Source organism: Miniopterus schreibersii (genome assembly GCF_964146895.1).
Source record: "Miniopterus schreibersii genome assembly, chromosome: 4".
Classification (NCBI taxonomy): domain Eukaryota; kingdom Metazoa; phylum Chordata; class Mammalia; order Chiroptera; family Miniopteridae; genus Miniopterus; species Miniopterus schreibersii.
In genome coordinates, this window is record NC_138105.1 from 36,441,513 (window position 1) to 36,513,601 (window position 72,089).

General features: G+C 36.2%; 1 pseudogene across 1 annotated transcript; it reads right to left on the bottom strand.

The window, feature by feature from the left end:
• Positions 1 to 13,280: 13,280 nt before the first annotated feature.
• On the bottom strand, positions 13,281 to 31,810 carry LOC308556230 (transmembrane protein 106C pseudogene; annotated as a pseudogene). The gene is made up of 2 exons: positions 31,784 to 31,810; positions 13,281 to 13,957 (listed from the first exon to the last, which is right to left on the bottom strand). The product of its transcript is annotated as a transmembrane protein 106C pseudogene (transcript).
• Positions 31,811 to 72,089: the final 40,279 nt, after the last annotated feature.

The window sequence follows — 72,089 nt, forward strand, 5'->3', positions numbered from 1 at the left end:
GGTTGATAGCTCATTTTGTGGATTGTTCTGAACATCCTTCCAGCGGGCAGAATACATTAGCATTCATCTTAGGAAGGAGGTGGCAGGATCACTATTGCTGTAATTCCGATGCAGGTAATCAGTTCATTGGGGGAAATAACAAGCTAAGACCTGAAACTGCCTAAGCTCACGCTTAGTTGAAAAATTCCGTAACAATGGTTTGTTGGTTCCTGCTTGGAGATTTTTTACTGAAAAATAATGTTTTGCTAATTCTAGTGTTGAGTGCCGTTGCATAACCCATCTCAAGGCCAAATTCAGAAACAGACCTGCTTAATAGAGAAAAAAAGGGGGGACGCATTTTATTTCTTTTATACAACTACTTCCCTCTCCATTTGTGAGGAAAGCTACCTGTGTCTGTCAGTCATTTGTTGTTTATATATTTTGGGTGACCCATCCCACTGGGATACCCCACACTCATTTTATTCATTTTCCTCAAAAGCCGCCGTAACTTAATTCTCCGGAGACCTGGACCACAATCAGTTCCTGGAAAAGCCTATTTGTATTGCTCGCTTCCTCATTTACAGGCATAAAACAATCTAATGTATCCTTTTAACCCAAGGGCAAATATTTTCAGCATGTGCAGCTTGATTAATATCAGATTCTGACTGAGGAATCTATTGACTAGAGTACCACATATTCAGATCTCTCTCGCTCAAATATTCAATAATAAAAATATTTCTATTATTTTCAGTATGATCTGAAAACTTTTATCTTTTTCTACTTGTTCAAAAAGCCATACTTTCCTAAGTAGGAAATGTGTAAATTTCTATTCTGATTATTGTTAAGTTCACTGCAGATGGTATAAAAGGGAAGTCTTTCAAAAAACAATCTGATGATAGTCTATGAAAGATAACATATTAAATTATTTCACTATTCATAAACAAAAGTAATTTAAATATGTCATTTCCAGAACTTAATTATTTTTAGAAATGCAGCACAAGAAAAATAATAAGTGTATGATTATTTAGAGATGTATTTATCCATTCCTTAAATATTCACTATCATAAATATAGGGAGTGAATCTGCTCAGACTTTTAATCACAAATGTTAATGAACTAAAGCAGGTGAAGTTAATAGTTGTTATTAGTTAATAGTTTTTTTTTAAGATTATCATTAGTCCCTTTTAATTTTCTAATAAAATATTAATACATGGAATTTTAACTTATTGACAATAACATAGCTTTATTAGAGTATCTATAAGAGCACCTCTGTCTTTAGGAAGAACAAATAATTGATGGAAGATGTATCTGGGGAGCATATACCATGAGACTCTTAAAGTTCCTAATTTGAAATAAAAATGAGTCTCTTGTTTAAGGATAATACCAGATTGTAATGAGCATACATTTTTGTAACGAAATAATAGATCTTATTTTTGAGAAATATAAAAACGAGATGGCAGTCATAATTCATTCTCAGCAGACATTTAGTAAGCATCAATAAGTGCTCGACTCTATTGAAATTCACAAATATTATGGGCACATGTTATTCCAATGTATACAGCCCTACACCATGATAAAGTGAAAAGCATCAATAAATTGAGAAAGAGACAAATAAATGAAAATGTCAGGTAGAAAGAGGAGCAAAGAAATAGAAAAATCTGCAGCCAGGACAACGAACCCCTGCGTGATCAGGACTGGTCTGTACTCTGCTCATTAACTTCAGACAAGAACTCTTGCTTCCTATCTGACTAATTTGAAGATGCAGGCACCAATTTCTTGATCTTATGCTGCTATGTAAAACATAACTTCTAAATTCATAGACATAATATAATATCACAGAAAAAAATCAGTACAACATTAAATAAATGAAAAATGCTTATATAGAAATAAATTCATAGTGTCCTTTGAACTCTCAGGTATCTGTGATTCCAAATACACTGATAAAGAATGTTTGTGATAAGTAAAGTTATTGATTGTTATGCTGAGATCATAAGTTGAGTAAAAATTGTCTATGTGTATGTGAATTATCCAGTGATGAGTTTTACCCTCAGATATTCATATGTCTTTTGCTCACATTGCTAAGTTATATTAACAATGCTTAAGATATTTTCATGAGTGAAATGCACTTTCAAAGAACCTGACATATATCACTCAATGTTTGGCTACAATTTTAAATAGCTGCATTTCTCATTAAAGCCCAAAACACCTCCGTAAAAGAAAATGCCACGATACAGTTTTATTAGCATGTATATACATGCATATATGTCTGTGCGTGCACATATACATTAACACAGATATTTATTTATATCCATCCAATATACAATGGATCTAATTAGACTGATTAAGCTGTCAAATTGCCTAATATGTCCTTGCTGGACAATATAAACCTTCTTTTATTTTTAAATTTTATTTCATAATCTATGAGTAATTTTTTATTGTAGATATGCCATCTGTTCTATTTACACCAAAGGCAAACCTCCTAATTATTTTGGGTAATAATTTCTTTCTGCTAAAATCTGCAGGACAATTGCACCTCCAAATCAGGCAGGCTGCATTTCATCAGTAAACCTCATGTTGTATATTTGCTGGTTTAGATTGCCTACTTATGCTAAAGTCCCCATGAATATTATGTAATTGAATTTCAGACAGAGTGGTTGATGGAATACCAGTTAAGGCTAAGGCAATCGCATACTTAAACTTCATAAAGCATTTATTAATTGAAAACTATTTGCATAGATGAATGAGTTTACAAATATCTTGATTTTTTTAATGTTAAAAATGTAGTGTCTCACCTCAATTTTATTTTATTTTTTAATTTTATTTTTGTTTAAAATATTACAGATGTCCCTTTTTCTCCCCAATGACCTGTTCTACCCCATCCCAACCCCCTCCCCAGTCCCTCTCCCCACCATTGTCGGTGTCCTTGGGTTGTGCATATATGCATATAAATTCTTTGGTTACTCTTCCCGCTCCACCCACCTGCCCTCCTCCATCCCTCTGACATTCGTCAGTCTCATCTATGCTTCCATGTCATTGAATCTATTACATCATGGAATACTACGCAGCAGTAAAGAATCTCGTACCCTTTGGGACAGTATGGATGGACCTGGAGAATATTATGCTAAGTGAAATAAGCCAGGCAGAGAAAGACAAACTTCACATGATCTCGCTTATACGTGGAATCTAAAGAACTTAATAAACTGATGAACAGAATAGATTCACCTCAATTTTAAAGACATAAGCCATTTTGAGCATACCCTATGTCCAAGAACAGGTTGACAAAACTACAAGTATGATTTTTAAGTCATAGAACTTCCCGATATTGGCAAACAACTCAATAGAAAGTGATGTAAAAAAAAAAATCTAAAGCAAATATCTAACTAGACAAAATTTAGAAAAGAAGGAAGAGTGCTTCAGTTTATAGAAGCTTTCACAAATCTGAGACCAGACTTCCCAACAGTTCACCACTGCCCATCATTTAAATTTTAGAAATGTGTATAATTTGAAATAAAATTAAATGATTAGGTAGGGCTACACGCCACTTTTGAGATTTTCCTCACCAACTAAGTCACAAGTAAATCTGTAGCTCCTACTTGAGATTTATGCCTAAGTCCCAAAATATAAATTCATACATATATGCCTGTAAGTCTATACATATGTGTATATATGTAGGTATATGGTATATCTATACATGTATGAGTATACGTATTTTAACACTGATAGAAATAAAAAAAAACACTTCAAAATAACTTTCATTTTTGCACTAAATGCTCTTGGTTAGAAACTTCAACTATTACCCAGTATCTGTCTCTTAACCCATAATTAGAATATCAAATAACTCTATCAATTAATACATGTCTTATAGTTTTAAGAACTGAAATTCTGAAAAATATACTTTACTAATTGTGGAAAAGCATCTATTTTTTACGTTAACATCACAGAAATACAGTTATTCACAGAGTTGAAATTTTTATTTCCATTAAATATTCTTTCAAAACAACATAACAGTAATTGATAAATCAGAGCTTTAAGAGAAAGGAGTCATGAAACCAGAAACCCTGACGAACATCAACTTTGACTTTCCTGCTCCCAGGCCATAAAGTCATGGATATCTATCTATCTATCTATCTATCTATCTATCTATCTATCTATCTATCTATCATCTATCTATCTATCTATCTACCTACCTACCCATCCATCCATCCATCCATCCATCCATCCATCATCATCTATATCTATCTATCTATCTATCTATCTATCTATCTATCTATCTATCTATCTATCTATCTATCTATCATCTATCCATCCATCCATCCATCCATCCATCCATCCATCCATCCATCCATCCATCCATCCATCATCTATATCTATCTATCTATCTATCTATCTATCTATCTATCTATCTATCTATCTACCTACCTATCTATCTATCTATCATCTATATATCATCATCATCTATCTATCTATCACCTATCTATCATCTACCTATCATCATCTAATCTCTTGACATTATGTTTATACTCAATGGAATATTATAAAATGTATCAAAATGGGAGAACAAATAGTTGAATAAATTACATTTATAATTGCTATGTTTCTCGAGCTGAAAAAGGTGTATATTTGTAATAACAAACTTTTGCCTTCTCAACCTACATTCTTTATAAAGTTATGTCATTAAAATACATCCTAGCCAGTGAGACTTGGTGTAGAGTAAGGGCAAAGAAATGTGATTGAAAAGACACTTTTTAAGTTCCAGAATAAATGATTAATATACATATGGTATTATTCATGATTCACTTTATATTCTGCAGTAGCTATAATAGATTGTATATTTGCTTACTATTTATTTTAAGCAATCAATTAAAAATATAATACAATATTGAAATATATTGGTCAGTTATTCATTGCATAATTTACCTAAATACCTGCTATTTATTGCCAAAACAAAACAAAATAAAGAGCTACCATGTCAGTAAGTTACCTTATATTGCATTGTTCATTTGAGGCATACCCAGAGATTGCCTCAAGATTTCCTGATTTTTAGTTACAACAATGGTTCAGTGTACTCACAGTTTACTGAGTACATTATCATTCACAGTACAGGTTTTATAATATACTCTGCTGTTATAGTTTTAGTTTTATTAGCTCCTTCTGTGCTTTGGAACTCTTTTTTCCCATCTATTTATCTCTGTTTTCTGTCTTAGAACAGACTACAGTTGTTCTGCATGAGCTAAGAATATTTGTAGACCTCCTTTGAGCAGAAGAAAGCAAATTTTAAAGAAAAAAAATTGTATTTAGCTGAGAGTTAAAAGACTGCACACTCACCAAAGAGTAGGTAAGTAGGTGATTTTTTTTACTATCACTCATCAGGAATACGAAGTGCTCAATTCTTTGTCTAGTCTTTGAGAACCAGAAGGGTGTCCACAAAAGTAGCCAAAACAATGTATACCATACCTCTAAGGGACTACTTCAAGTTAGGACTTCATAAAGATTTCAAGTGACTTAAAGTGAAAAAATAAACATAAATTTTATTGTAAACAATAAAAATTACCAATTATTAAGTATAAGATACCCTGAATTATGGGCCTTGTGTTAACTATGATTATTTAAGGCCTCAACTAAGACTAAAATATTAAAAAGAATGGTCTTGGATAACTTCATTTGTTTGACTATACATATTATCTTGGGAGCAGTGCTAAATTTTGACTATCCATAACAGGTTAGTACTGTGTGTGAACTTCACTAAAGCAGACTTCCACAATATACTAGCTTCAAAGTTTATCTATAATCTATTTTGGATGAGACAGAATGTCACCTATTTGGAAATGGGTGGAGAATGGGAAAGAGTATTATCAAAAATGTGTATTGTGTGGATACCAAGTTCTATAAACTAAAAAATCTTTCTGAGGTAATTTTCTGTGTCCTTCTATCAACCAACTGCCATAACAGTCAGAAACTGGGTGACTAGGCATGACTTTTTGGGGTACAGTATTCAACCCACTATGGTCTATCCTCTGTTCCTCCAAAATTCATATTCATTCGACATATAAAACACATTCACTCCATTCCAACATTCTCAAAAGTTTTAACTTATCTCAGCATCAGCTCTAAGTCAAAAACTTCATCTAAATGTTATCAACTATAAAAGTTTTAAATCACATCATCTAAACCAGGTATGATGAGACTCTGGGTATGATCTACTTTCAGTGTTTCTGCTAACCTGACATTCTCAAGAGCCTTGTCCATGACCCATGTATCTAATGGGATCTACACCATTAGATGAGTTCTCCACAGATCCTTCCCGGGCAACTTCATCTCTACTTCTGACTTCCGCTGAGATGATTTATAGGATCTATATGTCACATACTTAATATCTCCAGCAACCGGCTGTCCTTCTTACTCTGCATTTTCTCCAGAGTATGCTTTAGCACCTTTTGAACTAAGAAAAGATTGAGAATTTTGCAAAACATCAAGTTCTGGTTCTATTTGTATAACAGTTTCTTTCTCAATTTATCTCTTTCTTCTCACACTTTACTATAACAGCAAGGAGAAACCTGGGTATACCTTCAATTCAACACTCTGCTTGGAAATGTCCTCGGCAAAATGTTTAAGTTTATTGCTTACAAGCTCTGTTTTCTGCCCAGCAGTAGCGTATAATTCATACAAGATTGGGTTTTGTTTTGTTTTTTTGCATCTTTATAACACAGATGGCCCTTTCTCAAGTGTTCCATAACATTTCTTCTTTCCGTCTGAGACCTCGACAGAAGTAACTTTGACATTCATATTTCTAACAACTGTCTCTTCAAGGAAACCTAGACTTTTTCTATCATAAACGTCAATATTTGCAGTCTCTACTCATTACCCAATTCCAAAGAAACTTCCACATTTTAAAATATTTGATACAGAAGCACTCCACTTTTGAGTACCAAATTCTGTATTAGTTTTCTAGAGCTGCCATAACCAAAAGGGTGGTCTGAAACAACAGAAATTTATTTTCTCATAATTCAGTAGGGTAGAAGTCTTAAATCCAGGTGTCAGGAAGACATAAGATAAAAGTCTTAAATCCAGGTGTCAGGAAGACAATGTTCCCTTTGAAGACTCTAGGAAAGAATCCTTCCCTGCCTCTTCCAACTCCAGGTAGTTCCAGATACTCCTTGGTAGTAGCATATTGCACGTGCGTGTGTGCGTGAGTGTGTGTGTGTGTGTGTGTGTGTATCCCCATGGACCACAGGACCAGGGTGTTCACTGATGCTAGAAACAGTACATGTCTACTCAATTATTTTATATATGGAACCATAATTGGCACATAGTAAAGATTCAATAATATTTGCTGGAAAAAATGAATGGTGCTGTGAGTAATGCAAATACAACTGAGATAAAGTCATAGATGTCACAGATCAAAAGCTGACAAAGTAGTGAATGAGAGGACTACGCCCACAGAGAAATATGAAATAGAACGTAATTGATACTCCACCATCCTAACGGTATGTATGCAATATTACCGGAGTACAGAATTAAAACGGATCACCTTCATTCACTTATATTTGTGTTTCTGTTTCCAGTCTGATCTAAAAGAGCTCTTCGGCAATGTTTGCTTGTATTATCTCGCGAATCTGTGGGCAGCTGCTTTCTGAAGAGAACATGGGGCAAATCAGCTGTCATTATAACATAATTTTTTAATACTGATATCAGGATTATCTTAGGCAAAGGCCTGGCCTTTTCCAAAATAATAATTTTTTTTCATATTTCTCCTACCATTATTTTTTTTTAAAATATATCTTTATTGATTTCAGAGAGAGGAAAGGAGAGGGGGAGAAAGAGATAGAAACATCAATGATGAGAGAGCATTGATCAAGCCCGCAACCCGGGCATGTGCCCTGACCGGGAATCAAGCCCCCATCGCCTGGATCCTAGGTCAACACTCAACCGCTGAGCCACGCCCGACTGGGCTCCTACCATTAATGTTTACTTTATGCTGTGATAATATGTTTTCCTGGTTTAATGGTCCGCGTCATTCTTATTCCAAACTTCAGCCTCTTCTACCTGAATATGACATAGTCACACCTAACGAACCCCACCAATTCCCCTAAAGCAGAAATGCCATACGAACTGAATTTGCCTCTTAGGCCCCTGCAACTTTAATCAACAAGATTTTTTTAATTTCCCTTAATAGGTGATCTGCTTTCTTAAAGATGAATCATTCTTAGAACAAATCATCCATTTATCAGAAAGTTAAACATGACCCTTTTCAATATAAATATTCTCAAGCAAAATACGTCTCTCAAAAAAATCTAAGGTAGAGAAATTAGTAGATGTTTTGTTTCTGGTTGATATAGAAAAAGGGGAAAAATCTTATTATATTTAATGTAGTTGTTTCAAAGCAACAAGGAGCAGCTGCATTTACAGAAAGTGCTTAGAACTTTTTTTTTTATCAAATATGCTGGTCAATACAGCTTTTCTGAGCTTATGCATTCTGATCAAAATTCGGAATATAAAAGATTAAACTTCTCAACTAATTACATGCCTGAAGGCACATTAACAATGCAAGTGTCAATGCTCTGTTAAAAATTCATTTTGCATTTTTAACACAGTTCTGATAGCAAAACTTTGAAGGCAACAAAGTGGAAAGAGTTATATTCTTATTTTAAAAGATAGCCTAGGAACCTTGAGAAATTGGAACTTCATTATTTCATATTATGGAAAATATCAGAGGTAGTATGAAATCAAAATGAATTTTTACATACTTAAAAATTTCATGGACCATTGAACTTCAGGGAGAAGGACCTTAAGAATCTTTTGGTCCCACCTTTTCATTTCGTTACGGAGATTATTAAAGTACTGCATAGAAAAATATGGACTTGTACAAGAGCAGACAGAGAGAGAGAGATCTAAGACTCAGAACTATTAACTCTTAACCAGAGAGCTTTCCACAGTATCATTGACTCTTAACACTGCACACCTATTTTTTTTTAATATGTTTGAAATGTACACTGCCTGTTATATGGGGTAAGTTGTGTCCCCTGAAAAATTCAAAAGTTGAAGTTTTAACCCCAAGTACCGCTGAATGTGACTGGATTTAGAGACGGGGCTTGGAAAGAAGTGACTAAATTAAATGGAGGCCCTTAGGGTGGTGTGTAATCCACACTCACCGGTTTCCTTATAAGAAGAAATTTAGACACACGAAGAGATAGCAGGGATACATGCACACAGGGGAAAGACCTTGCAAGGACCCAAGAGAACATATCATATTATTACAAACTACTACTTATGACTATGGCCACTATTGCTACTGCATTGCTGCCAATCCTTCTCTTGATATAAATTACAATGAGAATGACTGACAAATATAATATCCGATGTTTATTGAGTTCCTTGTGCCACACATTTTCTAACTATTTTATTATTATTGAGAAATAACTCTTATATTAACTAAGATTTCTGGAGAAAGATTTGGCCTTGAGTGTTTGTGATGGGAGCTTAACATTCTAAGATTTTATTTTCATATGGGCATTACAGCAGCACATATTATATATATACACTTAGCATAACATCTGGTATATGATTAGGTCTCAATATGTGTTAGCTATTCATTAATAGCAGATACTTAGCTGAGGTTTTGCATAATTATATTACTTGTGTATCATCACAAGGGTAAAAGGTGAGAGGAGGTGACTTAAATCTGGTGTGATCTTAGAATCCTTAATTTTAAACATCACTCCTTGTTTTCAGCTCTGTGCACATGACTGATTGGGGCATTCACTGTGCTCCTCTACTTAGGCAGGACAGCCTACAAGCCGTGCTTGTATAGGCTTGTTTTCAGAGACATTTGAACCAATCTGGGTCATTAACATAGTGGTCATGAATTTCGTGTCAGAAGATAGATAGGTATAGATAGATTAGATAGATAGATAAACAGAATTTAGGAGTTGCTAGTTGTTTTCATTGATGTTAATGTCTCTCAAATTGACCATACAATTAAAGGACTGAGTCAACCCATTGGGCTTTAATAATAATTACATTTAACTACAAATCATGATAAATAAGAATAATTTGCCATTAAACAGATGTTCCTCACAAATGTTCTAGAACTAAACTCCCACCTCTATGACCCATCCATTTTATTTTGATAATCAGCATTCAAGGTACACACTCCCAGCCTTAGATACGTGAACTGACACAGTTGTTCATGTTTACAAAGAACGAAAGCTGTCGAGATAACATTTATGACATCATACGTGAAATGCAATGAATCTATTGCTTTTCCAATCTAAAATGACCTTATGAGAATCACCTGTGTATAGGAAGATTTTTACAAAATCACTTTCTTTCTTTTTAGCCATCTGCATTTAAAATATAAGCCAACTTTAACACAAAACAACAACAAATAAATCGGAGAATAGATACTTTTTCCCCCAAGTCATCCAGTAGTGGTATCTAGAAATTCTGTAAATTAAATGTTAGTTTTCTACTAATAGGCTCAATCAGTAGAGATTTCTCAAAGGGATATGAGATCTCAAATGTTGTCATTTGAAATACAATGGTATTAGCTCATTCAATAAAAATAAACAGTAAGTTTCACCCTTTGCCTGAGAAGTAAGGGTGGTGTGGTGAGGAGGGTGGGCGTGTGTCAGGGGTCTGTCTGTAACTGTGTGAGCCTTTGCTCTAAGTGGCCACAATGCCTCCTGCTAACTTCAGCCATGGTTGGCTCATTATATTTCTTTTATACATGGCTTTTGAGAGAAGCAGACATAACATTTTAACATGCATTGAGCCTACTTCAAGCATTTTAATTGGTTTAAAATAGTTGGTAGCATCTTTTACTGTATTAATTTATTGCTTCAGCTTCAATCAACTGAAACCTTTGCCAGATGGTAGTGCAACCACTGCATACAGAACAGGAGGTTGAACGTGTTTATATGATGCAAATGCCTCTTTTTCATTAAGTATTCATGAACTTCCTCTTAATGATTATATTGAGAAAGTACCATGAAGTTTGAGATTCCTGCCTTGTGAGAATTAATAATCTAATTTTGCAAAATGATAGTTTTGTTTAAAAGTGATAGAAAACATAGCTTTGAGCAGATACTAACAATCATAAAGAAAGAATATCCCTCCCATGGTTTTCTTTTGTTCAGATTCAATGAAATTCAAAAGTGGTAACCTTAAAATTAAACACCCCTCATAGCATGGAATAAGAGAGCATAGCGTTTGTTTATGCCTTAACTTTAAAGCATTGCATGTTTATTAATTTAGTTCTGGAAAACACACTGTGCAGTAGTTATATAATAGTCAGGGTGTTTCACAATAGCATTAGCTTCACATTGTTCATATACAAAATAGTAAGTTATTCTCAGGTAAAACTTGACAGTCTAAAATCTCTCTCTCTCTCTCTCTCTCTCTCTCTCTCTCTCTCTCTCTCTCTCTCACACACACACACACACACACACACATACACACACACACACACACACACACAAAGGGCACCAGAATAGCACTGAAGCTATTTTCAATGTCAATCAAAATTTTGTAGCTTTTAGAATCTATTGCTCAATATTGCACATAAGCAAATTAAGTGCAAATTATATTGGCAGTGCTTAAGGGAAGCAAACTGTCTACTCTTGAATACCTTTTCTGCTGCAAACATATCTAACTATCATTGCACAGGCAAACTATGGATTCAAAAATGATCTCTATCCATATTTATAAGTTGTACCCAGATGGCCAGGGTCAAAACACTCCTGGCTGAAACTCTACCTAAATACTGCGAACATTTGTGTATCCATCAGTTTTCATTGTCTAACAATATGTGTCTTTATGATACGGTCCATTACCCGTACATAGGGCATCGCTGCTGGGATCTCTGCCTAGAGGCAGAAAGTTATCTCAAGACATTTGCTTGTAGGTAGTTCACCTGCAGGCCTTGCCTTGTCGGGTGAAAAATAGGACAAATCTTAGTAAGAGAAATTAACTTCCAGGGCCCCAAAGAAACAAAAAAGTCATAGTTTATTACAAATGAATCATTATTCATTTAAAAATAATAGTGTGTTATTACATATAAATTGCATTAAAATGGGAACACAGATTTATTGAGAAGGATTTGTATTATTAATAGAAAGAGAAAAGAAAGGAGAGAGAGGGAAAGAGGTCATTTATATATCTGAAAGAAGGTGTTTTACAAATTCGTAATTGTCACAGGGTTATAATTTCAAACTAAACTTGATCTCTTTGCTAGAGAGTTCACTTATTCCTAGTCAAGCATGACATGTTCTGAAGTAAAATGCTTGTCTGGCTTTGTTTTAATGCTCAAAAAATCTAGTCATTCTTCTCATTAATATTACTTTTATATTTTCAAATCCAAAGTGACTTATAAAACAAAGAAAAAAAATGCACCCAATTAAACTATGCATTTTTCTTTTTCTTTGTTTCTGCTGTCTGCCAGTAATGCAATTCTACAAGCCTCTAGATTCTGAAACATTTCCATCAAAGTATTTGAAAATAATTTTAAAGGTACGTATAAGCTACAACATGTATACATTCTTTTGACTTTTTACTAGCATACATTGTTTTCAAGCTTCCAAATTTGTTTGGGTTTTGTAATATCCTGTTGGGCTACTATTTGACAAAGAATTATAGCCCTATAATTTACAAAGTCTAAGTTTCACAAAACCATTCTTTTAAATCAAAAGCAGGGTTTGTTTTCCTACCAAATCCCAAATCCTTGTCCCAGTCAATGGATGAGGGGTAAATCAAGCTCCACATAGACTTTTAGTAAAAACAAGCATAACTTTCTACAAGAAAAAAAAGTTCTGCTTTTTTTTTAAAGTTCCTAGGCATTTGGGAGCAGATGAAAATATTTCACATATCGAATGGTCTACGCTTCCTTTTATGTATTCAAATGTTCCATCTCTGCTGCTTCTGCTGTGCAGAGGAAGTCCTGGTAATAGTAACAGTTCTGTCTCCGTGTGACTCAGTGGTTTTGTAACCTAGTACCATGGCATGCTTTCAATTTATAATGCTCCAAGCACAGCTAAAAGGTCTGAATTAAGTTCTTAAATCCATAAGTGCCTACTATTTGCTAGGCATGGATTGGGTACCGGACAGTGATTCTGCTGGTTAGGAGAAACGTAAGTGGTGCTACAGAGGCGCGATTTCCTCCCAAGTGGCAGGAGAGTGTTTGCAGGAGATTAAGAGGCCCGTTTTCTCCTCGACTTCTACCAGCTGCAGCAGGTATGGCAGTCAGGCCCTGGAAGCAGACGCCGTGTCTCCTGACAGGTGCAGTCATGCAAGAATCAAAAGCAGTTTCTACACAGCTGAAGAATTTGTCCCACAGTCCACATAGTGATGTGTCTCCAAGGTGCTCTGGATCGTGTGGGCAACGTATGAAATCCTCACTGACACTCTCATGAAGATCACTGCGTCCTGCACCCGGGTATCAGGTGCTGTGCAGAACACACAGGGAAAGGGTCCTCGCATCCGCGCCTGCGCCATGAAATGCCCCAGCTGCTCCCTCCGAGGTGGAATGACAGAGCCGTCAGCTGTCACAAATGACCCAAACACTGTGTTCATACACTGAGCTTGGCTGGACAGGCTTGTCACCGCCACATAGTAGAAGCTGGAGTCCCTGACTTCCAGGGTGGCTTGGACGGTGAGGATTACAAGGGAGCCCTGCTTCCTAATGTGACTTTCACCATTACGATGCAGCCATTATCCACAGGGACTGAATGTGGAAATAGGAAGAAAACCACCAAAACAAATGCCAGGAGACGGAGCAGGACAGACAGGAGGCCATCCTCCTTAGTCTTCCGAGGGCACACTCTCCGGTCACTGCGTGGGGTCAGAGCCACCACTCCACTTACTCGCTCTACCAGAGTGGAGCCTGTCCCTTGGCACGTGAGGCAGGGGATGCTGTCCCACCCAGTGAACTCCACACGTGCGAACCGGGCAATGGCTTCTTTCTGCTCCTGTGCATCCAGTGTGTCCTGTCATCGTACCGTCACTCGCAGGAGGGAGGGTGAGCAGAGGCGGAATGAACGCTGGGACCCCGTGGCCCGGATGTGCCACCTGTGTCGTGTCCTGACTCTTGGGTCCTCGGAGCAGCTGGCACTCAGTGGGCATGTGCCAAATGGCAAGCTGGCCCAGAACTGTTTGTTTTCCTCTAATCAATTCATTGAGCTATAATTTTCATAAAATAAAGTGCACAGATTTAAAATTTACAGATCAATGTGTATTGACAAAAATATGCCTTATTTAAGTACCACCTCAATCAAGACACAGAACTGTCCTATTATCTGAAAAAATATTTTTCTATCTACTGAGTCTGTTTCACTGCTCCTCATCCCCAGGCAACCACTAATTTGATATTTTTTCATTAAATTTTAGTTCTGCCTGTATAAAACTTAATATTAACTAGTGAAAATTTTATTATGTCTCAAACTTATTTTATTCAATGAAATTCTATTCTTTATGCTTTTAGAAAAGCAGTAGTTTGCTCCATTTAATTGCTAGGTGTAAATTCATCCATGTACCTGAAGAGGGACAGTTAGTCTTTTGCCAATTTTTGGTTAAATGATAAAAGATTATGTGAGCATTTCTGTACCTATATTTTCATTTCGTTGGGGAAGATACTTAGAAAAGGAATTACTGGGCCATTGTTAGGTGTATATTTACCTCTATGAGGAAATGTCAAGCTGTTTTTCAAATTTCATTATGAAAATTTTTATTATTTTATACCCTTACAGCCTCTGATACACTTGGTATTAACTATCTCTTTAGTTTTAGATATTCTGCACTGAAGTTATATCTCAGTGCAGTTTTAACTTTAATTTCCCTAGAGATTAATCATGTTTAGTGTCCTTTCATTGGTCATTTGTTCCTTTTTGTTTTTTGAAGTCTTTAAATAATTCGATGTGTTTATTGGATTGTCATTTTGTTAATGATTTTAAAGATATATATGCATCTTTATATATATATGTATATCAATATATTATTCTGGATACAAGTTTTATCAGATATTTATAGGGCAAATATTGCACTGTTGGATTCTAGTATATTGCTCTTCTTTCCTTTTCATTAACAGTGTCTTTGGAAAAACAGTTTTTAATTTTGATGAGATCTAATGCATTATTTGTGTTTCTTTTATTGTTAGTGCTTTTGTGTTCTATCTAACATATCCCTCATATTTTTTTTCTGGAGCCTCTATAATATACACTTGGTCCATCTAGACTAAATTTTTTGAGTGATATGAGATTGTGACCTAGATTTATTTATTTTTGTTTCCATAGGGTGGATATCCAGTTTGCTCATCAACACTTGATGTAAAATCTTGCTTTTGCATATTAAATTAGCTCTGCATATTTGTTTTTTTTAAAAAGACCATACACTGTGTGTATATTCTGGATACCCTTCTGTTCCATTAGTATACCTGTCCCTCCTTTCACCATTAGTACACTGTAGCTTTATTGAAAGTCTTCAAATCCAGTAGCAAATCCTTCAGCTGAATTTTTTCAAAAATTTTCAGCTATCATTTTCATATGTTTTAGAATGAGTTTGTGGAAAAAAAAAAAAAGCTGGTGAGGATTTTGACTGGGCGATGGAAGGAAATAATCCACTCCTGGGACAGGCTAGTTAAAAAATTCTAAGGGCTCAATTGCACATGGTCAGTCCACTTACAATGTGTATATATATACCAAATAGATGTCACTCCTCTCAGGATGTCTTTCGCTGAAACTTGTCAAAAACAAATTGTATCTCTGGAACTTCCCCAGGTCAGACTTCTCTTTAGCCTTTTGGTTTCTCTGAGCTCTTAGTCTCCTTTAGACTCTCCTCCCTCCTATGTTCCACACATTCATTCTCATTTCATCTTTATGCCAAAAATTAATACCCCAATTCTGAATTTATAACCTGAGCCCCAATTTAGATTATGATCTTCATCTCTTATCTTTTTTTAATGTACCATGAGTGTGAGAATGAAGTATTCAGTTCTTAAACCCTGCTCTAGCTCCTTGATACTTTAAAATATAATGGAACATTTAAATGTTTCCTACTGGGCATCGTGAAACCATTTCTGTTTCTGTATCTGTTCTAAAATATGTATCTTTCGTATTTTTACTGCAACTTGTTTTTACCTAAATATCTTAGTGGGGGGATAGAGGGAGTCAGGAGAGAATACCATATAGTTTTTGAAATTTGTGTGCTTAATTTTGAAGCCCAAATGAGTTGAGCATTTTCTTTTTACACGTTCTGCTAGGTCCACTTTTCATCTGCTCTCCATGTCTCAGTTACTGTCACTGTTTCATATAAAGTATCAAATATTTATAAACAAAAATAACATGTTCTTCAAAAATTTTTGACAGAACCAGCAACTGAGTTATACAGTATTTTCAGTCACATCTTTTTCTGTTTTCTTTTTCCTTTTCATCTATTTATTCTAAACTCCTCACAGAGCAGACCCCATTACCCAGGCAGATACTCAAAGATTTCAGCTACAACACTGCAGCCAAATCTCACCAATAATCTGTCCCAATTTCCTGGCTCACCTTGCCTCTCTGATTGAGGCAAATACAAAATACCCAGCGAAAACCATCACAGCAATTACTCCTAAACTGTCTTCTTATAAAAACAACATGCAGCTAGTTAGGCAGAATTAACTTTCCATTTGTTTCCAAAGATGATGCGGGGTGCCAGTGAGCTGGGACCTGAGCCAGTCAGATGTTAAGGTAACCAGGACAAATCTAATCACCACAGGTCGTTCCACCATTAGCAGGCATCAAATGAAGAGTGGCTCAATGAGCACAAACTTTTGCAACTTCGTTTCACGGTAGTGAAGATAAATACTCTCTCCAGACATTTTCAACCAGGAAGGTTACAAACTGAACATGAAGCTGATATTCCTATGGGGGCAAATACATGAGAACTGGAGGAAATGGAAGCCAGATTCCAGGCCAACCCATGTCTGTTTTCTGAACGACATCTTAGCCCTTTCAGTTGAACGACCCAATACATTTGCTAGATCATTGAAAATTACTTATTTTGGTTTTCCATTAGGTGCAACTTAAAACAATCTAATTGGCAATAAATGGTAGGTCAAAACACAGATAGCATTGCTTAGCTTCCTATATCTCCTGTAGGAGGAAGTGTAATTATCCTAACAAAGACTTAGACAAGGTACAAATAAGGAGAATGGTTAATTCATTTGAGGTCAAGGAGTAACTGAAAACACAGTCAATAAATTGAAGGTTGTTTGGGAAAAGAATATCAGTCCAATGGAAATAAACCCGAATTATACATCTGCTTGATCACTCATTTGTAAACAAATATTGATTGTGTACCAATCACATGGCAGGCACTGTACTAGGCACTGGATATTCAGTTGCAAAGAGGTCCTATCTCCCAAAGTTCAACATCAAATTTCCTTTCATTAACAAGAGACATTTTTGCATAACAGAGTGACAAATGGAAGTTATAGTTTAATTGTTAATTGACATTTTTAAAAGGCTCTTTTATGGAAATTTTTCATGATAGTTCAATTTTAATAACATGTTAATATGCATTTCCATAATGAAATTTCTATTAACTGGAAATTCTGACTATTGGCATTAATATGATAATTTAGAATGTATTTTCAATTTTCTGAAATTTGAAAAGGTTGTTATTTTAATAGTTTCTAGATGTATTTGAAAAATGGAGATAATAGTATAAACACTAAAAATGTTATTGTGCATAGTAATCTAATATTTTGACATTTTTATTAAATTTTCAGATTGCTACATTATATCACTTAATAGTGTGCAGTGGAAACAGAATCTCATGACATAAATAAATAATCTGGTGGGAAATATGCTACAATATATTTAGAATTAGAAAGAACAATTGGACAAGTATATATCTTATACTATAAATTTGTATCATAAAGTATGTAGTTATATGGTGAGAAAAGTACAGGTTTTTGTTGAAAATTAAACATTTTTCATTAATTTTAAAACTGAAGAATAATTTTATAAAAATATTTTTTTTCAACACTTCGAAAGTGGTGTGTTGTTTTACTCCACATAATTCCATTGAGATCCATTCAAGTTACTGCTTGTATCAATACTTCATTCTTCATTACTACTGAATATTAACCAATGGGACGGATGTACCAGTTTGTCTAACAGTTTGCCTATCTCAGGGCATTGTGACTTGTTTCTGTTTTGGCCTACTACAACTAAAACTTGAATAAAAAATCAATTAAGGGTTTTTATGTAGACATAACTTTTCATTTTTCTGGAATAAGTGCCCAAAGAGGTGACGGTTAGGTAGTGTGTCACACATGTTTAAACTTTTTTTACAAAGCTACCAATTTTTTTTTCCAGAATGGCTGTATCATTTTACATTCCCACCACCAACGTATGACAGTTTCTCCACATTCTTGCCAAAAATTGGTGTTGCCACTGTTTTGTTTTGTTTAGCTGTTGTAATAGGTTTGCAGTGCTATTTCCCTGTGGTTTCTATTTGTATTTCCCTAGTGGGTAGTGATACTGAACATCTTCTCATGTGCTTATTTGCCATCCACATATCCTCTTCGGTAAAGTATCTTTTCATATCTTTTGTCTGTTTTTTTTAGCTTGCATTTTTTTGTGTGTTTTTGCACTTTTGAGTTTTGGGAGTTCTTTATATATTTAGATATGAGTCCCTTGTCAGATATGTGCTTTATAAATATATCTCCCAGTCTGTAGCTAGTGTTTTCATTCCTTAAAAGGGTATTTTGCAGAATAAACGCTTGCTTTATTTTGTTTTTGATAAATTCCAATGTATTGTTTTTTTAAAAAAGGATATTGCTTCTGGTATCAAGCATGAAAACTATTCTAGCTTTAGGTTCCTTTATGTTCTTCCAAAAGTTTTCAAATTGTCAATTAATTATAAGTTTCCTTTGAGTTAATTTTTTGGTGTGAGGTTTAGGTGTTAATGTTTTTATTTGCCTATGGATACCCAATTGTTCCAGTACCATTTATTTTAAAGACTCTCTTTCCTGAGTTGAATTGCTTTTACACTGTTGTCAAAAATAAGTTGGGCGGAGCACAGGATTTTTAGGCCAGTATAACTATTCTGTAGCATACTAAGATGGTAGACATATATCATTATAAATTATTAAAACCCACAGAATATACAATATCAAGGGTGAACCCTAATGTAAACTATTCACTTTAAATGATAATGATGTGTCGATGTAGATTCATTGATTGTAACAAAACTACTGCTCTCATGAAAGATGTTGAGAGTGCGAGGGCTATGCAGAACCAGGAGGTGTATGGAAACTGTACTTTCCACTCAATTTTACTGTGAACCTAAAACTGGTCTAAAAAATAACCTATTAAAAAATAATTTGGGCATATTTGTGTGGGTCTGTATCATAATTCTCTAGTTCTGTGCCATTGATCTATATATCTATCTATCTCTGGGACAATATGCCATTATCTAAATTGCTTTAGCTATAGAACAAATCTTAAAATCTTAAATCATGATTAATATATAATTAATACTTCAAACAGAATGTTTAATGGACATTATGTCCATTGATGTCATAATTATCTGAAGTAATATACATAAACAGTGTATATATAAAGAAAAGTTGTAATTTCTGGGCCTAATAGTACTCAATATTATCAGCATAATCTCATGGTATACCATTTGACAGGTTAACCCACAAGTAATAAAATGCCCAGATTTTAAGTTCACCTTTTCATATCTCAGTAAGAAAAATTATAACTCAATGAGTGACACAATCAAAGACAACATGGAAGTAAATGTCCAGAGATTTCATATATTCTTATTAGTATTTGTAATTATATTAGTCTTAATAATATTTACTTCTAAAAAAGAATCAGGTGATTTTATAATTATAAAAAAATATATAAATGTTCTTCAATTACACGTCTTGAATAACCAATCTCATTGAAACACAAGGTTCTTGATTTCACCATAAAACTCTATTTTCTCTATAAGAAAAAACTGCCAATCCAGATATTAACCCAACATTCTCATTAAGTACTCCAGGTTGCCTTCTTCCCACATGTCTTCCTTATTTTTATTGCTCCAAGTGTTCTGCTATTTTTACTCCACATTGTCCAATGATATATTTTTAATTTCCTTTGGTCAATTTTCGCAATATTGCTGATTTGTGTCATATTTTACAAAAGAAATGTAGCTGAATTATTATGGGAAATCTTTTAAAGACTGGTTCTTCTCTCCAGGAGCTTTGTGTTTGTAATTGAACAATAAAGGTACTCCTATGGTATTTTAATTACTCTAGGAAGTACAGTACACTTTATTACGGCTCCTCTGCTAGACCCTGAGCTCCCCAATGACATCAGGCATGCTTTACTTGTCATTTTATACCCATAAAATACTAGCTCTAAGCAAATGCTCAATTAAAGTTTATTAGATGAATAGAAAAAAGAGAGGGAGACAGAAAAGAGGACTCTGACTCATTATGCATGGTATTGACTTTTTAAAAATATCACAGTTTATATTCAATATTATTCTGTGTTAGTTTCAGGTGTACAACAAAGTGGTTAGAAAATGACGTACTTTACAAAGTGGTCCCCCCACTGCTTCACGTACCCACCTGGCCCCATACACAGTTATTACAATATTACTGACTATATTCCCTACGCTGCAATCGACATCTCTGTGACTATTCTGTAACTACAGATTTATAGTGCTTAATCCCTTCACCTTTTCCACCCAGCCCCCAGCCCTCCTCCCCTCTGACAACTGTCAGTGTGCTCTCTGTATCTAGGAGTCTGCTCCTCTTTTGTTTGTTTGTTTATTTTGTTCTTTAGATTTCACATGTAAATGAAATCATGTGGTATTTATATTTCTCTGTCTGTCTTTTTCCTTTAGCATAATGCCCTCTAGGTCCATCCATGCTGTTGCAAAAGGTAAGATTTCATTCTTTTTTATGGTCAAGTAGTATTCCGCTGTGTATATGTACCAAAACTTTTTATCCACTCATTCTATGAAGACATACAGATGCCCAGTGGACATATGAAAAGTTGCTCAACCTCACAAATTGTCAGAGGGATGCAAATCAAAACCACAATGAGATACCACCTCACAGCTGTCAGAATGACTGCCATCAATAAATCAACAGACACCAAATGCTGGCGAGGGTGTGGAGAAAAGGGGACCCTCGGGCGCTGTGGGTGGGAATGCAGACTGGGGCAGCCACTGTGGAGAACAGTGTGGAGGTTCCAAAAATAAAAATGAAAAATGGAACTGCCTTACGACCCAGCAATTTCATTTTTGGGAATATATCCAAAAACACCTGAAACACTAATTTGAAAGAATATATGCCTCCTACGTTCACTGCGGCGTTGCTGACAAAAACCAAGATACGGAAGCAACCGAAGTGCCCACCAACAGAGGAGGGCTGCTGACTTTTAAAAACACTTCTTTTGTGATTTTGTCAACGTCATTGGTTTTCTCAAAATAAAGTACTAGGTAGCAAATTAATATTCATTAATTCATATATTATAACGTATACGTAAGATAATATCATGAGGAATGTTTCAAATAACATTTGAAAGATTAAAACCTCAGGGAACCTTTGCACAAGGTACTCCCTTTGATTCTCAAGTCGAAACTACATTACATACAGGTCCACGGCGGGTCTCTTGTGAGTTCATGAAGTTTTTTTCTGTTCCCACATGTCATCACATGACACCTTGCCAACCCTACTAGACATATTGACATCCAAGGGGTAACGGCTTCTGACGGTGCCCCCATTTTTACCAGCTGCCGGTACTATGACCGTCAAGAGAACACCATTAACGCCTGCAGGCTTCTGGTTGGTTGTGCTCCTTTCTCGGGTCTTACAAACGCGCTGAAAATGCTCTGCTTCCTTCCTCGCACTGGGCCCCTTAGGCAGCTGGACACTAATCAATCACACTATCGTTTTGATAAGAATGGCTCTTTCTTACACGCCTACCTGTAGCCATATCTGTTTACAAGAAAAAACACAAAAGAGTATAGTTTGGGGCTCTACAAATACAGTCTTGAAGAGATTCCCCAAACACCTTTGTCTCTTTTCTGTTTCTTTTCTTATAAACAATATCTTCTGCCCTTGTATTCTATTTGGCATAAAGGCTTTTTATCCCAAGAAAACTGGGTTATGATGATAAAATAACGTGTGCTGCTGTATTTTATGTTAGAGCCTTTGTCAGAGTTGGGTTGGAAGCGTCTATCAGAGAAATTCACATTTTAATATCAAGATGATTGGAGAGGTTGACTGAAGCTTAGTCATTAGTAAATATCACAGGCGTTCCTGCTTGTGTTCACTATTGCTTAAAATGGGATTGCATGAACAAAACCAGGAGCGGCCTCTTAATGTATCCTTTCATCATTACATCTAATAATCATCCTCACTTTCTTTTTATGACAAAAAGCTTTTCTAGGTTGAAGAAAAATGCATGTGTTTTATAATGTTCATAATGTGTGTTTTTTTAAGCAGGACATTTTCAAGTGCTTTTAACAAGAATGAAATGGTAATAAAACAGGACATTTCAAACCTGTTTTTAAAGCTACTGCAATTGTGAGAAGGTCAGGAGCCTCTCCTACAGACAACCCCCCCCCTCCCCAATTCACTATTAGCAATTTATATCCAATATAAATCTTTAAAAGAAGAGAGGGAATTGAAGTTATTAATTATTCTCTTAAACTCTATCAAAATAATTGGGGGAAGTCCACTAGTACCTACAGAAATCACTATATATTTATTTTGGCTCATCCATGACTTTTTAATTTAGGCAATTAAGGCTTCAAGGTATAACTTTTTTGTTTATGTTTTTGAGGTGGTTTAGGTTCACCTGAATTTAAGTTTTCCCAATGTGATGGCACCATGAGCAACATATTTTTTTTGTTTGTTTTATGTACTTTCTCTCAAGCAAATGCCCTTTTGTGTATAGCGGAGATGGACCCCTCAGGCAGAAGACACTCATACCTCATTACTGGCTCAAAGGAAATGAGTTAGTTATATTTCTAAATGCATATTTAGTCAAGGAACCAGCTTAGTAGAGCTAAAGGTATATGTCAGCTTAATTAGAATCAAAGAAAAAAGAAAAGTAATTTCTAATTTTGTTTGCTGAACACATCTGTTATCCATCACTTTATGCTAACTAGCATAATTAAGTTGGCATATTATTAGTTCTCTGATAAAATAATTATTTACTAATGTATATCTAAAATGGTATTATATTTTACATAACTTTAATAAACCAATTCTATATTTAATTTATATTTAGTTTCCTTTTCACGATATTTCAATTGTACAGGGCATGCTGGCTTTCTAAATGGTTAAAACAATAAACTTAAATAATATAATGAATATTTTTGTATTTGTGTACTTTTCAGTTGCACATGTCCATTCAGCATGTCAGGCAAATGGTTTTCTCCTCGCCGTGTATGGTTGTTAAATTAGTCACTTGCTTATGCTTCCTGAGCTGGTTGAATCGAAAGAGGCAGAGGCAGTTTTAAATGGCTTTCAAAGCTTAAAAACTGATCAAAAAACATATTTTCTTTTCTTCTTTTTAAAAATTTATCTTTATTGTTGAAAGTGTTACAGATGTCCCCTTTTCCCCACTGACCCCCTCCACCCCCCGACCTCCCCCACACTATTGTCCGTGTCCCTGGGTTATGCATTTATCCAGTAAGTTCTTTGATTAATCTCTCCCCACCCACCCGCCCTCCCCACCTTCCCTCTGGGATCCCTCAGTCTGTTCCATGCTTCTATGTCTCTGGGTCTATTTTATTCATTGGTTTATTTTGCTCATTATATTCCACATATGAGTGGGATCCTGTGATACTTGTTGAAAGCATATTTTCTAATTCCCTTGGTAATAAATATTGAAATTAATTGAGATTATACTAAGCACCAACAAATTATATAGATGACCTCATAATAACATTGCGAGGTAGTACCATTATTATCTCCGTTATACTAATGGAACAGCAGTATCTTAAAGAAGCTAAGTAAATAGTACAAAGTCATTCAGTTCCTCAAAGGAACTGGGGTTTGACTACAAATAATCTAAATGGGCCTCCCAACGAGAGTATATCCATAATTAAAAATAACACCTTTTAAAATAATGAATAAAGATCCTTAAAAACAAAAATTTTCAAAGTGCTTTTGATTGTCTGAACCAACAGGCCCGTCACTGTACTTTTAATGTGCATTTTCCTACTGACGTATGACGTGGAACATCTTTTCATGTGCTCATTTGACATCTGTATATCCTTTTCGCTGAGGTGTCTGGCAAAGAATTTGTCCCTTATTTAATTGAGTTGTTTGTTTTCTCATTGTTGAGTTTTCAGAGTTCTTTGTTTCCTTTTGAATAACATTCCTTTATCAGATGGGTGTTTTGCAAATATTTTCTCCCAGTCTGTGGCTTATCTTCTCATTCTTGATATTGTCTGTCACAGAGCACTTTTTAATGTTAATGAAATCCGGCATATCGATTATTTCTTTCATGGAGCCTGTCTTTGGTGTTGTATCTAAAAAGTCAACACAAGGTTACTTTTTGTGAAAGGTGTGAGGTCTGTGTCTAAATTAATTTTTTTTGCATATAGCTGTCCAGTTGTTCCAGCACCGCCTTTGCTCCACTGCGCCGCCTCTTTGACAAAGATCAGTTGATAATATCTATGAGGGTCTATATCTGGATTCTCTATGTTGTTTCAGTGATCTCTCCCTTGTCTAATCTTTGGCTAATGCCACTATTATTTTGGCTGTTCTGGGTCTTTTGTCTTTCTGCTTAAACTTTAAAATCAGTTTGTTACTATCCATAGAATAAAAAGACCCATTCTTGAAATTTTAAAAAATATTCTTTAGATAAGTTTTTTAAATCTCTCTTATTTTATTTTAAACCAGGTTGGTTGAGTTCCACAAGAGTTATTAGGAAATTACTATAAATTCAAAGCTATGGACTAGGATTCACAGACAAATACATTGAATGTTCTGAGTACAGACAAAGAACATATAAAAAGTATCTCATATCAAAGTTTTAATAGAGCTTCAATAAACTGTGAAACACCTCCAGGTGCTATATATATGTGTATATATACATTCTGTATCTTTTTTTAGTTAATTTCTTTTTTATAGTTACATATCCAGAAGCAGGCTAGTTACTTTATACAATAAACCTGTTTAGTTTTTGTAAGTACTGCCAAACATTTGCTCCGAGTGATGATGTCAGACTATGTTGTCACCAACAATGTACAGAGTCCCAGTTCTTCCACACCCTTGGCGCAACAGTTTATAGGGTTATTTTAAACTTTTCCAGAGAGGGGGAGGGAGATAGAGAGACAGAGAGACACAGAGAGACAGAGAGTGAGAGAGGAGAAAAATACGCCACCAAATCAGAATCGGTGAAAGACAGAGTTCCGTAAAGCTTAGGCGGCTACAAGAGGACACGCCGTAGCGTTTGTACACACTGTCTCAGGAGTGGTGAAGGACACAGGTCTCCTACAAAGTAAGGCAAGAACGCCGCAAACCTATCTCAGTGTTTCCTACACGCACTAACCCCGTTCCCACCATTCTGACCGCCAGCCAGCACTCTTGAACCCGGCTTCACGTATTTGTCTTTTTCTCATTTTTTAGTTTGTCACAAGAACAATCCGATGGAAATCATCTCTAATATAATTCCTATCCACTTATCCCCTGTTCTAATATTTTCCTTATAGTCAATAATAAGTTACTGTGAATGATGGAAAAATTCTTTTATACGATCGAAAACATTTCTTCCATTAGCAGCATAAAACTTTCTGTGCCGTAGGAAACAGACCTCAGTGTGACAAAAGGACATAAACTTAAGGAAAAAAAACACACTTAGAAAAGTAATTTTTAAAATAACTCTTTGAGGAAAATGGGAGTGGAAAGGTGCATAGATTGATACAGATTACAGCTGAGGGCTGAAGACTCTGTATAAAAACCAAAGGCTCAATTAATCAAATTCCTGTCCCAAACCCACTGAATGAAATGTTTAGGACAGCGTTGCTTAATTTCATTTAACCTCCCCGCCCTTTTCTCACATTGTATAACAAAAATAAATAACCAATTACCAACTACTACTGCAGGCAAAAAACTGAAAGTGAAGTAAGTATCACCTCATCAATTCTTATCTTTTGTTTAGCAAAATAATAACCATATACTGTCTATTTTTGTATCTATATTTGTACTTTGAAAGGATTTAAAAGGGCTTCATTATTTATCATTTCTAAGCAGCACTCTTTTAAAATTACTGGGGATAACTAAGACGAAGTTCTCTACACTTCTGATAATTTCGAAGTTTGTAGATAGTAAATTGGGAAGGAGATAAGAAAGTTCAATTTTAAATAAATCTTTTTAGTATGTAGGGTTATGATCTAGCAAGCAATTTTCCCAAGCATGTGACTAAAAAGCAAGAGATATTTAAGAACGAAAAAAATTATGGAGTCTACCACATCCAGTGTTTTACTTTTTAAAAACAAATATTTACCTATTTACCATCTTAATTTTATTGTTCCCATAGTTTGTAACATGATATCTTTACTTATTATCTGTCCGTGAAAATATGTACAATTTTCTATTAAGAAATCCTAAATTAAAATCCATATTGCCACAACTATGTGTACAATATCAAGTTATCAAAAAAGGAAAAGAGACTCTTATCTTCAAAAGAAAAGTATGTCTTTTTATGCTGAAACTGGAATAATGGGCCAGGGTGAAAATGTTAGTTTTAAATAGTTTGAGATTTATAATGTGTGAAATGCATAGCGTTAAACAATTGCTACATATTGGTGCCACACAATGCCTATAATTTTTGCATTATGATAAATGTAATGAAGGGCAACAAAACAGTAATTTATTTTTTTAAAAAGCACCCTCTTTCAATGTTTAAATTGTTAATGTTTTCTTTTTCTATCTTTGAAACTATAACATTTGCTGTTACTTACCTTCTACCTAGTAAGTATTAAGATACTAACAATCTGTTCAGAAACCTCATATTGGAATATTATTCCTAAGTATGTAAGTCAGCTATAAATGTTTAATATTTATTGATTCTATCTTATTGTCACAAAGAACTATAATAAATATGAGTATTTCTAAAAATAGTAAATTTACAAATAAAGAAAATGAGATTACATAGATTCCTTTTAAGTAAAAAAGTTTTTTTGGTAGATTAATGTATGAGTGAATAGGTCACCAATTACTAGACTTTTAAAATTACACAATCTCCCACTAACATTTTATTTGGATTTGTCTTTCTAAAATTATCAGACAATGTCTACTACTCTATCATCTCAGCAGATTTTCAGAACTCCAGCTTTGTCAGCACCTCCCTAGGTTCAGCCTTGGTCCCTCTGCTGACGTTTCCTTCTAAGTCCCTCAGAGAGCCCGCGTGCTCGGACCACACACACCTGTCAGGAGACTGCTCCTAAACCTGCCTCTAGCCCAGACACCTTCCTGTCATGTTATATTCACTTCCACCTGGGACTTATCCAAAAAGTAAACTGGTCATTTTCACTCGCAAATACGTTTTTTATCTATTTTCTTGCCTAACACATTAATATCTTCAATGTACCAAGTACTTCTGGCCTCCACAATTTCTTTCTGATTTATAGTTTCCACCTGTTTATCGATTATTCCTGGCATCAGTTATCTTTTTATGCCTAGACAATCACATTAGAGTTCTTTGTAGTGTTTCTGCTGTACCCATTTCTAATATAGTCCATACCAATTGGAATTTCTCAAATATGATTTATACAAATATCTAAATGTTATGTTTTGCAACACGTGAAGCATATAACTTGGGTTTCATATATTTAATCTCCTCTGGAGTTCTCTTTCATCATCTGGTTGCCCTCACATACTTTTTTCCACATTCATATTCTGATTTTGTTTAATAGACCAGCCGTTTCACGCAACCCATTATATTTGCTGTTCTTTCTAGAAACCTTGTTTTTCCATCGCTCCATAGACAATTCTCTCCCAACTTCTGCACTTTGCCTGGTATTTTCTTTACGATCTGTGCTGGTTATTTTGCCTGTTGGAGCCCTCCTCTGACCAGCTCTGCAGTACCTGTGCCCCTGAAATTCAGCTCTACAGTGGCTTCGAGTAAACCATTTGACCCCCGGGAAAAGGAGCCCAGCAGGAAAGCAGCTGTCTACACCGGAGGTCAGGGTTTTTATCTCCCTCATCTCTGCCAAGCTGCAGAGTGGACACTGGCTCTGCTCCTCTGCTCACAGGCACGGCCCCCATCAGAAGTCCCTTCTCACACGATGCAGATTTTTCCAGTTTCTAGTAATGCCTCCCACTCTAGCAACACAGGCTCTAGGGGGAATGATTCTCATCATTGCTAGCCCCTGGGTCCTTCCTTAACCATGTGTCGCCGTTTATCACCCGAGACTCCTGGTCCAAATCAAAACGTGCCTTCTCGCTGTACCTCTTTATTCCATTATAGCCGTCTCCTTTCCCTAGTCCGTGCTGATGTCTTTTGTAATAACTTAAGAGTCCTGTATTTAACATTGACCCCTATCTCACACCAAAACCGATGTCAGGTGAACAAGAGAATTAAACGCAGATAGGATACGATAATGTCTTCATCACCTGGGTAGGGGAAACTTCCCAAACGGACCCTAACAGAAAATGCAAAGAAAAAGAACTGTAATAAAATAGTACATATTGTATGTTGCATTTATTTAACATTCAACAACAGGTGAAACGGCAAGACGGGGAGGGCATTTAGGACAGCCGGGGCCTTGGGGGAGGGAGTGAGCAGCGAGCGGGCCGGGGTCCTGCCTGCTGGCGGTATTCCAGCCCAGCCCCTGACGGTTTCGGCGACTGTCTTTGTGATACTCCCAGTGGTTTACAGACACCTGTTATGAACCTTTCTGTTTTTCTTATGCCTCAGTTGACAGGACAGAGGAGATAATAAACCAGGTCCCTAAGAAAGTCAAAGGTGATGCAGTCAGAACAAGGGTGAAGAAAGGAAAGAAAAAGGAAAACTGTAAATAGGAGTGGATGCATTTTTGGAGGCAGGCAGAACAAGACCTTTAAAAGGTTCCCGTGTGGTAAATTCAAATTTTCTGGTCCATTAGAGGTAAGCTGAAAGTTCAGAGAAAAGGCATTTGTAAAGAATGGAAATGTTCTGACCATCACGGGGAATAGAAAAGCAAGCAGATAGCAGCCCAACAAGAGTAGACGTGATAAAGAATCTGGCCCCGTAGCGACACCAGGTTACTGGGGGCTTTTAAGCCGCACCGCTCCTTCTTTCCCTGCTACCCCGACATCTGGCAAGTTAATAAGGAATCCTGGGCACCGCTTCCTTTGACTTTGTGGGGTAGCTGAATCATGTAAGTGCCGTCCCAAGTACATGCTGAATAATCTCCCTGGGATCCACCCTCTGCCACCATAGAAAACCTCATACCAGTGTCCTTTCCCTAACCTCTCGACACATTTTGGACAAATTTCAGAGGCCTCCTCCTATCTCTCCCAGAAAGCATCAAATTGTGAGTAATAAACCTTTCATACCATCTTGGTGCCCATGGCATTACCATTGTCAACATCCAAACATTATCAGCTTCAAAATTTAGCTGGGGGTTTGGGTGGGGCACTGATGCCATCGCTGTGGGGTGATGGTCACAGTGGGGCTGATGGGGAGCTCCGAGGGCCTCTGTGCCACTGTTGTGTTGGGGCGCTCCTGCGTTCTCATTTCAACACCAGCTCAGGAAAGGGGAACCAACAAGTAGTTAGCAATACCTTACTATCTGATTTTACAAGGTATGAAATTCAGACAAGTAAGCAAAAAATACTTCCCTCAATCTCTGTTCTAAGTATTATTAATTTGTCCTCTGTATCGTTGTTTTTTCCCATGATTATTTCAATTTAAACACAAACAGTCTAGTGTACTTTACTGATATTGGCCTTCAGCAGAAAAATCTTGCCAAGGCATTCCCATCTGCAGGTACATATGCTTTCAGACTCTCTCTTTCAGGCGACAGAAGGTTAAATATATGCTGCTAGGGGAAAAAAATGCCTTAATTTTCTTTCATTTTTTACTGAAGACAGCAGATAAACATTTATATGGAGATCTCTACCTGCAGGCATGAATGTGCTTTAAGAGAAAATTTCTTAAGTTATGCAAGATGCTTTGAAAAGGAATTCTTTAGTGTGTTAGCTAATTACAAACCTATTCTGAAAAAAGAATGTTTACTTTGAATATTCTAGGAGTTTTTCCAGTTCTTTTACTGTATTGCAGTCTGTTTGCTCACATCTTCAGGAGATAAAAGAAATAAATGTAACATATTTTTTATAATCTTATTCTAAGATTTTATTAAAAAGAGTATCTGTACTGTTGGTTTTAAGTCTTGGCTGATGGTTGGTATTACAAATATGAGGTTTTTTTAGTCTCAATGAAATCTGTTCAAAATAATGATTGAATAAAATGTAACTACATGGCATTTATTCCAGAGATTGAAAAAACAAACAAACCCCTTGTTCTTGAGGGAGTAAATATTTATACTAAAAATAAAATGGCCTATTTTGTCTCTTTTATGAAAAAATCACAGAAATCACAAGAAAATACTCTGAGTCATATCATTAGTCCAAAATATTATCATCAAGACACTTGTTATTAAACAATCCAAACTAATAAAAACAGTAGAAAAATTAGAGACAGGCTAAAACATGTATTTACATTTAAGTATTATATTTCGATTCTTCAATTATCTGACAATTTAAATTTAAAGAAAAATAGAAGAATTTTCTCTTATAAATAATTAATTTTCAATAAATACTACAATTCCTATCAGCATTAGAACAGAGCTCTGACTATGTTCTCTGAATTCCAATCTCAGATTGATTTACAATCACTTAAAGTATACAGATACTTTACTTCTTTTTTCACTTGACTATGACTCCTATTTTTAATAACCTAAATTGGTTTGATATCTCATGAGTAATACAACATTCCCAAAACAGCTACTCGTACCGAGGGTTGAAATATTCTAAGTTCATTCCATTTTGACTCCAAATGTTGTTGAAATCTTCAAAGCTAATGCTTTGAAATATTTTATAGCTAATTTAAATATTTAGTGCTGTTGTCAGTCTCAGAGTCAGGGAACTTAACTAGCTCAGAAAGAATATCCTATCACTAGGATATGCCTTTGGGAAAATTATTTCCTCTTATTATTGAAGTAAATCATTAATATATTTTGACGCTTTCATTCATCTATAATACCTCAGTGATGTTACAGCATTTTAACTGTGGCTAGGGTACACAAAGTGTGATATGTCTTAGTTCTTTTGTTACTGTTGTAATTAGTTATTAATAATGGGAAAGGCGCAAAAGGAAGACCAGGTATCATAAGCATGTACATCTGGGCAGCTTCACCAGGAAGCTGAAACTTCACTCTCCTCCGGGAACCACAGGTCCACTCCCTGCAGATCACTGTGGGAAGGGGTTCAAAAAAGGGGAGATGGGTGCATGCTCAGTGAGGTAGGGGTGATGCAGGGAAGGTGCCAGTCAGTCTAACCTGGAACAAAGATAATCAGCTAAAGGGGGTGGAGCCACTGCAATCACATGAAATCTTAGGTTAAAATCCTGAGACAAAGGAATTTCTCTCTTATTCCCCTGGCTTTGCTCTTGCTTTCTTTCACTCTGCACTTGTCTGTGCGCATAGTCATGTGACCCCAGAAGCTGCATGGCCCATGGCCATGCAGACCTCACATGCAATGGACTGGACTGGACAAATATGGTTTGTTTTCTTTTATATTTTAAAATCTCAGGACTTACCAGAGCCTTTAATAAGCCACTGGGCATTGCGAATCTTTATTCTGATTTTGAATGTTTTTGTGGAGGGAGGCAATTCCCAAAGAATCTGGTTATTTTCCTTTCTCCAATGCATAGCCACCATGGTAAATGTCTACAGGACCCTTTACAGAAAGTTAGGAGAAAAAGTAAAGTATAAATTCTAGTATAATTTAGAGAATACAGTTAGGAAGGATCTATCCTGGTACTTCTGAATTTCAAATATTTTAACATACTCTCTTTTTATTTTATTCCCGCTCAATGACTGCTTTGCATAATGCCTTCCACCATCCTTTGTTTTGCCTTAGATTAATAAAGTAAGTGTTGTAAGATTTATGCACAGCTAACATATCACTTTTTTTATGATAATCAGGCACTAACCACCTGTTGCTTTATTGATTGTAATATTATACTTAACTATGGAAGGAGAAGAAACAGCTTGTCTATTTGAATATGATCTTAGATCTCAAAGGTTTTCTTCTGAAGTGTTACATTTTAAGTAAATACAAATAAAAAAAAAAGCAAAACAGCCAAACTCTAAGTTGCTTCAAGGTGTTGCTAAAGACAAGTTAAGCAACAAATGCACCGCATTGCTCATGGTCGCTGAAGAGATAATATGTGAAATCAAGAATGCTATGTTCATAATTCAGAGGCAGGCAGAAACAAAAACAAATTCTAATTTCATCATTGTAAGAGAGAGCAAAAACAAAAACTCTCCTGTGCTTTCATTTATGTTTTCTTCTATTTTAGTCCCTGTAACTGAGGTTTCTTCAAGTTCCATACGTTAATAACTTAATTAGCAATTCAGTGTACCTGGGTATGCAGCCGAATGTCATCCTTGGGACTGACTTTGAGAATGAGGGCAACCCCTCTTTGTTGTGTGATTCTCATCACTACCAACTGGTCTGTGAAATCCAGAACATCAGCAGGGCTTCCCCTTGTTAAGTCAAAGTATATCACAAGGCTCATATTGATGTCTAGGCCCTGCCCTTGTGCTCCCTGCTTGCAGCCCACACAGTGGTTGGTTGTAAATGCAATCTGAGCATAGGAAGTTTGGTTTTATCTAAGTGCTCCAAATCCACTGTCTCAAAGAGGGTTGCACAAGACAGAAGTGTCTTATTGAAAAGAGCTGAAAGCATTTACATCCATGAAAAAAACTGTGCTTTCCTGCGAATACTCAGAAATGACTAATTGTCTCTGGTGCCAGGTGCACAAAGCAAATCACTTGGTTTTGCTTTCACAGTTTTTAAGGGGGAAAAACAAAAAGGTAGATTGAATACAAAGAATCAGCATATTGCTTTTCAAGATGTATTTATTGTTTCTGGTGATGATACCTGCTTTCTTTCTATTTATTATTCTAGTTCAATGCCCTTCTAGTCTTTTCTTTCTCTCTCTCTGTTTTTAATTTCCATATTGAATTGTGATCAAAAGAGCAAATGGAATTGCATTTTGCAAAATTCTCTGTTGATTATATATAAATTTCAGAAAATGCAGAGACTGGCTGGCAGGAGATTAATGTTTCTTTCTTGAGATGTCCTAGGTTTGATATCCTTCAAGTTGAGTGAGATTAATGGGCATCAATAGATGAGAGCACATAAGCATGTACATTTCAGTCCATCAGTTCTTTTGTTACTGCAAGTGCCATAGATATTCCCAATGTTGTCTGTATTATTCTTTTCAGCTCTAATTTTTAGTCTCCTATTATGTCTGTTTGATCTCAGAAATGGGATTATACAGCTATGGTTCTTCCTGTTGTGTGTGCCAGGTCTAAATTGTTCAAGTTTTATAATCTTTAAAGATTAAGATGGTTGTTGCTTAACTTGCATGAACCTTTTCCAAATATTCCTCAATAAGATACTGTTCTAGAAAGATTTTTTTAAGGCAAATTAACATGTCAGATTTATTTCATTAAAAAAATATTTTTAATACTCACCCCAGGAAATGTTTTTATTGATTTTTGGAGAGAAAGGGAGAGAGAAAGAGAAATGTCGATGTGAGAGAGAAACATCGATTGTTTGCCTTCCCTACATGCCCCGACTGGGGGCTGAACCCCCAACCTGGGTATGTGCCCTGACCAGGAATCAAACCTGCAACCTTTCGGTGTCTGGGACAATGCTCCAAGCAACTAAGCACCCAGCCAGGGCAGGTTTATTTTATTTGTTTTTATCTATAAATTAGTGTTTTGTTTTGCTTTTCCTGGTATAATATAAAATGAGCTTAAATGAGCAGACCCACAGAGTATCTATCTGCCAAACTCAATTTAATATTTAGTATATGAAATATTATTTTGGTTAGTTTTGTGATATTCCTGTGTTATTATTTTAGTTCTGGATTTGCCACCAAATAGTTAAGAAACTTTTTCCATAGGAGTTCAACCAGAGAAACATAACAAGTAGTAGATATATATTGAGATTTACATAAATCAGCTCTCATGATTGCGAGGGCTGCCTCGGCAAGTCTAAAATCTGTAGGGTAGGCCATTAAAAAGGGAAGAGTGGACCTCTGAGGCATGAGTTAAAGATGCTGGACACAGAAGTTCTGTTTCCAGGAAACCTCAGTTCTACTCTACGGACTTGCAACTGATTGAGTCAGGCCCACCCAGATTATCTTAGATATAGTCCTTTGCATAAAGTCAACTGATTATGAATATTAATTGCATCTATTAATATCTTCACAACACCTACATTAGTGTCTTATTGAATAGCCTAGCCAAATTGACACATAAAATTGACCATCACAGTCCAGCACTTGTCACTTGGACACATGTACACACCTCCTTAAACTATCTTTATTCTCCAAATAAAAATAACAGCAAAGTCATACTTTCCATCTAACAGGATAAGACTATTCTATGCACAACCAAAAAGGCACTAACCATTTCCCTGGAGGAAGATGCACAGTCGTTGTGTAATTTTTACTCCTTTACTTAAATACTGTGATGTCAACTAAACTCTTATTAATACATCTTATATTAGATGATACAGGGATAAATGGGAAAATGTGCTTAATATCTGTCCATCCACATAACTATCTGTCTACAATTATATCCATAACAAAATAAGAAATGAAAGCTTAAAAATATTACCATCTTCATTTCTACCACTGGTCATAGCTAATATTTACAACCATAGCTCCACTATCATTCCAGCACCTCAGCTGGTCATGATTTCTTGCCTGGTGAAGTGACCCAAAATTTTAATAACATTTATAAAATATCTTCACCACAACACATAGACTAGTGTTTGATTGAATAACTGGGGACTCTAGACTGTCCAAGTTGATACACACAACCAATATTTTCTATAACCATTGCACAATAACTTATGTATCTCTGGAAGTTTTTCCTTATTTATGAAACAAAATGATATTTACATGATCTCTAAACTTTCCTAGACCCATATCACTTCAGAACTTCCATATGGTATTCAACTGAATTCCATTTGGTTCAAAATTTTGTGAAAAAACAAGTGTCATCATGAAGAATTCGAGGTAACACTTATAAGCCTAATTTATCCTAACTTTTCACCATTATTATTTCAGGCCAAATTTAACTCCTGTTAGTTTCACCATATTTATAGTTTATTATTTATAAAACGCTTCTTTTAATGTACTAATAAATATGTATTACAAGATACTGTAAGGAGGAGAAGGAATTTAAGATGGTCATCCATAATGTCATAGAATTCTAGACAATTTAGGGTTAGAAAAAACATTGAAAACTGGGTTGCTGAAAGTAAGAGGAAAAAAACATCAAAATTTTAGTAAAATTTATAGTAAAAAATAAAATAATAAAAGGGAAAAGAACACATGTTCACCTTCACAATTTTGATTTTGAGGAGAACTTTATAAGCATACAGGTCTCTTGTAGGGATGGGGGATTATACTATAATCACTGGATCTTGGGCAGATAACTGGACTTGAAATTTCATAGAAGTGAAAGCCATTGCTGTTAACCCTCAGGTAAGGAATGTGTGATGCTGGAAGTGTGAGGTTCAGTATGTTGAATTAATATGGAATCTTAAAACAGAGACTTTTCTCTAGAGTAAGTTTTTTAGTTGCCTGTGGTATGAATATAAAAGATTTCTTAGCTTTTTTTTTTTTTTTGGTGACATGAAGAAATGGGACTTTCAGTTGAGGTAAGTGTATCTTAATCTAACCAAAATTACCCCCAAAGGGCTAAACATCCCTACTAACCAATAGTAAATCTTGTGGGGTTTTTTTATGTTTCCTGAAATAGCTGTTTAGACTTGGAAAATAAGAATGAAGATTCTCTTCTGGGTTTAGTGTCAACAGCAGATTTTCCCTGTTAAGCCCAGCCAATGCAAAAGCTATTCCTAAATGTTGTAATAACCTGCCCCACGCCCATGACATGGTACGCAATGTGATTCTCTACATTCATTCTGTTACAGGAACCGGCTCTCAGAATATAAATTTAGTTTTTCAGTTCAAGCCAGAAAATGATTTATATGCAACAGAGCAGTGAAATCATTAACAGTGTGGAGATTGTGGAATGGAAGGAGGGCTGGTGAGAAGTGAAGGGGGAAGAGGGCATAAATGGTCCTGGGAAAAATTAAATTTAAAAAATCGGTCATTGATACCCACTATTAACACAAAAGCATGATTTTTTTAAAAAATGTAGAAAAAGAGTTTTTCCAATTTCTGCAGTAGTCACAGGATCTATTACAGGATTTAAATATGATATAAAATTGCTATTTAATTTTTGAAGGTTTAAATTCAGTTATTCTTCTTTTGAAAAGATGAAAAATACTAAAGAATTACTTATTCCGCTTTTGTCACCGTAATAGTCATTAACTAGACAAATGAAGAAAATAATTCCAGAGAGAAATCTTCTTTGTGTACCTTACCCCTAAGGAACCTTTAAAGCAACGGTTTTCAAGCAGGGTCACCCGCCCCCCCCCCCCCCCCCCCGCCCAGGGGACATGTCTGGCTGTCGTCTGCAGTGGGAGTGGGGGGATGAGCCACGGGCCTCGGGTGCGTGGAGGCCACGAAAGGCGCACACCATTCCACAAGACACGGCAACATCCCCTCCGAGCAAAGACTTATCCACCAAAATGTCAATATGGCTGAAATAATTTCTTTAAAGAAGTGAAATGAAAGCGTTTGGTGTAAGTCTGGACACCTGAGAATGTCACCATACTACTGACGGAACGCTGGATTCGGCGCTGCCTTGGAAGCCTAAGGGGCAGTCCCGCGCAGCAGCAAAGTTTCTTCCAAATAGATTCGGCTGCTATTTTTAATAATTCTGTCCCCGCTTTGTCTTGTTTTCCTTCCCTTTGATCTCCTACGAAGCACTGCATAGGCCATGGCTTCCTCAGTCTATGCCGCCATGAAACCAGCACATCCCGCACCTTCCCTCGGCTTATGGTTTCTCTTTTACTTCAGTCCTCTTACAGCTGGAGGTTAATTTTATGCCTTCACACTTTTGCATGCCTGCATTCAACAACTACTTATTAGACGTATTTTACGATCCGGAAGTTATCAACACTTGCGTATTATTTGTAAAAGAAATAAGAGAACATTATAAAGAAGTTGGCAACTCGGAAAGACGTCAGAGGGGGTCAGCTATGAAAGGAGGCCCTGACGTTGACGTTACAAACATGGAAACGCAAAGGAGGGCAGATACCAAGTGAGAAGGAAAGTGAAAACAAAGGAGGAGAGTGGCGAATGAGTAAGATTTGAGGGAGAAAAATAAATTAGCATGAACGAATAAATATATTTTGCAAAAGAACATGCAAAGATAAGGGTGTATATGCTGATGACAGCCACACTGAACAAGATATCTTGAGTGTCGAGCTAAGAACTCTGGGCTTTTGTTTTTGTTTTTTTAAACAAAGAGGAGCTGCAGAAATCTTTTACTATGGAGAGGTGTAATGAGGAAAGAAATTATCTAGAATGGCTCATCTGTTTGCAATATGTAGGATGGATTTTGCATGGGGGAAGGAGCCAGGAACAAATTAGATTTTGGAGATGAATTTTAACAGGAGATAAATATGGGGAGTCAAGACATTAGATTTTAACTCCCTGGAGGAAATATAGATCAACCAAGGAAAAAGCTCTAATGACTGAATATTGATGTATACACTCACTTAGGAAGAGAGAGGAAGGTTAGAATGGTGAACAGTTGTTCCAAGTGGTAAAAAACAGAAAAAAGGAAATACAGTGTAGAAATACAGTTAAGTAAATCTAAGATCATGCTGTTTTAATTACTGCAGTGCCACAGTGGTTATGATTCATAATTATTTATTTAGAAATTTACTTCCATGCTAATAAGCAAGATTAGTAAAGGTATGCCAATGTATAAAAACTGTCTATATAATACTAAAATATAATGAACTGGGAAATTTTGTAACTTTTATTTCTGCATTGCAAATTATTAGTGTCAAAGAAATAATTTTGTCCCTAATTTTACTTCAATGTTTACAGAAAACCTTCACGTAGATGCCTTTGTGAATTGAAAGGCTGTGAGAGCTTGGGCAGTTTTAGTGTTGTGTAGTTGTTTTTTTCCTTAGTTTCTTTTTGTTTGTTTTTTGCTATTATACATGTATTGTTCAATTTAGCCTAAGACAATTTTACACATATTTGCATAATTCATTTATTCCTTCAGAACTCCATTTCATCTAGATTTCAAAATTAATAAGTATATAATTGAACATAACATCCTTCAAACCGAGTCAAATGAATGGGCATTAATATATTGGCACCATGAGCATGCATATCACAGCCTGTCAGTTCATTTGTTAATGTAAGTGCTATAGATATAGAACATAATAGTTTCATTAAAATATCCATCTCCTCTGTAATTCTTGTTACGGTCATTTTGCCAAAAGAGCATATTCAAGTGACTTTATCTTCATGTACCTAGTGTCCCTTTTTGTTTCCCCTCTAACATTCTCAACTGACTCTCAGTGGAACATTTTCATCTAAATAAATACTTAAGATTTTCTTCAGCTCAGAGAAGTTGCCCTTGTTTCTATGATAGCCCCCTATTTCTCTTGTTTCTCTATGTTGCATGTTCTAAAATTTCTAGTAATTGTTTTTCTCAATTTAATCTTATGATTTACATTTTTGCTTAATGAAACTAAGGGACCTAAGACAGAGCAGCAACAAGCACCCCACAGAGATCCCCAGCATGTCTCTGGGCAGCTCCCATCTGTCTCTGGGATTTGCCTGAATCTGGTCTTTTCCTTAAACTGACTGTGTAAGGCATGGACTTGGTAGAGTGAGAATAGCCTTTAAGTGAGGCAATAAAAAATTATGTTACCATGGTAAAATAATTCAGGCGTTATCTACTCTACCCAGCATCTACCATCTCTCTTCTCTGGCTACTATGATGAGATGGAACTGGCCGAGGTTCACCTGGCTTTTCTATCATCAAAGTACCCACGTTAGGCACATATATGGTCAGCACCAATGCACGGAGAAACCACACCTAATGGTCTGGAGTAACAACAGCCACTTTGTCTGAGCACATCGGTGAGGCCGCGGCTAGTTCATTACCTGCCGTAACTAATCACTCCAGGAAGTTCGCTGTAACTTCCTGGGCGTTTTCTTTGCTGGTGGTGTGTTGTTGTTTTTTTGTTTCTGATGTTCTTCAGGGAAAATCAACAACCACAACCACTTCCAACACCTTACCTCTCTCCTCTCTTTGTATCTTTGCTCTATTTTATCTTGTTCTGACTGCTTTAAAACTTGCAAATTTGCTTAGAATTTTTTTCTCACACTTGACACAATTACTTCTTTCTAGTGAAGCTATGGATTAATTTATATTTCTTCAGTTACCTCATAGATTATATCTGTGGGGAGCATAGCAGGAGTTCAAAACCCACCTCTTGACATATAAGTCTTAACCGTTAGCTTCAATATTTTACTCTACTTGAAAATGCTGTGCATTCAGAGACACTTCACTTTCTTAAACTATTTAGGCTGTGGCTTCATTAACACCCCAAGTTAACTGGATGTTTTAGGCATTATCTGAGGTAGATATAAATGCCTGAATATTCTAATGCCCAGAGAGCCTGGAATTTTCTGAAACAGTCTTAGTTTCTAATATTTGGCATTGAATCCAGTGGTACACAGTTCTGTTCCTCTAACCTGATTATTAATTGGGAAAGTATCTTCATCAATTAAGTCAGATCAACATTGTTCTCTCAAGATTTGGGACACAAGACACAGGAAGGAAATGTACTCCTAGAAAAGCAAGATTTCCATGGGGACATCCTCTACAAATCTTTACAGGAGTCAACATTTTCCCTTAGGACATGAACAGATTGCTTCTGAGTATTCAGGGTTTTATTTTTTGCTTTGATAAAGCATCTGCTAGAAATTAAAACTAAAAGAAGTCATACACTGTTTTTTGTTTTTTCATCAAGCAGCTCTCCATTTAGTGGGAGGGCTTATGAAAGTAAATAATTATTCTTTTTTCTAGAGTTGCAGTTACAGCCTTGCTGGTTAATAAAAGATGCCCTTGCATAAGTAACTCAATTTCCCAAAGGCTCAGCTTCTTGTAAATGCAGTGACAGCCTGTGCTTCATGTATAGAATAACTAGGAAGATCAAAGGAAACAATTAGATCAATCCGTTCTAAATATGTGCAGGTACCATGTATATCTTCTCAACAGTTTCCGATGCTGACCTAGTCTTGCACCGGAGAGTGACAATTCGGGGTAAGCAGCACCTAAGAGAATGCAACTGTTACCTGGTGACAGAGGCAGAGACTCAGACATCCGTTTCCACGTTAATAGCACCAAGCCCATGAACACAGGAGCACACTCTGGCTTCCCGTGTTAATAAGCCTGACATTCTGATAGGCGCACGCCCGTGGCAGGGACTTTGCTGCTTACCTGCTCTCCCTCACCTTGTGTCCGACTCAGGAAAGCAAAGAGGAGGACACTGAGGTAGTGGCAACTTAGATTTTACCTCTACATCAAAAATAGCAGATGCAAGATGGGAGAGTACGGACAAAATACCGAAAAGTGCTAGTCTGCTTACTTCTCAAAAGACAAGTTCTTCTCCCAAAACCATCTGCCATGTAATCAGATTCTCTGGTCATCACAGACAAACTCAGTCAAATCAAAGTACAGATGGTCGTTTATTACAGAACAACACAGGAGGCTCAGAATAGATGATACATGTGGTCATTTTTGCACATAAAGTCTCTGATTAAGTATGAAAAATGGGAACATTTGTTTATCTTGGAAAAACTGCTATTACTTGTCAGGCATGACCAATTAGTTATTTCTAAACTGTTATCCATATAATTAAGAAAAACAGCCATCTGTAAAATCAGAAGTTTGTGTCTGTCTTCTGATCCACATGTAAATGTAATTTCTGTAATCCGATTTACTTAAAAGGGAATGATCAGGCAGAATATGGGACAAATGAGAGAAATGAACGTATTTCATAATTTCCTTCTCTGCTTATGCCTCCACTTATGTGACAGTATGCAGCTATTCTGGCAAGACTGAGGGAAACAAAGAAGCATCACAGGAAATCTTACGAGGGTATTTACTTTTCAAATATAAGACATAATTGCTTCAAAGAAATGCGAAAATGTCACATAAGGAAGTTTATATTATTTTTAACACACTTAAACATTTCATATACTTAAAATGGGGGAAAATAAAATGTAACCATCTTTTAAAATAACCTCATTGGAATTCAGTTTTAAAGTGGTGCATCTATATGTTAGAAGGTACATGTATGTGTTTGATTTTTAATAAATATTACTTTATGTTGAATATAACTTTAACATTTAGATAATCAATAAAGATTAATAAAATGCTAATTTATATTTCATTTTTATCAGCCAGCATTCTCTCTCTCAAGCAATATTCCCACATTATATGATGCAAAATCAAAATGTGAGCTAATGAACTAGTCATATCATATGCAATTTTTACAGTGTTTTTTTTTACTGTATGCAACACTTTCCTGAATTCCCAGATTGGCTGTGGAAGATGTCACGAAAAGAATTTATGCATCACTACTAACTACAGATGCCTCTTACACCTAACGGTTCTTGCTATTTAATCATATGCCCAGCTGTTATTTCTTCATTTCACCTAGGATTTTTTTAATGTTAAACATTTGAAAAGACTATAAACTCCATTTTTATTAAAACTATTAATGCATAAAGCAAAAGTATTTAGATTATATCTCTCATAGCCAATTACTCTTAAATTACGTACTATTCTGATTTGAAAGGGCCAGTAAAAACTAAAATTCCATAGGAGGTGGTCAATAGAATAAATTGCTTATTTAATGACTTCCAATTACTTTTAATTAGTCCCAAATTAAGGAAACTCAAGAGCTTGGTAACGTGCCATTTATAGCACATTTGTATCAAGAATTTCTGCTACATATGAATAACAGTAGAAACTATTTCACATTAATGCTTTTAAACTTGTAACATCATCAGAAGATTTAGTCAGGCTGCTTTCTGCATTTAAAGTCATACAGTATATCTGAAGTTTGCTTATTAAATAGTAGCAATTTTTAAAAATCAAAGCCATTTTTACTCTTTAAAAAGAAAATATTTAATGGAAATATTGATATGACAGAAAATACTGAATTCTCATATTGATGATAAAGAAAAATGCTGTGGAAACAGACTATTAGGCATTTGCCACAAACTAGACTTTGTTTTTGAAACACTTGTCAAAGGGTTTCCACAGCCGACCTGAAGTCCATGTCTCCCTGGCTAAGTCAAATCCTGAGATACGCAAGAAAAATATTTGTGAACTGGAACTCCAGGTTGTAAAATACGTACTTCTCAATACAAGTTACAATTAAAAAAAATATATATCAATGGAATAAAAGAAACGAGTGTTCGAATAAAACAAAAAGATGAAGGGCAGGTTGTTGTTATTGTTCATGTTAGATTTAGTATAGTATTTTAGATACCAAAAGAAAATCGATACTTAAAAAAAAATCCATTCCTATGGTTGACTTCTAGATCGGCTTTCCTAAAACATTTTGGCCTCAAGAGTTTTTTTCTCTTAAAACTCTTGAGATTCCAAGGAGTTTTTCTTCATGTGGTTAATATTTACTATACTAGAAATTAAAACAGAGAAATTTAAAAACCGCTTACTTATTAATCCACTAAAACACCAATAATAAGACTCTTGCAAATTAATGAAAACTAGCTGTAATGTCCTAGACAATAAAAAAATGGGAAGAGTGACATGGCTTTATCTTTTTGTAAATCTTCTTTAATGTCTGGGTTAATGTCAGCTGAATTCTCATCTCCACTTTTGCATTCGAACCATTGTGATATTGCCTATTATATAGCATCTGAAAATAGTTCTCAGAAAAAGAGAGTTAAAAGGGCAAAAAAATTATGACATTATTATGGAAATAATAGTTTTAGCCTCACTGAGCCACAAAAGGGTTTCAGGACCCTTATGATGCCCCAGAAAACACTTTGAGAACCACCATTAAAGAACATACATATCACACAAATGCCTTCAAAGCAAAGGAAAGTACCGGGACTTGCTAACCCGGTTTAGTCTGTATAAGCTGCATTAGTCAGACCTGATTTCCGGGTATGAGATGAAACCTATATTCATGCCTGTACCTGGATCTATTATATCCACTAGCCACAGAACCATTTACAGCTGTTTAGACAAGAATGTAACACGAAAATATTTTAAGTTGAACAATGATGGAAAAATACAGAGAATGCATGATTTTTATTGAAAGCTAAGAAGATACTAAGTTGAACATAGTAATAGTTATGTAAATTTAAAAGCAGGGCATTATATTTTGGTTTTCAAACTGATACAGTAGTTTAAATGATATCATCTGGATTATAAAGCGAACTCTCTGGTCAACTGCTTTGCATAAACGCTTGTTTTTTCTAACACTTCATGCAGTTGTGACATAGTTTATACTGGTTCTTGGTATAACGTTGAAGACGAGTATGTACAACCCTCAGATGTGATAGGCTGTGTGTAAAACAACGCAGAGCACTTAGAGTCAACCTACTCACAATGCTAAGTTCTAATGAACCAAAGGCATTGAGTGAGGTGTTGATTCACAGCGTCTTCACTGCCTGCCAGCCTGCCAAAAAGCTAAGGAAATTTGCCATCAGGATTTAAAAGGGATGAATTAATTCTTCAATGAGGGATGCAAAACAAAATAGCGTGACTTAAGAACAAATCCCATAGGATAATCCTTATATTAATACCGTAGAATAATGCCATGCTCACTAGATCGTAGTAAGGATGTTTCATAAAGTAAATAATTAGTGAACAAGTGGTGAACAGAAGAAGGACAAATACGAATTTGCTGACTAGATCCGGAGCAAGTTGGTGAGCAAGTCAGATCTGAACCTGTGTGGGAAAAAATTAAGAAGCGTGTGTGTGTGTGCGTGTGTGTGTGTGTGTGTGTGTGTGTGTGTGTGTGATGGCATCTGGAAGAGAGTAAAATGTGCTAAACTAAGGAAGGCTGAGTTGGTTCTGGCCAGCCAAGGCAAGCAAAAGCTTCCCAAATGGAAGGTCTCTGTAACAGATGAGATCTTGCTGTCTAATCTAAACTCACAGTCAGCACCAGTTAATTTTTAAATATTTTATTTCTTTTCCTTGTCATCCAATCTTTAACTCTAGGATAGTTTCCCCTGGGATGAACATCACAGGTCAATACAGCAAAATATTGAAATGATAAGTGAATTTTTCCAGCATAAAAACCACATAAACTAACCAATGCACTCATTCCACTTATAACTTCCAAAAGTTAAGTTTTTGAACAGACAATTAAAGTGGCTGGATTGGTTATATTTAAAGCTCAGAAAGCAGGGCCCTGGCCGGTGTGGCTCAGTTGCTTGGAGCATGGTCTTATGCAGGCACACTAATTCACCCCTTATGATAATGGTCTATATTGAGGTCGGATAATTTTTGCTTGATTTCTCTGTGCATAACTGCTACACTAGTTAGGCAACTTGCTGCTACAAATATCAAAATCTGCAAGCAGCATAAAGTTATTCACATTTAAGGATTCATTTCACCTTTGACTATTACATATTTTTCTTCCTTTTTTTTGGAGAGTGATAGTGTTTATTCCCAGCATGATGCAGTGGGCTCCTGCAGATGTGAAAAAGGCCAAGCCCTCTTCCTAATCCTTAAACACACACACACGGCCAATATTCACAACAGTGGAAGTTCCACAGACAAGCAGAGGTAGCTAACACTTCACTAAAGACAGTCTCTTACTCTTCAAACACCAAGTCTGAAGCTTCTTTTAGGTGGTGATTTGCTGGCAACCATCCATAACTGCTCACCCTACATGCCAGTTTTTAAGGTATTATCTCTTACCTCCAAAGTCTGCTCCAAGACGCTGGGGCCAGAGCTCTGCAAACTACGTTTCTCCTTTGTCAGCTCCACATTCGAGTCTGCCAGCAGGGGATCTCAGAGGGAAACTGCAAGGACGAAGTCAGGAGAAGCAACATTCTCTTCCTGTTGGCTTCTAGTTCCTGTTAGCATCATCCCAACAACGGTCCCTTCATCGTGGAAGTGACAGCTGGTTCCAATCTCCTGCTTCAGACCAGCCTTATCACCACCAGCTATATCACCTGCAGCCCAGGGTGGCTCCACGAGCTGCTGAGGCATCTGGAGCTGGGAGGTACCCCCCCCCCGGGAGGTCTGAGTCCCAACTCTGTGAGACCCTCCTCTGAGACCTAGGTTCTGATCTACCCACCTCTTCCCTCTGTACCCTAGTCCTGGCGGTGGGAGCTGCTTCACGCAGTTCTTGCCTGGATGTTACCTCAGTGCTCCCTTTTTGCTTTTTCTAAAACATTTCTTTAAATGTTTCTTTATCTTTATTGTTGAGACCATTATAGATGTCCCCTTTTTAACCCCACCGATCCCCTCCACGCCACATCCATCCCACCCTCAGGCCCTCCCCACACCAATGTCCACATCCATGGGCCATGCCCATAATCATAAAAAAGTTCCCTGATTAATCTCTCCCCACCCACACTCCCCTCCCTGCCTTTCCTCTGAGATCCCTCAGTTTGTTCCAAGCTTCTATGTCTCTGGATCCACTTTGTTCATCAGTTTATTTCATTTATTATATTCCACATATAAGTGAGATCAGTTGGCACTTGTCCTCTGACTGGCTCATTTCACTTAGCATCATACTCTCTAGTTCCCTCCATACTGTGCCAAAGGCCAAAAGGTCCTTCCTCTTCATAGCCACATAGTACTCCATGGTGTGAATGTGCCACAGCTTTTTATGCACTCATCTACTGATGGGCACATGGACTGTTTCCAGATCTTAGCCATTGTGAATTGCGCTGCTATGAACATAGGGGTGCATAAGTTCTTTGTGATCGGTGTTTGGGGTTCCTTAGGATATATTCCTAGAAGTGGGATCACTGGGTCAAATGGCAGCTCCATTTTTAATTTTTTGAGGAAACTCCATACTGTTCTCCATAGTGGCTGCCCCAGTGCATTCCCACCAGCAGTGTACCAGGGTCCCCCTTTCTCCACACGCTTGCCAGCACTTGTAGTTCGTTGATTTGTTGAAGGAGCCATTCTGACAGGTGTGAGGTGATACCTCATTGTGGTTTTAATTTGCATCTCTGATGATTATCGACATTGAGCATTTTCTCATGTGTCTCTTGGCCATCTGTATGTCCTCTTTGGAGAAGTGTCTATTTAGGTCCTTTGCCCATTTTTTAATTGGAGTGTTTGTCTTCTTTTGTTAAGTTGTATGAGTTCCTTATATATTTTGGATATTAACCCTTTATCCAATGTGTCTTTGGCAAATATGTTCTCCCATACAGGGGGCTCCCTTTTCGTTTTGTTGATGGTTTCTTTTGCTGTGCAGAAGCTTTTTATTTTGATGCAGTCCCATTTGTTTATTTTCTCCTTAGTTTCTCTTGCCCTAGCAGATGTATCAGCAAACATATTGCTATGAGAGATGTCTGAGATTTTACTGCCTGTTTCCCTCTAGGATTTTTATGGTTTCATGCCTTACATTTAAGTCTTTTAAACCCATTTTGATTTTACTTTTGTGTGAGGTGTAAGTTGGTGGTCCAGTTTCATTTTTTTGCATATATCTGTCCAATTTTTCCAATACCATTTATTGAGACTGTCTTTACTCCACTGTATATCCTTGCCTCCTTTATCAAATATTAATTGACCATAATGGCGTGGGTCAATATCTGGGTTCTCTGTTCTGTTCTACTGATCGATATGTCTGTTCTTGCGCCAATATTAGGCTGTTTTGCTTACAGTGGCTTTGTAGTATAACTTGATATCTAGTATTGTGATCCCTCCAACTTTCTTCTTTCTCAGGATTGCCATGGCTATTCCAGGTGTTTTTGGTTCCATATAAATTTTCAAAGTGTTTTTTCTAGATCTGTGAAATATTACATATTTCAACAAAGTATCATAAGAAAATTCACTTGCAGAAAAGGCGATACAAAAATTTCAAATAGTTACCTGGAAAATATTACATATTGACATAAAAGACAAATACCAATATTGAACATATTTCTCTCTACCAGTTCAACTAGGAAAGCTATTGTTACATTTCTAAACACTATTAATATTATGAAGATAATTGTGTGTGTAATGCCATTTCAAAGGCTCCCAAAAGACTCCCATTGTGGCCCACAAAAAATCACTATAAATCTGTCTATCCTACTTATCAATGCCTCACGTTCTATGAACAATTTTGGAGTAGACTTTTGGGCTCATTAAATGTAGTTACCTTGGGTGATAGCAAAATTTAGACTGATTAGTCATTCATACATTAATGTAATTGAATTCATCAACTCTTTGCAAAGAGCAGTTTTACATTTGGATGCTGTGAAGATTGAAAACAATAATCTTTATTTACTTCAGGGGTTTTTTTCCTCCAAAATACATGCTTTCCTTGAGTGAAGGCTCCAAAAATTATAAATGCTAATCCCACCTATACCTGAGGTATGGTAGAGAAAAGAGAGAGTGACTATCACTTTCAAAGGATGTTTAATTTTGTCCTCATAAAGGCTAATCTTGTGTGACACATCCATAGTATTCTATTAAGATTGTAAGTTGTGTTGATTAACAATATGGGCACACCTGCAAAGAAGAAAGGCATGTATTTGAGAGGGAAATAAAAGTAAAAGATATTTTATCTTAACACTTATCTATGTTAGTTTTCCTATTATGAAAAGCCACAGAACAACAATAATAAAAAAAAAAGGGGGGGGAGAGAGAACATATCATGGCAAAAGTGGGCAGGAGGAAATTCGTTTGACGTAGTCAACTGTTTTTCCATGAACCTGACAGGGGAGTAGCATGAACAATTGTTTTTCATGCCTGTCTTGTGTCCTTAAATCAACCATTATCAAATGGCATGTCATGAATGCAGTGTGTTGCTTGGAGGCAGGTTGTAGAGCATGTGATTATGATACTGAAGTTCTTATGCCCAGAGAAGATTGATAATAATAAAGGTCTTTCGTCACTTCAATTTAAAAGGCTGAAATTCATCCATAAAAAAGCACCCTAGTTACAATACTTAACAGAAAATAATAAATGCTAGTTTACTATTTTACCATTTAATGCTGAAAATAGCATTCTTTCCCTGGTGTATATTTTAGGCATTGCAAAATACACAATTTTTTCACACGGTTTTGAAAAACGTGGTCACCAGCACACAGTCACTTAGTGCTTTAATTAGAAATAGACAGGTCAATAGTTATCTTCAAATCGCATTTCTTGCACCTGTCATAAGGACTGGTATCTAAATATTTCTGAATAATAAATTCAATAATTTTCAATATTCATTTTTTTTAAATGTACATAATTTCTTAGGAAAGTATACTACTTATTATGCTCAATCTACTAATAAAGTATCCTGAAAATAATTTGGTATTTCAAAATTAATTTATTTGTAACTATTTTGCCTTTGGCTCTGGCAAGCATCAATAACATATGTTACGTTCTTTAATGTGTTCTTTGTCTTCCTATGTTTTCCACAGTATCTGACATTTAATAATTTATTTTATTACATGTTGATTGTTTATATCCTGCCACAGGGATGCAGGCATATGAGATCAATATATGTTTATTACATTCCCATCTCTTAAGACAGTGACTACCTATAATATTGACAGAGGTTGGCTAGTACAGCAGTTATCATAGACTTTTAGGCATCAGCGCACTTGAAAGGAGCATAATTATAGCATTAGAAAGATAACAGTACCTAATCCAGTTTTTATAAAACTTAAATGATATTTACATATGATATGTGCACATTAGCTCACCTGAGCTGAGTGTTTCTAGGGATTGCTATAGCATATCATACAACTAGTAGACGAGACTTCTGGGAATGCTTTCCTAAATCTTTGAAAGAGACAGAAAACATGAGTCCTCTCTTCTTACCTTTGACTATAATTGTGGAATTAGAAGGCACTGGGAAAACAGTTTTTGACCTTAAGGGAATAGCCAAGATGCTCACTGTGGTGGATTAAAGGTGGCTAAAACTTCTTTAACAATCCTACCATTGAGAGGTTGTCTTAGTCAGCTTAAGCTGTTATAACAAAAATACCTGTGACTGGGTGGCTTAAACAATAATTTGTTTCTTTCAGTTCTGCAGGCTGGTGGTGGTCCAAAATCAGGGTGCCAGGATGACTGACTTGTGGTTTTTTGATAGCCGCCTTCTTGCTGCATCCTCACATGGAGGAAGCAGGAGGAAACAAGCTCTCCTGCAAACTATATGGAGCGGGAGAGGGAAAATGGCCTAGCAGATCTCAACCTTCGTGTCTTCCAGGAATGGTTTTTTAAGGTACCAGGCACATGAGGGAAGCCTTTTTGAACCTTCCAGACCAAAACAGCCATATGCTAAATACCACTGTGGATCGGAAGAATCAACCAGGTGAGGCTTGTCAGAATTCCTGACTCACAGATCATGAGCATAATAAAATGTTTGTTGTTTTAAGCCACTAAGTTGGGGGTGGTTGGTTTTTCAGTAGTAACTTCAACACAGACCGAGAAAAATATTTTTGAATTACTGAGTTAGCCAACTTTCAAACTACCTGTACTAGTTATATATTGCTGTGTAATGGTATTATGAATGATGTTATTATTTTGCTATGTTCCCCAGTGACAACACAGACCAGCAGTCTGCAACTTTCATGTTAAGGACCTCATCATGAACCATGGCACATGCAGGCGGTTTCTCAAATTGCTGGATGTGACAGAGGTTTCTAACACTCTTCCTACATGCAAATATGTTTAAGAAGAATAACAGATCAGGACTATAGGCTGAGATACTAATGGGTTTCTTTTCTCCTAGAGATTTTCTTCCCTCTCCCCTTTACCAGGATGTTAGTGTGACTCATAGTAACTATTCCTCAGTGGTTCTGGCATATCTAAGAGCAGAGGCTGCCTAAAGGTAATCACTTTGGGGGCAATTTTGAAAGTTGAATGTTCTTTATAGAAATTTTATCAGGGATCCCAGTGCACCAAAGGAGAGTTGGGCATAGCATTGAGAAATAAATATAAGGAAATGAAAAATTATCTAATACTGGAAAGATGATGGAGAATGCAGAACTTACAGGCAAAGATTTCTTAGATAGGCCACAGGAAGAAATTAAAGCATGACAAGATACATTTCATCAAAATAAAAAAATAACTTTTGTTCACATCAAAACACATCATTAAGTTACTAGGCAAGTCACAGTCTGGGAAAATTATCTACAGAATATATACATGGCAACATATTTGTATTTACAATATATAAAATACTTTTATAAATACACTGGATTTAAATACACTGGTATATAAATAAAGGGAAAAATTTCAATTATTTTAAAAAGTATAAAAGGATTTCAACAGACACATCTCTAAAGAGGATATGTGAATGGCCAATGGAGATATGAAACAATGTTCTACATAGTTGGTCTTCAGGAAATATAAATTGAAACCACATTGAGATACCACTATGGACCCACTAGAACCACTAAATTTTTTTTAAGTCTGACAATACCAAATGTTGGTAATAATGCAGGACACCTGGAACATTCATTCATTGTTGATAGACTGCAAAATAGTAAAATCATTTTGGAAAAAAATTGGTATGTTTTAATAAAGTTAAAGACTATGTCCCCTCTGACCCAGGAATTTCACTTCTAGGTATTTTTCCAAGGGAAATGAAAATATGTATGTCTATAAGAACATTTGTACAAGAATGTCCACAGAAGCTTTACTCACAGTTTCAAAGGGAAGACAGATGCCAATCATCAGAAAATGGATCCAATAAAATACTACTCAGAAATAAAAGGAACAAAATGTAAAGACACGTAACACATGGATGGATACACAATAGCACAGTTGTGAGAGTTCCATGCACTGTCCAAAGGGTAGAATGTCCAGTTACCTATGCAAATGAGATTATACTTATAGTTTTTTCCCTTTGTCTATCATTTTTATCAACTGATGATAATGTTTAAGTAACAATGAATAGAAAAAATTGACTAGGCTACCGGTGTTCTTTATGATTAAAAGATCCTTTATACAGCTAAAAAAATCCTCAACTGAATAGCAGAAAATGCCTGAATACATAAAAGATAAAAAATATGAATGTCAATCACAGATGTACCCAGTATGCGTGTATTTAAATACACTGGTATATAAATCTCTGTTCAATGTAGTTTCTAAAACTTGGCTCTACCCTACTACAATAACTACAAGGAAGCCACTGTGAGGTCAATTCAAGTTTGAATAACTAAACCCCAGCCCACCACTTTTAAAGAATCAGAGTTACAGTGTACTACATATTAAAAGCAGTTCATTAAACAATTTAGAATAATGGCTTGGAGTTTTGTTGGTAGCTATTAGTATTACTGACTGTGAAGCAGCTGCTTGATTTAATTGGCAAACACTTGTTCTTTCCATTTACAAGCAAAATTAGCACCTATGCTCTTGCCAATAAATTATACATTGTACCTATTCTGAAATGAGAACCACTAACTGTTGACTGTAATTAGAGCAGATAACCTACCACACTTGCCTAAGGCTTACCCTCACCTTAGAAAGTTCAAGGAACTGATATATCTTTGATATAGCAAGTTCCTTTGTAAATGTCACACTTCTTTTAGTAAACATCTGATGGAGTGAGTAATGCACCAAATAATCTCTTAGTTGTGTCCGTTGAATGGAGTCCCACCATGTGTAAGAGGAGAGATAAGCAATATAATATAATGTAGTGGCAGTGTGCTATAGAATTGGTTTTGCAAATGTATAAAGCATAGTTTTATTCATGTGGTGCCGAAAACCACATAAAAACACAACTTTTATTTGTTAATAAAGTCATGTGCTGTTTAACGACGGGGATATGTTCTACCTAAAGAATTACCAGATTGCTCTCAATTTATCTAGAATCTACTAGCCAGACTAGGTCAAAATGATTTAGATTAGGTATCTATCTATCTATATATATAGAAATCCCTGGAGTGGTTCTTTAAAGACATTCTACAAATGAGGATGACAATGAATTTCTGATTATGTGCAGTGTGTCTGATAATCTGTTTTCAGTTCTTCCTCGCCAAACAGCCTATATCCAGCACCTGCATTTGGACTTGTCAGGCCATTAAGTCGGGTGGGGAGGACACTGAGTCAATCTGGGCAGGCACTGAGCTGGGCTTGGGTTATGTTGTTACTTGGGTCACCTACAGTGTCCCTGTAATGCTATGTTAGAGGATCCTGCCCCAAAGGGAGAGTTGTTGGCTTTGTTTGCTTCCCCTCATCTCCTAGGAGAGATGCATCCAGGGTGCGCTGAGGCCCCGTGCCCTTCCCAGGAGGCCCATCCCCCCGCACACCCGCCCCAAGGCAGGCTCTCTGATCCCCAGCGCTTCGCCCTGACATCCCCATGACGCCAGATGGGCATCCGTGCAGAAGAATCCGCACAGTCCTTTTGCGTGCTGCTCTCAGGGGTCCCCTAGTGTCGCACTGCCCCACACTTAGTATTTTGTCTAAACTTCAGCTGGATTCCTACTGCCTACTGATATAGTAGCTCACTTTCTACCACGCTCCCTATAGGTGGACCAGCCTCTATCTACTTAGAAAGTCCTGCTTCTTCCTGGCATTCAGGCAACCGCTGTCCTGGGACCCCAGATTTCTGATGGTTTCGAGAGAAGTACTAACTGATGTTATCCTGTTCTCTTTTGTTTTAAAGTGGGGATATTCTTTCCAGTTTTCTACATCCTGGACAAAAACCATCTAGGCAATTTGATCATTTGATCTTCTCCCCAACTGCCCCCCTAATCCCTGTCCAGTTTGAATGGCTTTTGAGCTAAATTAGGATTTCATCTGTAATTCCTATTAAAATGACTCTTCATCTCTTTCTTAATCAATAAAGTACTAAATAGCCCCATGACAACTTTCACTTAAATAACTTGAAGTGGCTTTATATATAATAGGGATTTTTAAAAATATGCAAAGAATTATGTGTTTTTATTCAATTTTATATATATGCTGTTTTGCATGGGAACATAATACAAATAAGAAGAATCACAAATACCAGGTTCTATTCATTCGAAAGGTAGAAAATAATCCTGTGTCGACACTGTAATTTTTACTTCATAATATTTTTATGTAACTGTAGTTTGAAAAGGTATGGCTAAGCCAAAATACTCTTCTGATGTGTTACAAAATGATTAAGTCTTTACAATGGAGACAGATATTTTGCACATCTGATGTAAAGAATCCAGCACAACACTTCTGACACAATATTTTGATTTCACTTATTGCTCTTATCAACCATTTCCTTTATTGAATCAATTCAAGACTATTATGTGGCCCCACATTACCTAATCATTCTTATTTCTCACAACTCCTCTCTGTATATTCACAATTTCACTCAAAACATTTTTTTTCCTTTGAAACCCAAATACATCCTTATAATTTCGATTGCCACGCTCTATGTTTTCTCCCTCACCTATCGTGATTCTTTGCCTCTTTATTGTTCCTAATATTTTCTTTCAGGATTTACCTGAACTGTTACCTATTCCATGAATCTTTCCCTGATTATTCCATTCCACATTCTTTTCTGTTCCCTAAGGCAGAGTGACACATTACTGTTCATAGTTCTTGGTTTCTAATGAGTGATCTAACTTGGCATTCTTTCCTCCGATTGTTGAGGTGTTCATCTTGTCTCCTCATGCAGAATGAGAGGTTCTTGGAGAGAAGGCAATGCATACATTTTCATTAAACAATATAATTCTCTAAAATAACTGGCACTGTGCTCAGCACCATTTATGAGCCCATAATTAACCGACCATTGCTGGTTAATTATGTGGTGAAACTTCATTTTAATTAATTGTTAAATGAAAAAAATAAATCTGTGCTTGTGCACCTAATAAGTTCAGTCACTATAAAAATCAAAGTCATTTCAGCAAAAAAAAAAAAAAAAAAACCACAAAAAACTAATTTGGAATAGTGTATTTATAAAACTCATATCATTTTCTGAATCATTACATGTTTGTTTTCAATCACTAATTTAGTGACATTGAAATAACCATCATTACTAAATAGGAAAAAAAATATCTCATGACTACTCTGTCACTATATTACAATTCTTCAGCTCATTGAACTATGTACATTAGAAATAAAGTTCAAATATCAAATGCTCTAGAGGCCAATGGACTATTACAAGGCATTAAAGTAATCTAAGCAAACTCAATTTTTTTGAACAGTGAGTCACTGATTTTTTAATTGATTACAAAAATTACATTTAAGACACATTTTGATATGCACTTAAATACCAAATCAGATATTATTTTGTCCTAAATTTTACTTAATATTTCATTAAACCCAATTCTCTCTATTTGCATATTTACATCATTAATTGAATTTGCCTTTTTATTTTATTTTTTATTTATTTATTTTTAATTTACCTTTATTGTTGAAAGTATTACAAATGTCCCCTTTTTTCTTCCATTAATCATCCACCCTGTATCTGCCCCACCCCCAGGCTTTCCCCATACCAATGTCTGTGTCCATAGGTTATGCATATGAGCATATAAGTTCTTTGATTAATCTCTCCCCACCCACTCCCCCATCCTCACCTTCCCTCGGAGATCCCTCAGTCTGTTCCATGCTTCTATGTCTCTGGGTCCATTTTGTTCATCAGTTTATTTTGTTCATTAGATTCCACATATGAGTGAAATCATGTTGTACTTGTCTTTCTCTGCCTGGCTTATTTCACTTAGCATAATATTCTCCAGTTCCATCCACGCTGTCCCAAAGGGTAAGAGGTCCTTCTTTTTTACAGCTGCGTAGTATTCCATGGTGTAAATGTCCCACAGCTTTTTTATCTGCTCTTCTATTAATGGGCACTTGGGCTGTTTCCAGATCTTAGCTATTGTAAATTGTGCTGCTATGAACGTAGGGGTGCATAAGTTCTTTCTGATTGGTGCTTTGGATTTCTTAGGATATATTCCTAGAAGTGGGATCGCTGGGTCAAATGGCAGTACAATTTTTAGTTTTTTGAGGAAACTCCATACTATTTTCCACAGTGGCCGCACCAGTCTGCATTCCCACCAACAGTGTACTAGGGTTCCCTTTTCTCCGTAACTCCACCAACACTTATCTTTGGTTGATTTATTGTAGATAGCCATTCTGATAAGTGTGAGGTGATACCACATTGTGTTTTTCATTTGCATTTCTCTGATGATTCGTGATGTTGAGCATCTTTTCATATGTTTATTGGCCATCTGTGTGTCTTCTTTGGACAAGTGTGTATTCAGATCCTTTGCCCACTTTTTAATTTGTTCTTTGAGTGTTGTTTTTTTAAATTTTTTCTGGTGTTCAGTTGTCTGAGTTATTTAAAAATTTTGGATACTTACCCCTCTTTGGATATATCATCGACTAATATATTCTCTCATTCAGTGGGTTGTCTTTCATTTTGTTGATGGTTTCCTTTGCTGTGCAAAAACTTTTTAGTTTGATGTAGACTCATTTGTTTATATTTTCTTTTGCTTCCCTTTCCCAAGGAGATATAACAAAAAAATATTGCTAAAAGAAATGTCAGAGATAGTTACTACAATATTATTGACTATATTCCCTATGCCTTAAGAATCATTACTTTTTGAAACAGGCAATAAAATATGAGAAAGCCACATTCAAGTTAGTGATGTCGAAAGAACCTTAGTAGTCACAGCTCTGAATGGCAGGCAGGAGAAATGGTTAAGAGTGTCAGCTCCATCCTCAGAAAAATTTTAGTTTCAGTCTTGGCTTGCTGCCTAACAGCTGTGTTATCAGTGGTAAATTATTTAACCTCCCTAAAACCAATCTTGTTATGTGTAAAACTGGTATAGAAATGAACACTGTGCTAGTACTATTTTTGTAAATTCACTTGTTAAATAGTCAGGGATTTGGGAGCAAGTGTTTATGCCACTGGTGGGTTGAAATGGACCATGTTGGAGGTTTATGCATCTTGAAAGTTGGAGAATAATACAAGTAGGGGTTTCTGCCCCCCCCCCCCCTTTTTCAGAGAGCTGATTTGTGAGCATGCTGGATATAACACACGCCATTTGAGGTTGTGGTTATGTGCATCAAGGTCCTGGCACATGGTAAGCACATAATAACTTTCAGCACTGCTAGATTCTTCTGAAAGGCAGTGTGAAGTCTGCCCGGAGTGGAGTGAACCAGGTACTGTTACACAATGTGGATGCAAGTTGATGTGTGCATATGAATTTGGCAACACTGATAGCTAGGAACCTTCATAAATCTTGACTTAGTAATTCTATGTCTTGAAATCTGTCCTAAGACAATATTCAGAATTTCAGGAATTTACCAGGTAATTTATAATAGTTAAAAGCTGCTCATTAAAAAAATACCACACACACACAAATATCCAATAGTTAAATTATAAGTCCTTGCAAACAAGGACTATGTCATATCTCTACTATATTTCTAGCAATTAAATGATGAATATTCAATTAATAGTTTTTGAATGAAAGAAATAATAAAGGAGAAAATGATTAGTCAATATTATACCTGTAATATATACCTATTAACAACGCTATTTTAAATCATAGTTAATTAAATCAGAAAATATTCATGATTAAGTATTAATTTTTAAAAAACAAGATAGATAATTGTGGGGACCCTATAACCTGAAGCTAGTACAAAAATATGAAACAAATTCAACCAAAAATTACTCTCTGGCTTACAAATATGTATGCACGTACACACACGGACAAACACGCATGCACGCCATGTACACTGAGCAAGAACAAAAGAAAAAGAGAGAGACTAAGATCAATTAAGAAGAAATAATATCACAACTTTTAAAATGACTTTAAATGGGGATGGGACTAAAGTGATTTTTACTTTTTTCTCTTCTTGATACTATAGACTTTTTCCAAAATCTCCATAATGACTATGTGTTTCTTTGATTGAAAAAAAAGGCATATACATTACAAAGCTTAAATGTAAAAGCACATGTTTTAATAACTCATAAAAATCTCCAATGGATAAAAGTATATCAGACATTTAAATATAAATGCATTGTTTGCTAAATTAAAAATAAAATTGATGGACAATGAGTAGGCACAAATAGACACGACTGAGAGCAGTGTGAAAACTTTGTTAAGAAAACAAGAAATGCCTGTCTTTCTAAACTTGCCTATTGCTCCCTCTTTCCTCCCTTCTCTCTTTCCTTTCTTCTTGCAAAGTGTAGCATTGAAACAAAAATCCCATCTAACACTTTTGAAATGACATTGATCTTAAAGGCTGAAATTTTGGAGACATAACTTTCAAAGCATAATTTTTATCCTCAAAGTAATGGACAGATACTACCTGGTTTGCAGCTTCTGAAGAAAATATGCCGTTTTTGTAATCAGTCGTCTCTATTTTATTGAACTCTATTTAAAAACATCCTTTTGGCAGGCCCACTTGGGCTACCTATCTCTGTACCTCAAGATCCTCAAGGTCCACTCTGGTTCTGGGCACCTCACTGCCAGCCCGCTCACCAGGGGCATCCTCCACTTGTGCCAGGAGGAGGCTGCCTGGCCTCCAGATAGCTGGCCGATCGATTCCTGCAGGCCTTGAGGGGACTCATCCGGTACTGAGAGGCCGGAGTCCTGCAAAGGGCCTCAAACCCCAGGTTGAACTTACTTGCAAAGCTCACCCCTGAAGAAAGAGACGAACTGGGGTACACTCTCTACTGCTCATTGTCTGAGCTGAGGTTCTGCTGCAGACATAGGACAAGTGAAGGCCAAAGTGGGTGTTGGGCCCCGGATTCTCCGTCAGAAACACTAGGCTGTCTAGCTGGTGCCTCACAGGGTCCCTAGGTGCCATCTGTCTTGCTGGGTGGAAGAGGGCAAGATTCTGCCCCTTCCCCTTTAATCTCTGGGGAAAGATGCCGTGTATTGCGTTCCCGGCCATTCTGCCTTCCTACTCAGCAACTCCCACCTTTCCTAAGGAATGGCGTCTGGTCCTCCCTCTCCAGCTGGGATTTTTTTTACACCATCTAGGTTACCAAACCATATAGTTAGCCTAATGCTTAAAAAGTAGGCTCATCATCTTGAAAATCTAATCAATTCCAAAACGTATTTTGTTTTTTCCTAGTTGTCTCTTCCTAAAAAAATGAGTTCGGGACAACAGTATTTTTCCTTATACACTTGGTTGTGACTTTTTTTTCAAAGAAAGAAAAATCAGGGGAAAAAATCTTTCTAAAATCCTGTTAGGCCGATCATTTGTATTAGCACTGATAGTACCAGAAAGAGATACCCAAATCCATGATTGCACATGATGTGCAATCATGAAGTATAACATTAAATGTTAGCTTGTTATCAACAACTTACATTTCATACTAATTCACTGATCAGTATTTGATGGTCAACTTTAGTACGGTTTTCCCCTCCTTAACCTGCTGTAATCCTTTATTCTTGAATATTTCATAGCTGAATACCCAATTCCTGTCTTCTGCATAACCTATTTCCTTCAATTTTCCTCTTCTAATTTCCTCAGTAACTGTTTAATCATATTTGTTCTCAGAGAGCTAGTGTTCTTCACGTTTCTCACCCATTGATGCTCTGAAGAAAGACATGGGGATAGGTTTTGGCACTGCTGCAAGGTTCTGAAAAGCGGGTGCTGTCTCTGTATTTACATTTTCCCAGTAAGAGGGGGTTATTTTCTTGACTACAAGTTATTTGAAAAGATCATTTCCTTTTCCTGTGTGTTTATTAATATGAAATAATGTGAACGTTGAGATATGAAAGTACACTTTATCAGATGCACTGCAAATGAGATGTACTGCATAGCTTGGTTTGATAGAATGATACTGAACATATTGGACCGTAGGAAGATTCAAGCATGTGCATAGATGATGGGATGCATTTGTAATTTGATGTTATGAAGAGAAATAATAATGTTTTGAAAGCTCAAATAATGATTTTAAATATGGCCACACTTCAGTGTAAACAACAGATAGTCTAGACAAAACAATATTTTGTCTCATTGAATATTTTGCTAATATAAATATTGTACTAATACCAATGGTATTAGTAATCCAACATGCATTTTATTTCATATATATATAATCTTCCATAAAATATTATTCACTGGTTTAATTATTTTTCTCTTAGTTTTCTTCAAAACGATTTCCAGTAATGCAAAAGTGCAGCAGCTGGGTAGAGTTATTTGGCTGGCTGACTTAGCCGCCTTCTGTCAATTTCATGTTATTGTGCAAACAATATTTAAAATACCATAGCTAACTCTAGACATGATTAACTATGTGGAAATTCCACAAACATAACAAACTTGACTTACCTAAGTGGAAATGTTCCTTTGTTTTTTAAAAATATAATCTGGCCAGTTATTAGCATTCTAAACATTTGACAGCGGGAGGTTCTGTCAGTTTGAATGGACTGAAATCCTCACATTCCAGATTATATCGGAATATAATCTCCAGAGAAGGGGACCATTTTTTATGTCTCAGCTCCTTGTCTTTTTCTTTTTCTTACCTCCTATCCCATCAGGATACCTATTAGAGAAATTCTCTCAGGATATACTGATCCCACAGTGACATCCTATTGGGTTCAAATCTAACATATAACCCTGACGGGCAGGAAGAGGGAGCGTGATTGCTGCACGAGAGGTAGTGACAGGAAGAAATCACAGTATTGGAGGAGCTCCTTAGGGAGCCCGTCAGCCTGCATTTCAATGGAGACCTTGACCAAGCAAGCAGTGGTGTCATTCCCTGAAAAGCCCGTGGCAGGCTTCTTCCGAGGTCACAGGCATCGCCATTGCTCTGGGTATCTTTGTAAAACATTTTGTCTAGTCTTCTACTGAGGCTCTGAAACTTTGGGATATGTTCACTACACTCTGTTTCAATGAAAAATAAAAGATGAGTAGAAATGTTTAAATGAAGCAATGTTAGCAGCAATAGTTTTTCTTATGTTTGGCCAAATATAATCCCTGACAACCCCATTCTTTAGTATTTATTTAAATATGAAAACTAATTAGTATTAACTCAGGCAGAAATTTTCCATGTCAAATCTCTGGCTATATCTGCTGTAAAATTGCATAAAAAAAATGATGAACTGCCAATTAGTTAGGAAAAAAAAAGATAGATATCTTCAAGTATCTCAGTTTAATGAGACCTTCTGTCTTATAAAACTTTGTCACTAAGAAAGAAAACTTAGTGGACAGCTATTTATTTAGGCATAAAAGGGAAGCAGGCAATTGGGAGCTAAATAATTTTGTACTTTAAAGAATACTTACACTGACAAAAGAAAATGATTATAATTACTGTGAAATACTGGAACTGAATTAAGGTTAGCATCCTCAATGTTCTGACTAAATGGGTATGTCTTAGGGCATTATAGTGTCTGAAAAATATTAGTGGCAGGTAAAAGACAAGGGAGAACTTGTAAAACAGAAATAAATGGGTTAAACAATGTGTCTAAGCATTTAAAAGAAATCAAATTGGAAAATATATGTAGGGGAAAGTGGGGGTGGAGGGAAGAAAACTCATTCAGAAAGCATGGATTTTCTAAGCCATCCTTGTGTGAAGGACAAGATTCTACAGGATCCCTGTTAGTATTTAATGAGTCATTTATATCTTAAAGATCTTTCCTTATCTCTTGATCACATCTCTTGTTTCCATCAGTTTTGTAATTTAGGTGAGACCTCCTATTCAATGAATGAGGTCACATAATTTTTTGAGACAGCCCAGGCACTAAAAACAAGCTCATTTATCTTCAAGGCCCTATGCATTTTTTATATATCTTTACTGATTTCAGAGAGAGGAAAGGAGAGGGAGAGAGAGAGATAGAAACATCAATGATGAGTCATTGATGGGCTGCCTCCTGCATGTCCCCGATGGGGGATGGAGCCCGCAACACGGGCATGTGCCCTGACCGGGAATCGAACCTCGATCTCCTGGGTCATAGGTCGATGCTCAACTGCTGAGCCACGTCGGCTGGGCGGTGCTATGCATTTTTAACCACACTACACTACACAGATATCTTCCATGTCCTGTCCTTTTCTGGAAATAGAATGGTTCCCCTGTCCCCAGTTCAATGAGCACTGCTATTTCCTCTTTAAGCATCAAAGCATCCAGGGCTGCTAGCTCATTCCCAATTGAGACAGTGCAGAAAAGTCTTCACTCATCTCCAGACTTATGTGAGCATATTGCTCAGCAATCTACAAACAACTGAGCAGATGCTATTTCTTCTGAGCAAAATGCAAAGAGGGGAAAGGCCAACTAATGTGCTGCTTCCTAGTTTCCTATGATGCTGTTGTGAAACATTTGCCTAATGTCCTGAGGTGGGACAGTGTTGACGCAAATAATTTCCCTCTTCTATTTAGAAATGATTGTGTCTAATATATATATATATTTTTTTTTTTTTTTTTTTTTTAAAGATGTAATAGAAAACAAACAAGCAAAAAAAACATACAATGGTCTTGGAGAAGTTTGGGTAAACATTTTTGTTGTAACTGTAAACTTTTTTTTTAAAATCCTCACCTGAGGATATTTTTCCATTGCTTTTCAGAGAGAGTGGAAGGGGGAGAGAAATATCAATATATCTACACATCAATCGGTTGCCTCCCACACATGGTCCAATTGAGCCTGCAATCAAGGTAGGTGCCCTTGACCGAAATCAATCCTGAGACCCTTCAGTCCAAAGGCTGATGCTCTAACCACTGAGCAAAAACATCTAGGGCTGTTACTGTAAACTTAAAGCCCATGAGATAGCTTACAGAACTGATATTCTGGTTTACTGAAAAGTACTTATCACATAAATTACCAACTTTCAAAAAATACTTTGAAACTTCCTAAGAAATGCTTATCACTATTTTTTAATGAACTCAATTTTATCTTTGTTTGGTAAATCCCAAGAAACCCGAGGATTCTGCAGTGTACTGACAGCACCCTTACCAATATTATACATTGTTAAAATACAACTTCTGGCTCTTTTAATTATCTATTTATTTGGGTTCTGGATTAAGTGTAGTTTTGTGTTTTTTTTCTTTTTAAATAAAACTCTGCGTTTTTATTTGTATATTCACTCAGTTTACATTTACTGCCCTATTTTCAAATTATAGAGTTCTATTACTCTGGAGGACCAATGATCTCTTTTAGCTTATTCTCCTGAATTTAGGGTACATTTCAAATAACTAGGTGCACAGGGAATGCTGCCCCTGGGTAGATCACCAACTCAGATAGTTCTCTTAAAATGCTTTCAGTAAGTACAATTTTCAATGTTTATCTTTGAAATAATATGGCGTTGAATATTAATGAAGATGAGAGTTCACTGAAGCTATCTCAAAAGCATTAACATTCATAAGACAAAAATAAAATTAAGATTAAAGAAAAAATTATGATAAAAGTAAGTGCTCTAACTTCTGATGTTTTCAGAAAAAAAAGAAACTCATTTTTATTTTCAAGTGTTTGATAGCATCAATTTAAAGTAAACTTGCCTTAGATCTCGGTATAAATATTCACTTGATTGTTCTAACTGATCAAGGCAAAGTCACTAAAGTAATTGTTCGTGAGTTGTACTTGATCCTATAACTTGCATGAGTACTAGGTCCACAATTGTCTTATTTACTTCCCTCTCCTTGACATTAGCCCAGGTACTGGTGATTCTTAAATCTCTCACTTAACATGTTTAGAAATATACCAAGTGCTAAAACGGACAAAATATCCATCTAGTTCAATTAAACATATATTTTGGCATGAACCATATATTTGAGTAGAAGTGAGATTGCATTCTTCCCTCCCCTCCTCTCTCCTTTCCCTTTCTCTCTCTTTCTTTCTTTTCCTTCTTTCCTTCTTTCCTTCTTTCTTTCTTTCTTTCTTTCTTTCTTTCTTTCTTTCTTTCTTTCTTTCTTTCTTTCTTTCTTTTTCTTTCTCTCTCTCTCTTTCTTTTTCTTTCTTTCTCTTTCTTTTCTTTCTCTTTCTTTTCTTTCTCTCTCTCTCTCTCCTCTCTTTCTCTTTCTCTCTCCTCCCTCCCTTCCCCCCTCCCTCCCTCCCTTCCTTCCACCAGGCCAAGCATGACTGCTCTAACCCTTCCTGTTATTTTGGTTTAGAAAGAAATAATGCCGGTAAGGTAAGACAAAGGGTCAGAGCAGTCATGTTTGGCCCCACATCACCCAGAAAATGTTTTCAGATGGTCTTATAGAAACAGAGGCATGGATGCATGGAACAGAGTGACAGCTGTCAGAGGGGAGGGGGGACTGGATGAAAGAAGATGAAGAGATCAGCTAAAGAACATAGATGCATAAGCCACTGACAGGCAACAGCGTGGTGATGGGCAGAGGAAGGGGGGCAGGGGCTGGGTGGAGGGGGCAAAGGGGGGGGAAACGAGGGCATCTGTAATAGTGTCAACAATAAATATAAAATTTAAAAAATCTTAGAAAAAAGGTCTTATTTTCAAAACTTACATTTTCACACTATCTAAACTTTCCTACACTTCATATTACTTACTTTAAAACTTTGTATTTAAGTATATTATGCATACTTCCTGTGCCCTCCAAGAATGTCTTATATATCCTACATGGAATTATAAGAATCTTCTTTATCTTACTTATAAGTGAAGTTATTAAGAAGAGTGGCAAGTATCAATTTCTCTCTTTTCAGATTTTGAAGTCGTTTTATATCATTTAAATTATGTCCCCGATAAGGTAAAGGTCGGGGGTGTGAAAAAGTCCAAAGCTTCTGATGTCAAACTCCTTCCCGTGTTTCTTGTTATACTAAGATAATACTGGAACAGTGAGATCAGTCACAAAAAGGAAGAGTACACCATTGAGGTAACCATGGCTTACTCACAAGGAGATATAGCTATGGCTCCTAGGACTGGAGAGCAAAGGGAAGAGGTGTGGTGATTGGAACCCATGACTTTGGGATAAGTCCCCTGGATCTAGGACTCCAACCTTTGGACAGAAGGTTAGCCAGCCTGGCATTGGCACCTCCGGGATTTGGTGGAGGGCTGAAAGATCTGGCACTCTAAGCCCGGAGGTTAACATGCTTGGTAGCTGTGCCGTTAGGTATCTCTGAGACTGATGGTACTGTTGAATCTGGGAGTTAAAAATATATATATAATATGCAGACAGAAAGGTCTCTTGATGCTGAGATGAAAGCTGTTAATGAGGCAACACTGTCTTAAACACCAATTAAAAAATTCTCCCAGTTTCCAATCTCCCTACAGTTCTTTCTGTTGACAGAAAGTAATAGACTAGGACCAGCAAATAAATATGACGTGTAAGTTCCTGTTACACACACACACACACACACACACACACACACACACACACACACACACACACACACACCAGTGAACTGTGGCTTTGCTCAGAACACCCAAAGAGACTAATTTCATGAAAAATAAACACTAAAATTGCTTGAAATAATGGAAAGTAGAAATATGGTAGAGATTGGCATAATTTGCTAACTATATATTGGCTAATGTTTATGATCTCAAATAATGAAAAATCCCCGGGGATTTTCCACCAATGGTTTATGACACACGCTGCAACAATTTCTACTACCAGCACACTAACAGTTAATACACATGGAAGAGTGTTAGGGTTTGGGAGTCTAAATTTTTGGCACTTTTGTCTTCTAAGATGAGGTTGGAACATTTTCCTTTTCTTCCACAGGTACGTTCTGGAACATTCTGCTCTCAGGTAAAGGTGGAACCTTCTGCTCTTTCTTTTATTTATTTATGTTTTGTATATGTGTGTGTGTTTCACACAAAGGAAAATAACCATAATAATAATATCAAAAGAGGACTCAAAATAGTAGCAGGCAACTCTTCTCTTGTGCTTTTCTGGCTCTATTATCCTAGAGGGGCAGGCCGCTGTTCATACCATCTCTGCTGCTTTTTTCAGGAGGTAGGGAGGTCCCCACGCATGGTTTCAATGACAGTTACTCACAGTTATTCCTGTTGTTACAGATCCCGTTTGTATTGCAGGTGTCAGACGGACAATTACTTAGAAGTGACACAGAGACACAAATCCTTTCAGTGCAGGCATGTCCTGAACCACACTTCGTACCATCTTTCACATCACCAACGTCAGGGACATGCATCCCCAGCAGGCGACGCCACTGAAGTGAGTGCAATGCAGGGTAGAATGCTTTCTCGGGTGGAGGATTTCCATCATGCTCGCACACTGAACCCCCCGCACAGAATGCCGGAGGCGCTGCACTGTACACAGGTACGCAACATGGAACCACGTTTCCCAAAACTATCCCATAGGGCATTCATTTTCCTGTGGTAACTCTGATTTGCAACCCTGGCCTTCTTGCCAAAAATGTTCTTACATGGTTCATCATGGACAATGCACTTCTTTTCATAGCAGGAGCCACCAACGCTGGCTTTGCATGGGTACCCCATGTGCACATACACATCTTCTGGACAATCATAGGATGTCCCATCGCACCACTCTGGGAAATCACATTTTCCTCTTGTCTACACATGCTGCCTGTGGGTAAGATCTGGCAGCATTTGCAACAAAGACCCAATGCACAAGTAGTCCCAGGTTTCAGGGTGCAGTTTGACTGACAACACGGATCTTTGCTCCACAAATCGCCACAGTCACACTCTTCCCCTTGTTCTAAAACACGGTTTCCACAGCATGTTGGAATGATGATTGCCTTTTTACTTACTAAAGAGAAGAAACATCCTAGCCTTCAACTAATGCTCCACATGTGAGAAAAGCTGCAGTTGCTGAATTTAGTTCCATTCATTTGGTATGGATTCATTATGCACATAACTTTCCACATGAACATCCTGGAGCAATTATGACCAATAGTATATGCCAAAATCCTTGGCAAACATTGTGAGTTGGGGTCCACAAAACTAGTAATTCCACAATTCAATTTATCGCTGCATGTCTCCGTAGGGTAGTCTGTGCCATGACACCCATATAATTTTTTAAAAATAAGTTGTGCAGTTTCATGGGGTACACGGGTGTTAAAACACTCTTTTCCAAATGCAAAATGCCTTAAAGAATTCAGGCTTATTAACTCAAGGAGGTTTTGTTCAGTCAAGATCTCCTTTCCAACTAAAATCACACTAATAGTCATTGTCTTATATATATGCTCTACTGTACTGACAATTAAGCTCATTCTCAACTGCATGGTTGTGACATTACTTTCCAAGTAAACATATAGCCCATTGTATGTCACAAATGCCAATTCAAGTGCCCCGTTGTGGGCCCACCACCCACCCTCATGCCCACTTTACATCAAAGTGGAATTATCACTCTCTTGAAACTTCAATTGTCATGCTGTTTCTTCACCTGATAATGCACATCTCATGGGTGGAAATTGTGTTTCTTGAGTGTTAATTTTATATACCAGATATTCGAATGTGGTAGAAAGCCTTTTGGGTTCTCTTTCATAAATAATGTCACTTACCTGTAATGTTCCTTGAAAGTGCTCAAAATAGGTTCTGAGGGTGACCATGGATTCTGGGTGCCACTCCACATAACCCTGACAGTAGCAGTTATTCTGGACAAAAGGCTGGTCCTCAAGGAGAGCACCCTGGTCTGTGTAGGACCTAGGTGAACACTGGGAGGTGTCTGGACAGGAAAATCTTATTGGGTTTCATGTGGACTTGTCTGGCCCCCAAAATGCATGCCTTAAGAGAGCCAGCCTTGAGGCTTCATGCCAATGTCAGTGCAATAGAGCAAAAGACGACAGGGCAGGAAACATCACTGTTCTGAGAGATCACACAGTATTGGCTTAACTTTTTCTGACTTGTTTCACTTAGCATCTTGCCCTCAAGGTCTATATTGTCACAAATGGCAACATTTCATTCTTTTTTATGGCTAAATAATATTCTTATATCTTGAAAATATATACACCAGGGAATAGACATATAACAGAAATGTATTTGGAACAAAGTAGTCTATTAATAATTTAAATATATACATTGAATTTTATATAACTTCTATGCCCAAATATAGTAGAATATTTTCACAAATTATGGTAAATTAATATAATGCTATACATAAACACTTATTGCCAGAATTATAAAATATATGCACCCGCATTAAAAAATGTATACATTTGTTTTATAGATATTGTGTATGTTAATCATATTACATGTGGGCCTGCCCCAGCCACCTCTCCTGAACAAATGATCTAAAGTAGATATTTAACGAGGACCATGGAAATGCAATAGAAATATAAGTAAAATTAATATTGTACAGATTTCCAAGTATCTGACTTCAGTTATTAGGATAATAAATTAATACAAGTTGTTTCAAGACAATTTGTCAATAACAAATTTAAATGTATATACATATATATTCAGATACATGCTTAAAGAAACACATCAACAGAAGCTCATCACATGACGATTTTTAATAGCATAAAATATTAAAATAAACTTAGGTATATGTAGGTAGACAACAGATAAGATATTTTGTAGGTCCTGTGCCAATACACAACAAAATCCAAAGTAACAGTTGAAATGATTGAGTTAAATATAATTCCCGACCTGTAGAGATGTTCACAATATATTGTTAAGTTACAAGTGAAAACTTTTAATATTATACAGTACAAATGATTCCTTTGGTGAATCTGTGGAATAAATTCTATTTTTAAGACTCTAAGCCTTTTCTGTGTTCAACTACGTTCTGATGCCTTCCAGTCATATTAACAAAAATTAGCATAAATATAACCCTTGTGCCTTAGAGTCCCCTGATACAAAGAACCACTGATTAATTTCAATTTGGGGCATGGGTGCCTGGCAGTATAGATCATCTTTAATTTGACTTAAACTTCTGCTCCATCCCTAGAAGAATACAATAAACCAATGAGATTATCTGCTCTCCCTGGCAAACAAATACATAAGCAAGTGTAAGAAAATGCTTATAATGCAATTAAGACAGGAAAACAGCATTGCTAAATCTATAATGGAATATCGTGATAGTCTTAAAGAATCAGATATATGGGAGGGAACACTAGAGAGGGAAGGAGGGAAGGAAAAGTGAGTGAAGGATGGAAGGAGGTGAGTGAGTGGTGACTAGGGCCTAATTTCATTTATCAGAATCTTCAATATGATTCTCACATACTTCTTCTAATGTATGCCCCACCCACACTTTTTTAAGCAGGTCCTAAATCAATGAACTGAACTGCTTGATTTTTCTCCTGTATAATTTTTTAAGCTTCTGTTTCCATGACTTTGTCCATACCCTACCCTCTACAGATGTGTCCTTTTACAGATCTCTGTGTGCCTAAATCTTACCTGATTTTGAAGAGTGGCCCAATGACCACCCATTTCACAAAGCTATTAAGGGAGTAATATCTGAACACACACAAGCATATTTTACCTGAAAATTTTAATAACATGTAACTTGTCTACAAGTACTGTAAATATTGTGGTGTTTTACTTTGTCACTAAATAAATATCATTCTCCATTTTTCATTATGGAGATATTAATGTCTTTTTCTTGGTTTGTTTGCTTCTAAAAGTTTATTGTTTCTGAAGTATGCTGGCCTTTTCTTCAGAGTTTTAATGAGTCATCAGAAACTTCATATGTTTTTCCTCTAAAGTATTTACAGAGCTATAACTAAGTTTGTTACTTATTGAAACAACAGCTTTATAGTATTATATGCATATTAGATCAAAATAAATTCTATTTTGTTATCAGCACCATCATCAACGCTTAAAGGTGTTTCCATACATTGTTTTAACTTGATCTCATTTATTCCATAAACCTCAAAAATCTATGCAAACTGTTCTCTGAAAGTCTGTCTTTAGAAACCCTAAAGGCTTAATACAGACACAAATCAAAGTTCTTTTGTTCATTATTACAGAAAATAGGTTCTGAAGATGCCTTTGGACATAAAACAGCTTAACCTAGTTTATGTACATTATATAATATTAAAATATTATACATTAAGAAAAAAGGGAAGGCAGGGGTGGGTGGGTGGGGAAAGATTAACCAAAGAACTTATGTGCATATATGCGTAACCCATAGACACAGGCAATAGTGTGAGGAAGGCCTGGGGGAGGCAGGTGTGGGGTGGAGGGGGTCAATGGGGAAAAAGGGGATATCTGTAATACTTTTAACAATAAAGATAAATTAAAAGTAAATGAATAAAATTTCAAAAAAGATCATATATTTATATATTAATGTGTGTATAATTTCTCAGAAATGAACACATTAAGGATATTGATATTTTCTTTTCTTATATGTACTTCTGGGATGTACAGATACAGAATTACTTGAATATGGAAAGCAATTTGGATACAACTATTATATCATTATTAAATAAACATGCTCACAATTGCAGTGTAGTGGTATAAAATAGTATTCTTATTGTTACAAAGTATATTTTGAAGTATTGGGATAAAGGACAATGACATACATAACATACTTTTAGATTGTTCAGAAAGAGAAAAAGATATTGAAAAAAAGAAAAAGAGAAAAGGGTAAGTCATATGAGGTGAAAATGTCAACAATCCAACATGGATAAAGGGTTAATTAACGAGTATTCTTTTTTTTAGTATTGTTTATAATATTTTTATAAATTTTTATTTGAAATCATTTGCATGTAAAAGTAAAAATACAAAAGTAACTGCTGTAATTTCTCTACTTTATAAGTATTTTGCAACGAAAATTTTTAAGGAATTCTGTTGGAAATAAAATGGTTTTCCTTATATTTATTTATTAATATATAACAGAAAATTTTCCACAATATAGGCTATAAGAATTAAAGATGTCTGATGAAATTTATCTTACTTTGGCTTTGATTACACAGTGTGTTTCTTTTTTAATGATTTTTTTCCTGTTATTAATTTCATAATCTCCCTTTCAAGTTTGTCATAGTCAAGCCAGATTAATTATGCATTTATATTACCCATCCAATTTTTGAGCTAATTAGATTGTAAATAGCTTGATTGCTTTCATATTTTAATCTCTATTTTTAAAAAAAATTTGTGCATACTTAGTTAACGTAGAAGCACTCACTGATAAATTAAAATTACAACCTCATACAGATTTTTCAGATACATAAGATACTGTTTTATGTCTTTTGGAATTAATCTAAGTTGAAGGATGATAAAGCTAAAACAATGAACACTGTGCTTATTTTACCTTCTAACACAATGTTAATGTTTCATGATGAATACTATTTATGCAAACACCAAATGTTTCGAGTTGATGTGTTTGAAAATATAGTGATGGGCAGCCTCCAGTAATGAGAAATGATCATGAATATGCACAGATGAATCCATTTGTGTTGTAACTTGCTGGTCTTACCCTAGCATAGTCTCTAATGCATTCAGGAAATAATCAACAGTATTTGAAATACTGGGAAGAGGAAGTATGCTTGCAGGTGGTGGGTAAGGATTGCAACCATGTCTATCAATTATCTTCACCTCTGTTATCTTAAGGAAGAAAATAAAATAAAACAACAAACCAACAATAAACCCCAAAGCCTGATCACCAGAGCTGATATTTCGTCAAAGTTAAGGGACTGCGTAGGAGATGTGAGCCTACTGTGCGTGTAGGCTTTTGAGCCACAAAATATCATGGAATGTAAGACAGATGGTAACCTCTAGTTAAGTTTTATGCACTCTGCAAAATACAAAAAAAGTGTCTGCCCTGAAAGGAATTTAGTGTCTTTTCCTCACTCAAAATTCCTTACCCTCCACATATCTTAACATTGCAACCTCCCAGCTACTAAAACTTCTTTGCAATAAGGTTAATTCTTTAACCTTACTGCCCCTCACCTAAACTTTATAATACTTTCTACTTTACCCTCTGGAACTGTATACTCTTTAAGCTGGATCAATATTTTGTTAGTGCTTCATGCCTTAACTTAAGCATGCCCCCTTCCTTGAGAAGTACTTTACCTGTAGCCCTACTCAGTAGTGACTATATTCTCTCACTCCCCCAACATGCACTTTCAACTTTGTTTGCTGTGCTTGATGTTCTATTGCCCCTTGTTAGAATGTCCAGGTCAGTGCTTGCTAATCTTCATGTAGAAACTCTGCATTTGAGACTATGTCCTTACGCTATACCACCAGACATTCCTGTTTGTGCTATCCCATGTCAGAGTCTAACTAATGTCAGTATCCTCTCCACCTCAATTATTGCCAACATTCTAGGTGACCCCAGTTTCCATGTAGATGACCATTCCAACATTTGGCCTCTTTTTTCTTTATTCTCCTCATATCCAGTGATTTTTCCCCCCTCTGCTCCCTCAGCTACATATACCTACATCAAAAGCTAAATCTTGTTCCACCCAATGGTGTTCCCACCACCACCTTTCCTTCTAATTATGGTGCTTTCTGTACGGACCTTCTCAGCTCATTTGTGAATTACTTTATCTGACCATTCTTTGATCTCATGTGAACTTTCACTTTTACTTTTCCATATTTTCATTCACTGTCCCCATATTTTTTCCCCTATATACAGCCTACATTTCATGGTACATTATTTTAATAACTCTCATGCCAATACCCTAAACCTCATTTACTTTTTTTATGCTCGTTGCACCCATGAGGCAAGTTCTAAAGCTTGACCATCTGCTTTCTCTATTTCCAAACAAGGTCATCTGTACTACTGGAGGAAAGCACTGGGGAAAAAAATTGAGCATTAGCACTATACATCCTGTTCAATAACCTCAAAAATAATCTCCACTCTCTTTATCCGGAAGCCTAAATAATCTACTTTGTCAACCACTTACTTTAGAATAAAACCTTTCAACTGGCAATAAAGCATGTTCAAGTCATATCCTTTAGAAAATAATCTACTGGACATATGTAAATTAACACATTAATTACCACATTATTATTTCCTTCT